General features: G+C 46.3%; 1 protein-coding gene and 1 long non-coding RNA gene across 2 annotated transcripts; one reads left to right on the forward strand and one right to left on the reverse strand.

Annotated features, from left to right (window-relative positions):
- The first annotated feature begins 7,065 nt into the window (after positions 1–7,065).
- On the forward strand, positions 7,066–19,392 carry LOC121133542. The gene is made up of 2 exons (XR_005870420.1): positions 7,066–7,180; positions 17,201–19,392. It is a non-coding gene; the product is annotated as an uncharacterized LOC121133542 (long non-coding RNA).
- Positions 17,638–57,962, reverse strand: Fam174b (family with sequence similarity 174 member B). Its single transcript, XM_013124001.3, has 3 exons — positions 57,094–57,962; positions 29,386–29,517; positions 17,638–19,674 (listed from the first exon to the last, which is right to left on the reverse strand). Exons 1-3 carry the CDS (start codon positions 57,411–57,413, stop codon positions 19,671–19,673), a joined length of 456 nt encoding a protein of 151 aa, XP_012979455.1. The 5' UTR covers positions 57,414–57,962; the 3' UTR covers positions 17,638–19,670.
- Between the last annotated feature and the right edge of the window lie 14,127 nt (positions 57,963–72,089).

A 72,089-nucleotide genomic window follows, 5' to 3' on the forward strand; every position in this document is an offset into this window, starting at 1 on the left:
TCCATGCAACCTGCTTTATGCTGCAGGTATCATCTAAGTAGAAGGAGCTAGCCCCAGCTCCAAAGACTAGTGATAAGAGCCGGAGAAACTCCAGACATTCTGGTCTATTAGCAGATACTGAAGAGAATCATCCTTGCCTAAGAACAAGGAAAGTGTTGGGGAGAAAGGTGGTCTGTAGCACAAAGAGAGCAACATTCTACCCAGATGACGTGGGAGAATGAAAGATTCCCAGAGTCATCCTCACACCATTAAAACAAGCCCAAGAATGTGAAATCCACATGAGCAGGGCTTTTGCTCTTTAGATTTGTCTGTTTGGGGGAGGGGAGGGGCTGGTGCATCCATGGTGTCCAACATTGGAGCTGACACATATAATAGATGCTCAAGTAAATATTTGTGAAATGAATGGATGAATAGATGAGCTTCTTAAAAACAAAGGTGACCTATGGAAATGAGGAGGCAACATGCTAGCAAAACTACCCAGGCCAGTTCCCCAAAAGACCCGGTGGCTCATTTCCAATGGGTATGCTCTTCCCAGGATGCTGTGGGAGGACCAGAGAAGGCAAGAGGTATCCATCCAACATTCCCAATGGCAGAAGCCTGGTGTTGTTTTGTTTGTTTGTTTGTTTTTCTCTGTGTCAAAAACTGATAAAAGTCCAAGGCCAAGGAAATTTTTAGACAAAAAGAACATAAGTGCCAGGGACCATAAGTCAGCAAGATCTACCTTCTTGGATCTTCTTGGGTCTGCTAGGATTTCCAGGCCCCTTCAGTACTCCTCTCCCCTGGGCTGGCCCTGTCTGGCAGGTGATGAGGGGCAGAAAAGAGACTCTCAGGGTGACAACTCATGTGCCATCCTCTGCTCTCAGCCCAGGACACCTGCCATCTGCCATTTCCTTGAGCTCTGCTGCACTTTCCCAGCCGGTGCATCTGGGAAACTGGTGAGAAACTGCCAAGCTAGCCTGGGCCAGGAGAAGGTGCTAAAATTGCTACTTCTAGAAACGGCCTACCAGGCAGGTGAAACTGTCCATTGGAGTCAATAATGAAAAGAGGGCAAGACATTAAAAAAAAGGCAAATAAAAACTATCATTTTAAAGTCATCAAAGAGAGAAGAAGGTATTGCTGGGCAAAGGCAGTCACAGAGAAGAAAAACCAGAAGAATTAACCCAGGTCTCCATGCTGTTTTTTGTCACTGATGGATCCAGGAGGATCAGCTTAGACCCTTAGACCTTCTGATCGGTTCATAGACAAGAGTCACAGTCCAGGAGCACAGCCTCCCTGAAGGGTCACTCACTCAGAATAAATAAGGGCAACCCAGAGTCAATTAAACGAACCCTTGTCCAACTTGCAGTTCACATTCGTGCTGCCTCAGAAAATATCAGGTGCTAAGTTGTACTGCGGGGGATCCAGGTGTGCTAGTGCCACCCTGACACTATTTGTCAGAACAGAGAAACACTTTATCTGAGAGAAGATGGCCTTGAGTGATCCCTACAAAGTCAACCACTCTGTAAGCCCTTCCTTACCAGGAACTCCTAGATTTCCCTCACTTACAAAATTCTTTTTTAAAAAATCACAAAAGTTGCCCCACAGGGATATTGATGCTGTCTGGACCACAGGGTAAAACTCTCCAAACTCTGACCGGTCCTCACTCTCCACTTCTCTGGAGATGAAACTGGATCCAGATGAAGATAAGGAGTCAGTTATGTCTGCGCTAGATGCTGCTTCTTGCTAAGTGAAGTAAATAAGGAATATTCCAGTGGACCCATTCAAAGCCCCCACACTTTTACTGTAGGGAACTATAATGCTCTCTTAACCTCTGAGGAACTATAATGCTCTCTTAACATTGGGGAGCCCATTCCCCAGGAGGGACTCGGAAACTGGGAAACTAGCTCCATGCTCTTTGTTAGGACAGTTTCCCCTGTGACGTACTCAGAACACCCCATTTCTTAGTTACTTTTTATTTTTTTTGAGCCATGATTTGGTTCTCCATTAGCCCAGCAGTTTTCCTTCTCTGTCTCCTCCAGCTAGCTTCAATGCTGACCACCTCTTGAGCTCTATACAAGGCAGGAGGTGATCACTCCATCATCTTTCCTGGAACTCTCAGCACAACCACAAATTTTTGAGGGGTTTGTTTGTTTCTTAGCGACTTGATGCCTGTGTTTTGCGTAGCAAAATCCCTGCAAAAGCAGAAACCAAGACTTGCTTTATGGTCCCAGGTGTTCAGTTTCTAGACCAGTGCCTGGCATGGAATAGGACTCGGAGCCCACTTCTGGGGAGTGGATGCAGTCACATCCCCTCCCCTACTGCTCCTGAAGTGCCTGGCTCCGGTTCCTTCTAGAATGTCGGGGGGGGGGGCTCTCCTTGCTTCACTTTCCTCTTCTTTTGTCTCCTCCTTTTGTACAAGAGCTCCACCTCTAACAACAAAGCAATAAGTAACTAGACTTGACCTCTCTGCAAGTGTTCCCGAAGTCCCACCAAAGCAAACCTCTCACAACTGTGTTACAGATGTGAGCCTTGGCTTTTTGCTGCTCAAGTGCAAGAAGATCCAGGCAGAAAAAGGAAGGAAGCTTCTTTGCCCACCCCAAACCTGCATTGAGTGGTCACTGCAGGCATGTGACCAAGCATGTATGAACTGCAGGCATGTGACCATGCGAACTACAGGCGTGTGACCAAGCGTATGCGAACTATCTGAATACCTGGCCCCTTTCCAGACAAACAATGCTATTTGTTTAAATATGATTACCTGGCCCCTTTCCAGACAAACAATACTATTTGTTTAAATATACGTACCTGGCTCCTTTCCAGACAAACAATACTATTTGTTTAAATATGCATACACGGGATTTGGCCAGGGTTTAGGGAGGGTCACCAGAGCCTGACCCGGCCCATGTGGAGCCTGAAAGGAGAGGAGTTAACTGCACTCAAGGAGGGAAAGAGGGTGGCATTATTTTAATCTTTTTATGGGGGAGGGGGAGCTCAAGGAGTCATTGAGGAAAGTAAAATAAAGGCAAGCAAAAAGAGCTGAGTGTACAAACAGGAAGACGGACGCTGACCTAGAACAGAGGGGCCCATCCGTTGGCAACTCGCCAGGAAAAATATTTAGAAAATCAGAAGTCCTAAGACATGCTTGTGAACATGTGTGTGTCTGCCATACACAGGGTGGTTGTCCCCAGAACACCCTGCCAAACTTCCACAAAATCAAATCATTAATGCGCAAGCACGGCATCTTAATCCCAGAACAACTCGGTAAACAGAGCTGGGATCACGGAGGCTGATGCCGGCAGGTTCAAAGGATCCCATGATTCCAAACCCTTCGGCCTCCAAAGACATCTTGCCAAGTGGAATTGAATCTGAGTTCCCCAAACCCTAAACTCCCAAGGAAACTTGACCCCCCAGTGGGGAACATCACCACTTCAAAGGGGCACTGGCCTTAAACATTGACCTTGGAGAAACCCAAGCAGAGGGCATGTGGCATGTTCAGGAACAAACAAGGTTAGTGGCCTGGAGACAAAAGGCTGTGGGTAAGGCAGGTGGAGCCTGAGGCAGGCTTTAGAGTCTTCCTAAGCTACAGCACATAGTTTAGACAATGGGGAGTCATTGGCTATTTATCACCCATTTGCTGAGAATATGTCTCAGGAAATGGTCCCCGAGGGCCTCCAAAGCTGAGAACCCAGGTAAAGGATTCTGGAGGAACACCTCGGGCACAGAGGACCTGGACAGGAATAGGGTGCTTGAGAAGGAAAAGCACCGAGTCAATGGCTGGAAAAAGTAATAGAAGTCAGGGAGCAAATAAGGGGCCCATGAAGGACAAGGCAGGGGGGGGAATCGAAGATGATGTAGACAATGTGTGAGAAGCAGGACCCCAAGAGTCCCCAAAAGAAGCAAAGGAATTAGGGTGCATCCATTGGGAGTAAAAATCTCAGATGAGCTCATGTAACAAGCAGTGGTTTTCTTTTAAAAAGAAAAAAGTAATGTAAATATTTTACTATAAAATTATTTTACAATTTAAACTTTTATTTCAGAAATGTATTCACATCCACAATTTTTAAAAAGTCCTTTCCAAGAATTCATTGCATAAGAAATACACTACCGCAATGTTGGGGAGCGGCTAGGTCTCCTTTCGGTCCAGAGTGTCTCCTCATTTCTCCATTTCCTAAGGCTTATATGCTCATATATGCCTGGCCAGTGATGGACACCTGACTCCCAAAGTGGCAGACCTCAGCATCACCTTAAAAGACAGGACAGATGGACAAAGGGCCACATGCTGACTAAGAAAACACGCTGATCAAGCTTAAGCACAATTGAAAAGTTACATAAAGTGGGAGACCATGTCAAAAATGTAAACAAAAAAGAATTCACTATTAATTCCTTCCTGAAAGACAAGAAGGAATCACTTCGAAGCTTATTAAAACAAGACCTGCTAGGTCAGACAGACAGGTTGCTGGGTTTTGTTAGGTGAAGGGAATCTTGGCCAGGTTTTCCTGAGCTAAAATGTACCAAGAATCTGCCAATAGTTGAGTTGACTGATTCATCACACTTAAGGCTGATGCCACCCTCAAATGTTTCTTAAGATTCAAAATAGTCACCAGACAAGCTTTGAACTGCATGCAGGTAACAACAAAAGTCAATATTGCAAGAAGACAAGGTAAAACTGAACTTGTCTTAAAATGATGGCTTGAAATGCACTCCCACAAAGTGGAAGACCACACGCATCTGTAGTCCGTTCTCACTTAGGCAGGAAACGTGCAGTCCTTTCTAATAACATTTACAGCCACCCAAGGGAAATTCCAAAGGATGTATGTGTCACTCGGGTTTGCTGGCCCATTTACTTCACCTTTTGGTTTGGGGAAGGGCTTTTGCAAGCTATCCATTGATGGGGGTCTGGAAGACTAAATTCCCTCTACTCTACAGAAAATGGCACTTGAATTTGTTTTATTGTGTACTTCTAAAGGGATGGGGGGGTGAGAAAAAGTCTTAAGTCATAACTGAAAATATTTTGCAGAATATGGCAAGCTGTTCATTTACACACACTAGTGAATCAAAGTGGAAACAATAGCAAAAGGATTTGCAAGCCTAATTTCAACTTTTAAAATGCTTCGGTGACAAATATATTTGGGAAAGGGTAGCTGTAACACGAAGATGACACAAATCTGTTTTTCAAGGGCAAGTGGTACAGCCCTGTTTTGAGTGAAATTAAATGATAATTTCTGTCAGAGGCCATGAGAGCTAAAACCAAAGCAGGACGCCATGCTATAGCAAACCCTATGTGCAGCAGGCACAGCACTTAACCGAGTTCTGAGAAACGTGTTCATGCTAAGGCTTAAGAGTGATGGAGACACACAAAAAGTTTTAAAAGGAAAAGGGTTCTCAAAAACTTAAAGAAATAAGACAAAGTTTCAACCTTTCTAAAGTATGGGTTTGAGAACGAAAAGTATCAGTTTATGACAGTTTTCACAGGAGAGTAAATAAAAACTTCTCCATAGCTGAATTTCTTGAGGAAAAAAATCTCTTTTCTTCTGAACCCAGGGAGAAAACTTGGAGCCCATACTCTCAAGGCTTTCATGGCCGCTGTGGGCCGTCTACCTCCTTCACCCTTCCCACGAAACACAGTACTCTGAGAAGGAACGGCAGGAAACCTGTTCATGGCGCACAGCTCTCTGAAACACCTCCTCATACACTGGTCTCAACTCTTCATACAGAACATGTGCAGCCTTGCTTTCCATGTAGAACTTCCCGTCTTAGAGAACGTGTATGTGCGAGCACTGAGGACATCAACCTGTGCTTTCCAGGTTGGAAGGCAGGCTGATAACGTCACAATTTAGATACTGCTCACTGGCAGTTTGGTGGACAAGAGATTTCATGGTAACTGACAAGGCAAAGCTAAATGAACTGTGAATAGCTGAGTGATGGCTTGTACCTTGCCAAAATACGGCAGCTCCTTTGCTCCCTGGCCGCACACCTTCCGTGCGAGCTAGACATTCCTCCTGCTTTATTTATAGTTGTCTGGACACCAGATCCCAATTCCTGAGTAAGAATATTAAAAAGTGACCTTCTATCAAATGTATAAAGACAAAACGCTGACTCACAATACAAATGCCCTACATAACATTATAGGTGCACGACTGATGCCTGCACCTCTCCACTATGATTGGCCAGACTGCAGCAAGATTAGTCTAGGAACTGCGGTTAAATGCTCCAGACCCTAAATATATCTACTGTGTTGCTAGGGAACCGCTGAGCCAAGTCTATCACCTGCACTTCTTTCTACTACTGCGATCTCCCGGCCACTGGCAGGAAGGCGGTACAACGCTTTCTCCAGCCGGAAACGCACATTTCCATTTAAATGCTCCTAGAACATGTTTTTCCACCCGTTTTCTTGCTCCAGAGTTTCAGCTTTCAATGAAGTCTGAATATGGCGCTTATCTGAGCTCAACTTTCTGTGCCCAGAATACACTTTGGTTATGTTTTTGCCTACTGACAGCCCAGCAGGCTTGCTGGGGAGCTGGACTCCAGTTCCTCCACTTGGGGCTGAGGTGGGCTTCCAGAAACCAACTCTGGTAAGCGTGGCTCAGAGTTAAGTTGCTTCTGATTTGCAAACCCCTGGAGAACCGTCTTGGTCTTCTGAATGCCAGAGGCAACTGCATCTGTTCTTAAGCAGAACCCGTTATGGAAAAACTTGGAAATGCTGTCCTTCTATGCTGCTTTTGTTAAATTTTCCTCCATAGTGCTGGTTTTGTGTCTCTCAGCCGTCAGAGCAGGCACGATCCGACCCGCCCTGGTGCGGACCACCAGGAGCCCGGTCCTCTCCATCAGTGGGTGCTTGCTAAGCTGCCGAGGAATTTTCTCTGATGGAGGAACAAAGGGGTCCTAGCTCTTCTGCCCTATCCATTATACGGGGTCTATTAACTTGAGAGTCACATTTTTCCGTTTTCTGTGTGCGTCGTTCCATGCGGTTAGGGGGAACCAGGTTCGGTAGTATTTGGGCGGGTGTTTCTGCAGCTCCAAAGGAACAACATCGACACGAGGACGACGAAGACGACGACGACGACAATGGTCAGTGGGGGAAAGTTACCGACCAGCCACCGTAACTGCTTCAGAGCGCTGTGTCACCTGGATGTCGGGAGTATCGCTGGGAGATAATGCAGCCAGCCCCCTGACCGAAAGGCAGCACACAGCCTCTGAGCAGGTGCTGAACCGCAGGCTTGGTGGCCATTGGAGCGGTACGGGGCCACACTCAGCATCAAGCTTCAGAAACGGCTTTCTTGACCTTCACAATGCTCTTCTGAAATGCTAGCTTCTTCTTTCCGGGCTTGGGCTAACTGAAGACTCTTGTCTGGTTTGCACACAGAAGTGTAGCACCCGAGTCCAGCAGACACTCGGGGGGGGGGGGGCTGGTGTAACCCCTGTGTGAGGGAGACTCTGCCTGGGCACCCCACCATGTGCCTGCCCTTTGCCGACTCTCCAGGTTCGCCCTGCTGCTGTCCTGGTTCTGTTCCAATTCTACCAGCTTCCTAACTCCCATTTTCCTTTGTACCAATGAGTCTTCCACCTACAAAAGGAGCCCTTTGGCAGTTGGGTTACTTCCGCATGATCAAAAGGCTGAAGTGCCCACGTGTATTTTCATTTCCCGGGGACGCACACAGTCTTTCCCCACCCTTTTGGACTAGCCTCATAAGGCTTCACGTTGGCTTTCGAAGTCTGAGCTTGTCGCTTTTCTAAGGTTGCAGTTGAATGCTTCTCTTTCTCTCCTCTGCATCTGTCTTCCGGGACCGAGTCTGTGTCCCTGCTTGGCTAGTTTCCAAATGCTTTGCTTGCATCCATTTTCTCTGGGCCCCACTTTCTCTAGCTCAGACTGAACTAGCTCCAGCATTTCCCAACATGCCTTTATGACCTAACTCTTCCCTGCCAAGCCCTGGTCTATTCAGACTGAGCCAGCTACTTAGGAAGCCATCAGTAAGCGGTTTTCCTTGTGACTTGTTCCAGGCCTAGGCCACACTTAGTGGAAAGGACTCTAAGGCAAGGCTCCTTTGTCACACAACCCCCCTGACAAGGCAAGTGGGCCCTGCAAGGGCACACATGGCCTTCTCCAAGGTCTGGGGAAACCCCCTCTTTTCTTAATCAGTTTTCCCTGCCTGTAGGTTGGGGTGAAGGAAAGTCTGTAGTACTTTTTGAAGTCTTTGACTACTCCTCAGAAACCCAAGCAAACATCTTCGTGGCAGGGGAAGGGTTAACTGTCATCCTACCAGGTTAGGTAACCCTTCCTCAGATTTCATCCTGAAAATCCAGTTCCTCGAGACAGATTGGGTCCCCTGAGACTGAGGAGGGATCTGTTCTCCACTCAGTTGCCTGCTGCTCTCTAGGGTGGATGACACACTCCCACAGGCCTTCTGGCCTCAGGTCTCTGGGATGGTATTTGGAGTCACATGTGTGACTCTCCATCATCTTTGCCTGGTCCCATGATTTTGATTTCAGGAAGTGTCATGGTATCTGAGAGTGCCAGGGACTCCCGGGGTTGGGTGGGGTGTGGGGGTGTAATTGATGATACCAGGGTTGTGGCCCATGCTTGCAAGGATAGAGCACAGAAAGGCAAAAGGCAGTGTTGAAACACGGTGTTGGAGAAAAGGCAACCTAGAAATGCCCCCCTCTCAAGATGAGGCCCTTGGATTAGGACCGCCAGGGCCTCGTGGGAGTGGGCCGGAATACTGTCTTTGGGACTGCACACACACTGAAACAGCATACCACGTGACAGGGAAGACTCCTGTGGTTAGTGCTCAGGATCTTGTGTGGCCTTGGCCTCTGGGGGGTGGGGGGACAGGTGACTCCTGGAAGCCCCACTCAGCTGAATATTGGTGTCCACTGACTTAGCTCCTCTTTCAGTGGCCTCTCAGACCCTCTCACCGGGCATATGACACTACGGCCTCCTCCTCCCTCAGCTCCAGAGTGCCATCCCAGGCTCCCCGGACTGAGAAACATGTAGCCAAAGCCTCCCACCCTCCGCCCCAGCAGAAGTTGAAACTGTCCTAGCCATCCAGTTGGGGTCAACCACCCCACCACAAACAGTGGCCCCTTGCCCCTTAAGGGTGAAGTTCAAGGCTTCCAGATTCCTGGGACTCTTGGTCACTTGACCAAAGAAACATTTATTCATTTAAAAGTGCACTGTGTTTTGAACCTGTAACATTTTTTACACATCTGAACCCAAACCCATTTTCCTTCCTGATGTATGAAGTTGCGTACTATTTCAGTCTGTTGACAGATGAATGGCTGTTGACTCCTGCCCCCATATCCTCCCCTGTATCAGAAGGGGAGCCCTAAGACCCAGGTACCCCGGGGAGAGTGAAGAGAAACACAGGTCCCCAGGCCAGGTGGCCTAGGCTTAGAGAGGGTTTTCTCTCCTGGGGTGGAAACAGTTGGAATTCATATAAACTCTCTGAGCTTCAGAGTCCACCAGGGTAGAAAAAAAAAAAACAGAACTAGCTCTTATATCTCAAACACCCACACTACAAATTCCCAGGAGGCCATTGTGCCCAGCAGGGCCCAGTCAGGTAGCCACTGCAACGTGGACCTTTCTGCATTCTAGGACCTCATCCTAAGGATAACCATGCACATGTTAGAGACAAGATGCAGCAGCCTTAAACACAAAACTCTAATAGAAAGTAGTCTGTGACATGGGCACTGGGCAGATACCTGGGCACAAACCAAATTGGATCTGAACCTGTTACGACAGCTGTTTAGAGATGGGTTAAGGAGCAGCTGGGCTCCTAGGGGCTGTGACAGGTGAGAGGAGGCTAGGTGGCGGTGGCGGGGTTGAAAGCTTCCCTCTCCTCTTGGAGTCCTCATCTGACAGGTTCCACGTGGACACTGGCTGCCTCTCACGGGCCTTGCCCATTGTCGTCGGCACAGTCACTGAGCTGCTCTCTCCCAGGAGAAGGAGAGAGCACAGGTTCAGAGCTGGTCCACTGTTCCATCCTGGCGGCCGCTGGCCGAGGTGGGCAGTCCATGTCCCCTGGGTGTGCAAACGTAGAGACGGGTCACCTCCCCACTTGTCTCATACCTCCTTCGTTTTTCAGACTGGAAGAGAGGAGGCCTCCTGGGAGCCACAGCCCAGGTCCTCACCCCTTGTGCAGGAGGCCTTTCTTGTCCTGAGCTCTTGGTGACACCGGTTAGAACCAGCCTCCAAAGTACAGTTGGAAGCCGCCCCCCCCCACTTTAAACATTTATGAACATGGAAGAATACACACTCTTATGAGGTGGGAGGAAAAAAAGAAACAGATCATGTGATCCAATTCTCAAGTGAAAAAGAGGCCAGGGCAAAAAATACAAAAGTCCCAAAGGTCGTTTGCCGCGGCAGAGCTGATCAGTCACCGGTCAGTCCCTGAAGCCCTCATGCCTCTATTCTAATACTTTATTCTCTGTTGTCTCTGGCAGGGGAATGTTTCAGGTGCATTTCCTCCACTTCCTCTACATACTGGGACACATTACCTGATAGTCAGTCTTTAAGTGCTCATTTAAGAACAATGTAATATAAACATGAAATGCGGCTACCTCATAAACGAGAGCGGGATTCCCACATCTTAACTCCCCAGGCCAGCCAGTTCCTTGACCACGCCCATTTGACTCATAGTAGCTGGCATGCACACTCAATGGGCATTTTAAAATTCTGGGTAGGAGGGAAATGAAGGCACAACATTCCCAGGGGGGAAACATCCGAATACCACTGATCATCGTTATCATCTGGATAGCTTATTTTGCCTTCTCTATATATTATTCATTGTCCAAAATTTGGTCAACAAAAAGACTACTTTTTGGTCAGAACCTTTTGACCAAAGTTCTCCTATGTAAACTAGCCTCAAATGGTTTCTCTTCACATCAAGCTGACTCCCATGTTACTAACCCTGGGAGCACCACGACTCGATGGTGTCTGCAATAGTGGTCAGTATACAACTTCCAGAACAATGTGGGGACACACTACCTGATAAGTCTTCAAATGTCCATTTAAAAAAAATGAGGCTGAGTGTTTGAAATGCTGGTTCCTCACAAATCTGAGGAGTCCCAGTTCTAATTCCCATTTGTAGGGAGACGACAGCAGAGCTGACAGCGAGGGCTGTTTCCACCCAGAGGCAGTTATTCTGACAGTGCTTACAATAAGGAAAGCAGGAGATGTGTACAACAGGAAGACACTTGACTTGTGCAATGTTCCTCTGGGCCCAGCTTGGCTCCTCCCGGGCAGGGCCCACTGTGCTCCTTCTAGAAACAGGATATGAACTGCAGCGCCCCCTACCTCAAGCTCCCTCCTTTCCCTTCATCCAGGACAACCCCTGCCCCGCTTTCCCGGGCAACAATCACTACGAACTTCAAGCTTCTTGCTGCACAGACGGACAGCTGCCTTGGGAGACCACCCCCTCACCCCCACCCCCACCTATCCAGCACTCTGTGGAAGTCTGGAATTGTTCCATGGACCTGGTCAGCCCACCCCTGTGCATGCCTGGCTCCTGACCTTGGGCAGAAGCTAGTCTTGGGTCGGGACACAACACTGTGCACAGCGCCCAGGCCTTCAAGGGCAAGCATCTAACTAGGCTAGCAGGAGTTCTGGGAAAAATCATTACCAAAGCTTAGGTTTTCTCACTTGAAAGTGGAAAAACACAGTTAAGTAACTGGCAGTGTCAAAATGTACCCTAGAAGTCACTAACCCATCCAGTTCACAATACCCAGGCTAGACAAACTGATTTCTCTGTTACAGACAAGGAGGGAGGCTCACAGAGGTCAAGAGATGCATGTAAGGTCACACAAGGTGGCAAGCCTTAGAGCCTGTTGAGTCTTGCCCAGAGAGTCTGCCTTCCCAGTCCCTGGCCTAGCTCACTGCAAATGAGCCTCCCTATCATCCATGTAAAGTTCTTCCTGTGTTGCCTGAAATACAGTAAAAGCTCAATAAGCAGAAGATGGCACACCCATAATGCCAGGGTACAGGTGCCTGACTCAAGCAGACGCCAGTCACAACATGGCTCTTGTATGGAGTTCTCCTCCTCCGACTCCAACAGCCTTAAACCCAGGTGTGAACACACTGTCCACCTGGATAGTCCAGTAGACCCACCCACTGCGTCTGTACAACAATGCTAGTCTCATTTGTTAGCCACCCATCCCCCCACCTCCCACCCACACCCCGCCAGTCACTCCTCCCTGCCAGTGTCTGAGCAAAGCCTCAGGTGGACAGTGCAGAGGGAGACTTAATTCCCGGCAGTATCCCGTGCCCCCGGCTCGGCTTCCAAATAAAGGAGACTACTCCACTTCATTAGCCGGTCTATGCAGAGTCTCTGCAAGCCAGCTGTTTTCCCTCTCACTTCCACAACATCTCCAGTAACTATTTCCCATGCATAGGGAATCCGGCTGAAGCAAGGCGGGAGGAGGACATGCAAGCTTAGCAAGGCCTTGAAGGGATGAGGCGGGAGAGGAAGAGCATCAGATGACCGCACGCTCGGATGCCATGGCAGGCAGAATCAGTAACAGTCTTAAGTTCTTACAGGGTGGGAAGATGATCACTATGAAGGAAAGAAAGCATGCCATTTTGAAGCAGCAGCAATCCCAATACTCATCTGCAGGCCCTCAACAGGGGAAGAGGGAGACAGACACAAGTCCCACAAACCAGACTCCCCTGACTGGGCAAAAGGCCTGTGGTCACCTCACAAGCACCAAGAGGGCTTACTAATGTTAGCCTGACACAGTGGATCCACATCTTGGTGAGTGCAAAGCCAAAATAAACACAGCCAAGGTACGAAAGAGCAGACAAAAACACACTGCCTGTTAGCAGGCAAGGAGAGCAGAGGAGTCATTCCGAAAGCCACACCCTCCCAAACCAAAGAAGCTCAGGATTTTGTTGTGAAGGGGCAATATATAGACATACAGGGGCCAGCCCTTTCTTGAGTGCTCAGTTTAAAATAAAAAATTCTTTTAAATAAAAAGAGTACACAAACATTTGGAGGCATGCTTAGCTCAAAGTCATGGCGTACATATGAATAAAGTTAAAATGACAGACAGAGATGCCTCTGGGCATGCGTAGCTTGCACCACAAAGTGCCCCAGGCCTTACCACAGTTGGCGTCATGGTGGAAGTACCATTCAGGTGGCGGAACCCATCATGTGGGCAGCAACGCCTTCCAGAAGGCAGAAGTCCATGGTTCTGGGAAAGTCTCTGAATGGACTAACCTTGCGTTTGTCTTCTGTAGTTCTGCTGCTGGCTTACCTGCTCTTGTTAACAGAAGTGTGTCAACCCAGGATATAGGTTTTGTGCTTTAAAGCTTACCCTGAGAAAGGTTGAGGGCTACATCGGGATCTGAACACACAGCATAGTTGCTGGTCGGCTAATAAAAACTTCCTATTGGTTTATAATGGTGTCCAAGTCATCTCTGGTGGACTCTCCACAACAGTCTCAAAGTACTTTGGGCAACTGATTTTACGTTTTGAAATTATATCACTTCCCCACTTCTCCAACCCCTTCCATGGATTCCTCTGCCTCAAACTTCATGGCCTCTCTTTAATTGCGAGTATATGTGTATATATATACCTAAATATATAAACATAACTTGCTCAGTTCATAGATGTTACTTTTTATTCCTATGATTTCAGGGCTGACCACTTGACTAAGCAATCTGGGAAGCTCTTCCTAATCGCAGCATTCCTCCGTTACCAGTAGTTCTTTGTCTAGGGCTGGGGCCCCATAAGACTTTCCCCTTCCGTGTTAGCATGTCTATTGGTGTTGTCCTTAACAGGTCTTGTTTTGGCAGCCAGGTGTTGATGAGACTTCATGAGTGTAGCTTCTCTGGCATGTCTAGGAGGCATGGTCTCACTAACACTCTGGCCCTCTGGCTCTCACAGTCTTCCCCTCTCTGATTCCATGAGGACCCCTGAGCCTCAGGCACAAGAGTTGTGTGCATCTATCTGTTGGAGCCAGGCACCACACAATCTCTTCTCTGCATTTTGGTCAGGTGGGGTTTTTTGTAATGGCCTATTGCAAAGAGAAGGTTCCTTGATGAGGAGTGATAACTGCACTTATCGGTGGGCATAAGAATAAGTATTTGCAAGATAGCTAGGGATTGTGGTGGTTATGGACTCTGCTCCAAACTCCATGCCTTTTCTAGCCCCAGATTGTTGGCTAGGTTTCCAGGACCAGGCATGGGCCTTAAGTTCAAGTACAGCACTTTTGGTTACCATCGAGGTATGTGTGCATCCTCCGGGTTACCATGCCACACTGGTCATTGTTGTGGTTTATAGGTGTAATAGCTAGGTAGGACTATTGACTGCTTCCCTTCCTTGGAAAATTGCCTGCTTGGTATTTTCAGGTCATAGCCCACGCCCTCTGGGTCTGAAGCATCTTCAGCAATGGGGGCTTACCTCCTACCTCTGAGGGACAAACGAGGACAACAGCAATAATATGTAACGTTTGGGGAGTCTCTTAGAGAGCCTTGATAAAAAACTCACATGTTGTAGTTTCTGTTTAAAACTGTGGGTTCAGCGGGAGCACTGTCAGCCCATATCATAAAATTCTGTTAGGAATAAATGATGGTCTGAATGTACATTAAGCGGGAGTCTGCCCCTGAAGATGCTCTTAGTCATTAATACCACAATGAGATCAAAACTAAAAGGGAACTGGTTCTCCAGAACACAGTCCAAGTCAAGTCATCCATCTAGTTACTCATAATACTTGCTGTGTGCACAGTCGGGCCCAATGTGTCACCTGAGATGGAGCACACCATTCAGTTAACTTTCTACCTCCTATGTACGATAGACCATGTGCAACTGGGGCAAAATTACATAGACATGATAACAGCTGCACGCAGCTCAGGAAGAGAAGGAGGCAAGAGTAAGTGACTGGAATTCAAGGTAAGGGTCTAATGACTTTGCCAACACTTCCTTCTACAAGAGACTATCAACAGGCCCCATCTTATGCAGATGTTGTGTGGATGGTAAGAGCTGCTCTGACTAGCGTGGTAACAGTCATGCTATACTCGCAGGACAGAATTCCCCCAACAACATACACGCAAGTGTTCCTAGCATAGGCCCTGAACCCTGAACCCAGCTAGGTGCATCTGGACAGAGTACTCCTGATGGGGAAAGCTACCAGACTAGGACACGAGGCAAATTCTGGGAGAGGTAGGCACAGAGCGCCCACCAGAAACAGTTGTCATGTAGGCTGTGAAAGGAGTAACATGTCCGGACCCTTCTCCTGTAAGACCACGTGGAAATACATAGATTAATAGAAATAGTTTAATAATTAAGACAGAACTAGCCAATAAGAAGCCCAAGCTACCGGCCAACACTTTTATAACTAATATAGCATCCGTGTGTTCATTTGGGGCTGAAGGGCAGCAGGACCAGGCAAGAAAAACTGCCAAAACATACTCCCAAGGTCCTAGGTATCCAGGAAGAATTTTTTAAAGGAAAGGGAAAGAGATCCTGGGCATACAAACTCTTTTACCCATAGGAAGATGCAGGGGCAACCTCCTGAGTTAGGTGCCTCTTGGAATACTTCACTTTAATCCCATTGGCCCCAGAACTCAGACATCCTCTGCCACTGAAATGTGAGCTTTTATGGTATCCCATCTCCTCCTTCCAAGTAAAGATGTTAGAGAGGGTAAGAGACCTATGATCCAAGATCTACTCCTTACAAACTCTTGGCCCTGTATGGTAACTGACTAGGTCAGTTACCAGGCAGACAAAGCTAAGGCAACTGCCAACTCCATCCCGTGGTGCTGGAACTCAGGGCATGTTAAAGTGCAGGACAAACAGGAAGCTGGTTTCCTAGTGGAGAGCTGTGGAGGGGAACATAGGTGAAACAGATCCTGGTCTGTGGAAATGATCACAGAGCCCCAGAGCCTATTCCAGGAATAAGACTATACCCACCTAAAAGGCCAGCTGAGAAATTCTATGCCAAGGCACCAAGCACATAGAAGGACCCCAAAAGTTATTGGTAATGGTGACCATTCCCAGATACCTATAGCCCTTACTCTAATTCTACCCTCCTTTTTTTGAGTCCAGACTTGTGGCCTTCTCCCATACCTCTTGCCTCTCCAGCCACTTCTAGGCCCTTACCCCCAGGCCCAGTGACCTGCTCTTGTCTCTGTCATTGACTCTATCAGTCCCAGAGAGCCTGTATTGTACTTTGTCAATATTACCCAAGTTTGGAGCCTTGATATTTTCAATGACTTCATGTCTGGTGAGGTATCCGGGACTGTGGAGCCATAAACACTATCTGCCTGACCTCCTAAAGCTTCTGCAAGCTGATGGGGGAGCCTGGGGAGCACTAGTTCCTGCTCTGCTCCAGCTTCAGCTCCAGGAGCTGAAATGACCTGTGGGATATCGTTTGCTAACAGATGCATGTAAATTCATTGAGGCCCCTCCACATCAGTTTGGCTCATCAAAAAGAGCCCATCTCCAGGAAGGTGGAGCTTGCCGATAGATAATCTAGCCCACTGAGCCTAACTATGCTCAGCATAGTCCACCACCTCTCACAGAGCTGACGATACCAAGGAGGCAATCAAATAACTTTGATAGTCAAAAGTCTTACCAGCAAGTGTGTCCCCCCACCCTGGAAATTTCTTTCTGGTTATTTCCCAGTTCCATTCAAAAAGTAAATGCAGCATCCTACTGAAAAGGGCAGGGAAGGCACGCATAAACAGACTCACAACCTCAGAAAGCATCATTTTGATTGGTGCCCAGATGATCCCTCTTCCTAAGTGTCAGCACACTTGGCGGGAAATGGCAGGCATCTGGAAACAGGCTTGGGGCTCATGGACCCTCTTTACTAGTAGACTCAGGCAGCTCCAACAGGTCATGTGGGGGAAGAAAGTCTTTCTTTGTGCAGAATGGGCCAGGATTTGGGTAGACCCCCCTACAAATGAACCCCTAAAACTAAAGAACAAACTGCCCGAACAGCCAGTCCTACACCAAAAGGGGCACTGCTGGACTGAGGGTACCTCCTTCCTCCCTGGGCTGGCTCATCCCTGGATGTCAAGAGGAACGAGACTGGCAGGGAAATGCTTGGCCACAAAGACTAAAGCACTGCTGAGAGTCAAGTAGGCCACACCCATCAAGCTCTTGGTCATGCCCAAGGCTGCATGTTCAAGTGGATGTGAGTCATCCTCTCTCCCTTTTGCCCACTAAGCGGTCACTCCAGCCTAGGCATTTGTAGTAATTTTGGGGTGATTTTCTGTTTGCAGAGATAAAGTCTTGCTCTGTATCACAAGCTGGCCTCTCCAGGCCTGAGATGACAGGTATGTGTCATCACACCTGGCTGTCACAGGTATGATGGGACCCGTGTCTTATGCTGAACTCAGGGATGGGGCAAGGACAGGGTCACAGATTACACCTGATGGGCTCTCCATACTCTGGACACCTCAAAGCTCTCCAATGAGGGCTCAAAACATGAACTAGCATCTAGAATAAGGGCAAATGGTGTGAGAGAGAGAGAATGGTATGTTTCCCCAGCTCCATTCCATTCATATGCCTTTTTCTATGCCACCAGGACACACATACCCCTAGAAACCCCAACTCATCCCTACCCACAACCTGTGTTCACATTTCTAACCATAGAGTCATCTCACTAGCTCCATCAGAAAACATCCACACCCAACATACTCAAGACTCAATCTAATGATTGTTGTTTGTTTTAAGGATCTTTATTTAAGTGCCTGTGGTGTTGAAGTTTCATCAGGATTTGGAAGGTCACTGTCGTGCCGCTCTTGCCAAAGTCAAGTGATGAGAGGGTGGCAGCCGGATCCGTGGTGTTCACGCATAAGGCAGGAGCATCCAGCTTTTCTAGAGGGTTCAACTGCAGTCCTGGGACCCCCGAACGGGAGGTGGCAGTCACAGCTCCAAGGCTGAGAGGGGGGGTGGCCAGCTTCCTAGAGTCACCACTGTGCTGTGAGTGCATGCTGAGGGGAGGCAGCCATCTGCCCTGCTTCTAGCCCCACCCCTCTGGCCAACCGAGCAGATGGTTGAGAGAAGTCAGCTCAGGCGCAGAGATAAAGGGGACCCAGGAGAACGGCACACCCCATGATGAGTTAGGCTTGCAAAGCACCAGTGCCCAGCCAGGCTCCGGAGCCAGGGTGGCCCTTTCCACCTGCCGCCACCACAACCCCAGTCAGGAACTGGAGAGCCTGATGGTGTGGTGGATCTGGCCAACATGGGGGTTTTCATCCAAAGCAATAGAGAAGGGCATCGAACAGACATGTGCACACACCCAAGGAAGGAAACAAGGCAAAATCAGCAGCCACCTTCCCAGACACACTACACCCCTGGGTCCCCAAGGCACTGCGATTAGATTTGCACAGCACACCAGCCACAGCAATAGGTGAGGAGGCCCAGTGGGAGGCCTTCAGTAACCTGAGCAGTTAGTCCAGGGCCTATTTCCTCTGGGCATCCCTGGGTACCCAGCTCCCAGGCTAGGTGTGAGGGGCCCAGGAGGGCTTCCAGTCCAGTCTAGTCCAGCCTAGCCTGGGCTGACTGCCAACAGAGTCCCTGACTGTCCTGTCTCCTTCTTTTTCAGCCAACCAAACTACCATTCATTTAAATTACCACAGTGATTTCTTAACATTATATTCCTAAGACAGACAACACAGCACTGGGGTGGGACAGAGAAACTTTTTACAGCACGCGCGCGCGCACACACACATACACACACACACACACACACACACACACATCACCAAAAGCTACCTGGCACTTTGCACTCCCATGAGAATAGAAACAGGTGTACACAACCATACACACACTCACCCATGTGCTCTGATCCCTGAAAAGTTGAAATTTGTTTGTGGAGTAGCCATTCCTGTTTATGCTAAGCCTCTTGGAGTGGAGTGCGGTGGGGTGGGGGAGGACGGGGAACTTGTATGTCCACTCTGAGATGTCACACAGTTATCCCCAGATAAAGCCAGACCTGATAAAGATAGAAAGACTTGAAAGAACAAAATGTCAGGATTCTGCTAGGTACATCTGAAGGTTCTTCAGGCTTTTGAGGGGTCTGTGTGTGTGTGTGTGTGTGTGTGTGTGTGTGTGTGTGTGTGTGTGTGTGGTGTTGGTAAATGTGGAACGTGTTTAGGGGCCAGAAATGAACTTTGGCCACTGTTCCTCTGGAGTCCTCCACTGGTTTTGTGACCAGGTGTCTTCACTGGAACTCACTGGGCTAGGCTGGCTGAGAAGTCAAACCCAGGGATGCACCTCTCTCCCCAGAGCTGGGTTAGAGGTGTGGGCCATCACACTAGTTTTGTTTAAATATGAGCTCTAGGGACAAAACCCATGTCCTCTGCTTACAAGGTAATCAGGTTATGAGCTAAGCTATCTCCCCAGCCTGGTTTTTTTTTTTAAATTATTGATCCTCCTTCTACAGTTGTTCTAGAAAGATGCTTTGAAATCAGTGTTCCCATCTTTGCCTCTTAGGAAGGTAGAAAACCCCTCAAGGAAGGAGGGCATCTCAAAGAGTAGCCGAGGTGACTCGCATCTGGAGACTGGGGACAAGTTTGATGATGACATTCCAAACAGATGCTGGCACACAGAGGGGAGCCAGAGTTTCATAAATAACGTTGGTTTTGGTTTCAACACCTCAGGTGAGAGACGGTGCCCAGACCTCTATATCCCAGGCTGTCGTCGACCAGCTTCCCCCAGGAAGGATGCTGACAATCCCGAATGGCTTTACCTGAAAGGAGGAGGAGGAGGAGAATCATCACATCAGCAGAGCAGTGAAGCCACATGACTCCTCCCCAAAGCCTCTACCCCTTGATCCACACTGTCACTCTCTGTCCTTTCCCTACTCCTGCCGTCTGGGCAGTTATCTTCATCACCTTTGTCAATGGTACCCTCTGTAGCCCTGAACATGTCCCTCAACCCTGGGGGCTGTCTGAAAGGCGTGTTCCACTCTCCCAACTAACTCTCTCTTTCCGCTCTCACGACTCCTAGGAACCCTCCCTCCACACACAGTGCCCACAACCCTTAGAACACAAGCTGTTTTCTCCTGAAATCCCTCCTCCTAGCCCTCCTACAGGTGTCCTCTTTAAAATTTACCCAAGAGCAACAGTTTTAAAGTATGTAGATCCTGTCAACTATGAACCCTGTTGTCATGACAAAAAAAAAAAAGCAGAGACACTACAGAATGCCTGGTGATGGCTGTGTTCCAATAAAACTTTATTTATGGGCTCTGAAATCTGAATTACATTCGACTGCTATGTATCCTGAAACAGAATTCTTCCTTCTGATTCCTTTTCAAACACAGAAATGTAGGAATCGGAGCTGGGCATGTTGGCACAGACCTAGAATCCCCCAATTTGGGAGGCAGAGGCAAGAAGACAGTGAGCCCTGGGTGCACACAGGACAAGTAGAACCCATACTCGGTCTGTGAAGGGTTAACGGTCTGGGATCCACAATGTCTCCCCCCTCAGGCTGAGTTAGAAGGATCAGCAGCTGTTGGGAGACAGCAGAACCTTCAGGGGTGAGGCCCAACAGGAGGCCTCCAGGCCACTGGGGACACAGGAATTATGGGATTCCAATCCCTCCCTCCCTACTGTTCCCTGGCTCACAAGTGTGGTAAGAGGTTTTGTGCTACCACACCTGCCAAGAGCATGCTGCCTCACCACAAGGCAAACTGTGGGCTGAAACCTCCCACTCTGAGCCAAAAGAAACCTTCAAGTTGTCGTCTTGGTCTTGGGTACTTTGTTACAGTAACATAACCCATGAGTCCAACACTGGCCTGTGTAAGCACATGAGCAGCGTCTGTCTCCTGCTCAGACTGGGCATTTGAACAGGCAGGACCCGTGTGTGAGCATGCTCATCTTCAAACTGCAGCTCTAACACGGTGAGGACAGCAACGGGGATACGAGAAAGATTTTTACCATGAGGAGAAGCTCACACACTGTGTCAAAGGAGCGTGGGAAGTGGGGGACAGACCCATCAAAGTCGCTCCTCCATCAGCATTGGATTATGGACCCTGCACAACTATCCGTGAAAAACAAAAGCTTATCAGAATTTAAAGTTTCAGAGACCAAACAAAGAATCAGGCTAACCTACAGAGCAATCTCCACAGCTATATCACAAATGACAGCCTGTGACGGTGGCCTGCTGACCCCAGTCAGAGCTGGCGGACAGGGACAGGGAACACCCAGCATGTGGCGCTGTGGCCTGCCTGGGTGCTCAAGTGCAGTTGCCAGGTGACCCCTCATCTCACAAGGGTCCCTGCATGGAACCTCTGCCAGGTCCTGTCATCCTATGAGCTGCTTACACACCCAAGCCCCGTAGCTGTAGAAATCAGCCACAGGCAGGCACGGGAGAGCTGCAGAGCCAATGGAAACCCCAGCTCTCCTGAGAGGCTTCTCCTTTCACAGAAGTAAACCCTGGGGTCATGCAGCAGGCAGAGGAGCCTCCAGAACCCAACTATCCCCAAGCTCCTTATGAAGGAAAAGCAGCCATAAGACATTGCCACTGGGAAGGTACTAACATCTTCGTCTAAGAAGCCCTGAGTTCAGACCTCAACTTTGAATAGGGGGTGGCAGGGGTGTGGGGATCAACTCTGCTTCCACTTCAGCCTGCTCACTCCCCAGGGGTCTGACAGCTCTGGAGAACAGAGCAGGCACAGTCTCCTATGCCATGGCCATGTCACTGGTACCTAACACTCCTATAGGAAGCTCCAGCCGCAAAGCGGGGAGGGGCGCGCAAGCCCGCTAAGAATACTGGTCCACACCCTGGAGGAGCCGCACTGTATCCACACACAGGAAAGCCCATCTGAGCAGGAGGCAGGGCTGGCAGGGACAGCAGCAGACTAGTACCTTGGGAGGCTTTTCCCAGCAGTTGGGTACCTTGGGCTGCACTCAACAAAGCTGCCAGGCTGCCTGACATACAACCAGAAGAGCTCATGTGTGCCTGTCCTCCAGGGATGCCTAGAAGGTGTAACAAAAGTCTCCCCTAATAAACTAGGGATTTGCAGAGACCCAAAACACTGACTGCAACTGTGCACCCTGCTAACCAAGCACAAAACACAAGTGAAATCCAAATGCCTCCTGAAATGTAGAGCCGTTCCAAAAATGCCAGGGCTCTTTCCTCCATTTAGTTATTTTTCCCTCCCCCTAATCAAAGCATCCCAGCTGTATGAAACATACAAAGGAGGCCGCTGAGTGTGGCTCAGTGGTGGGGTGCTTGGCTAGAATGCATGAGAACCTTAGGTTTGATACCCAGCACTGGGGTGGGGATGCTATACACATGCCTCCCTAGCCTGCAACCTCTTTTCCACTTGGAAGAAAACAAACCTGACTGGTCCACACGGGCTCCAGGTCATGAGACGTGATCAGAAAGTTCCACACACAAGCAAGAAGCATCCGACCCACCTCACTACCCTGGTGCCAAACACATGGTGCTCCTCTCCATGCCACCATAAAATAGCCCAAAGCCATGATTCATCCTCATCCGGTTTCAATGTGTGTGCTTCCAGGGGAGAATCAGAAACATTTGTGGACAGGAAAAACAAGTCTCTGCAAACAGGTCATCAGTGTGCAGACAAGTCCTCAAAAACACTATGTGAAACACAGAAGTGACCTTAAAAACCCTCATTCTTTCACACCTATTGACATGAAAAGCTGTTCACAATATGCCGGGGGGGGGGGGGGGGAGGTGCCCCAAATCAGCCTTTGTAACATGGGCCTGTTTCAAAAAGGAAAAGAAAACCCCACAGAGGTGTACTCACACACACTCATGGCTGCTTCAAAGTGGTGAGATGCCAGTGAACTTGTTTCCCCCACTTCTCATCTGCAGTTGCTATAAACCTGCACATTAGGAAAAGCTACTTTGACGCCCAGCGGTCAGTCTTCTCTGGACTGGTGTGACCACGTGCCTGACTGACTGACCTCAAGCCCATTCACATCCTCATTCCACTTCAACCACAAACAGCGCAGCAGCTCACATGGGAAGCTCCCTGAAGTTCATTCAGTTCTTTAGGATGGGGGGGGGGGGTGCGGGGGCAGGACCTGGCAACAGTCCTGAATGTCTACGGGAGGCTCTAATACAGGCTGCCACAGAACAAACGCCAATTCCAGCTGGGAAGTTTGACAATGACTGAATGGGTTGCACATTCAGTGGAAAAAGCAGCAGAAATAGAATTCACTCAAAGAAAGCTGAGGGACGGTGTACTGTCTGGTTTTGTGTGTCAACTTGACACAAGCTAGAGTCATCAGAGACAGGAGCCTCAGCTGAGGAAACGTCTCCATGAGATCCAGCTGTAAGGTATTTTCTCAATTAGTGATCATCGAGGGAGGGCCCAGCCCATGGTGGGTGCTGCCATGCCTGGGCTGGTGGTCCTGGGTTCTACAAGAAAGCAGACTGAGTAAGCCATGTGAAGCAAGCCAGTGAGCAGCCCCCTCCATGGCCTCTGCATCAGCTCCTGACTCCAGAATCCTGCCCTGTTTTCAGTTCCTGCCCTGGCTTCCTTCAGTGATGAACACCAATGCAGAAGTGCAAGCCAAATAAACCACTTTCCTCCTGAAGTTGCTTTTTGGTCATAGTGTTTTTTCACAGCACTAGAACCCTGACTAGGACAGATGGGATGCAGACACCGAATGAAATCTGATAATGACAGAGGGTATCCAAGAAGCCTCAGGATGAGTCCACATGTAGAGTGGTAAAAATAAAATGTACGTCCTGCAAGACTGAGCAAGGGGAAAATGAAAAAAATAGCATTAAATATTCAAAAGAGCCAGGCATGGCGGCATACACATTTAATCCCAGCATTTGGGAGGCAGATGCAGGCAGATCTCTAAGTTTGAGACCAGCCTGGTCTACATGTCGAGTTCCAGGCCAGCCAAGGCTACACAAAGACCCTGTCTTTGTTTGTTTGTTGTTTATTTTTTATTTTTAAATTTAAATTAGAAACAAGGTTGCTTCACATGTCAATCCCAGGTCCCTCTCCCTTTCCCTTCCCTCCTCCCGTGCCCTCCCACCAACCCCCCCACAGTAACCCCTCATTTCCCAGGGAGGGTGAGGCCCTTCTTGGGGGTGTCCATAGTCTGTCATTTCATCCAGGGCAAGGCCTAGACCCTCCACCAAGAGTCCAGGGTGAGAGTGCATCTCTCATTGTAGGATGGGCACCCAAAGTCCATTTGTATGCGAGGGATAAATACTGATCTACTACCCAAGATCCCATAGATTGCCTAGGCCTCCTCACTGATGCCCACATTCAGGGGGTCTTGATCAGTCCCATGCTGGATTCCCAGCCATCAGTCAGCTTGTCAGATCAGCTGTTTCTGGGGGTTAAACCAGCCCAGTCTGAACCCCTTTGTTGATCAGTCCTCCCTCTCTGTCACTGGGTTCCAAACTAAATGGACAGAAACTCAAGGCGATTCCACTAAAATCAGGAACAAGACAAGGTTGTCCACTCTCTCCATACCTTTTCAATATTGTACTTGAAGTTCTACCTAGAGCAATACGACAACAAAAGGAGATCAAGGGGATACAAATTGGAAAGGAAGAGGTCAAACTTTCACTATTTGTAGATGATATGATAGTTTACATAAGTGATCCAAAATACTCTACCAGGGAACTCTTACAGCTGATTAACACCTTCAGCAAAGTGGCAGGATACAATATCAACTCAAGAAAATCAGTATCCCTACTATATACAGATGATAAAAAGGCTGAGAAAGAAATCAGAGAAACATCACCCTTTACAATAGCCACAAACAACAAAAAATACCTTGAGGTAATGCTAACTAAACAAGTGAAAGACCTGTATTGCAAGAACTTTGAGTCTTTAAAGAAAGAAATTAAAGAAGCCCTCAGACAGCGGAAAGATCTCCCATGCTCTTGGATAGATAGGATCAATGTAGTAAAAATGGCAATCCTGACAAAAGCAATCTACAGATTCAATGCAATCCCCATCAAAATACCAGCAAAATTCTTCACCGACCTTGAAAGAACAATAATCAATTTTGTATGGAAAAACAAAAGACCCAGGATAGCCAAAACAACCCTGTTCAACAAGGCAATGTCCGGAGGCATCACCATCTCTGACCTCAAGCTCTAATATAGAGCTGTAGTCCTGAAAACAGCTTGGTATTGGCACAAAAATAGACAGTTAGACCAATAGAATCAAATTGAACACCCTGATATTAACCCATACATGTATGAACATCTGATCTTCGACAAAGAAGCTAAAAGTATACAATGGAAAAAAAGAAAGCATTTTCAACAAATGGTGCTGGCATAACTGGAGGCTGACATGTAGAAGAATACGGATCGATCCATGTTTATCACCATGCACAAAACTTAAGTCCAAATGGATCAAAGACCTCAACATAAATCCAGCCACACTGAACCTCTTAGAAGAGAAAGCGGGAGGTACCCTTGAACGAATTGGTACAGGAGACTGCTTCCTGAACATAACACCAGTAACACAGACACTGAGGTCAACAACTAATACATGGGACCTCCTGAAACTGAGAAGCTTCTGTAAGGCAAAGGACACAGTCAACAAGACAAAAAGGCAGCCCACAGAATGGGAAAAGATATTCACTAACCCCACATCTGACAGAGGGCTGATCTCCAAAATTTACAAAAAAAACTCAAGAAGCAAGTCTCTAAAACACCAAAGGATCCAATTAAAAAGTGGGCTGCAAAACTAAATAGAGAATTTTCAATAGAGGAGTCTAAAATGGCTGACAGGCACTTGAGAAAGTGCTCAACATCCCTAGCCATCAGGGAAATGCAAATCAAAACAACTCTGAGATACCATCTAACTCTCATCAAAATGGCTAAAATCATAAACACCAATGACAGTTTATGCTGGAGAGGATGTGGTGAAAGGGGAACACTCCTCCACTGCTGATGGGAGTGCCAACTTGTACAGCCACTATGGAAATCAGTATGGAGATTCCTCAGAAAAATAGGAATAAGCCTAGCACAAGACCCAGAAATTCCACTCTTAGGCATATCCAAAAGATGCCCATTCATACAACAAGGATGTCTGTTCCACTATGTTCATAGCAGCATTATTTGTAATAGCGAGGACCTGGAAGCAACCTACGTGCCCCTCAAATGAGGAGTAGATAGAAAAAAATTGGTACATTTACACAATGGAGTACTAGTCAGCATAAAAAAAATGGAATCCTGAAATTTGCAGGCAAATTGAAGGCACTAGAGGAAACCATCCTGAATGAGGTAACCCAGTCACAAAAAGACAAACATGGTATGTACTCTCTCATATATGGATTTTAGACATAGATCTGGGGAGTGCCAGCCTACAATCCTACTGCCAGAGAGTCTGGGAAACAAAACCTTCATTCAATGGCTGATGGAAGCAAAGGCAGACTCCCACAGCTAAACACTGAGCTGAAGACCCTGTCTTTTTAAAAAGCAAAGAAAGGCCACGGCTACTCACATTACAAACATTTACAAACTTAAAGAAGAAGAAGAATGTTGGAAACAGCACACAAAAACAGGTTTGTAAACTTTATCAGAAATGGACAAAATGCTCCAAAACTACTTCTGATCAAAACTGACCCAAGAAAAAAATAAAGACCGAATATTCTTGGAACTATTCAAGTAGTGAATGTCACTGATCCTAAAAGTTGCATGCAGACAGCCTGAGGTGCGGCCAGTTTTTAGTATGCTCTACTAAACACTTAGGAAACAAACGGTTCCAATCTGATTTCAGCCAGTCCAGAGAAGGAAAATGAGGAAACACACTACCCTCCTCATTTTATGAGGCCAGCATAGCGTTTACCAGAGCCTGACAGACAAACTAAAAACAGAAAACAATAGGCCAGTCGCCGTCCCCTAGAGGGGAGGAGAAGGAAGTCTTGCACATACAGTACAATGCACACAGAAAGGTAACACATGGCCAAGCTCTCTTAACTCCAGAACAATGATCTGACTGTATATTAGAAACCTAATGAATGTAGATTCACCACCACAATGGGTTAAAGGAAAAAGGTATGACCTGCTCAGCAGAGCTAGAGAAAGGAATAAAATTCAGAGGTAACACACAAAGATAGAGGAAAGCTCCATGTGGCAATCCAACAGCAAACCTCACTCTGTGGTCAAAAATTGAATGCATACCCTTTTAAAGACCAGTAGTAAGACAGCGAAGCTACTACCATCACTTCTGATCCACAAGCACAAGGCAGATAGAGAGCTGACTGGGTCTGGTATGGACTTTTGAAACTTAAAAGCTGACCCGCCCCCCAGTGAGGCACCTCCAGCAAGGCCACACCTCCTCATCCTTCCCAAACAGTTCCACCCACTGAAGACACACATGAGCCTATGAGGGCCATTCTCATTCAAACCAAAGAGACCCACATGGTAGAATGAGAGAACTAACTCCTGCAAAGTGTCATACCACCTCCACATACATGCCACAGCATGTGTGCATATATATGGGAGAGTCCAGCTCACTGTGGGTGGTGCTACCCCTAGGCTGGTGGTCCTGGGTTCTATAAGAAAGCAGGCTAAGCAAGCTATGAGGAGCAAGTCAGTGAGCAGCGCCCCTCCATGGCCTCTGCTTTCGTTCCTGCCCGGACTTCACTGGCTAATGAACTGTACGCTGTAAAATGACATAAACCCTTTCCTCCCCAGGTTGTTTTTGATCGGTGTGTTATCAGAGCACTGGAGACCCTAACTAGGACAGCAACTAAAGGAAGAGAGTTGGTTTGGTTCATGGTTTGAGGGTACAGTCCATCACAGCAGAGAGCAGCTGGCCACACGGCATTCACCGTCAGAAGCAGAGAGGTGCAACACTGGTGCTCGACTCAGCTCCTCCCTTTTACCCAGTCTAGGACCCCCCACCACCAGATGGTGCTGACCACACTCAAGGTAGGTCTCCTTCTCTTGATAGCACTGTCTAGAGACCCCCTCACTGACTCGGCAAGAGATCTGTCTCCATGGAGATTCTGGAGCCTGTCAAGCTAACAGTCAATATTAACCATCACACCTAATATGAAAGATTCTAACAGTGGCTCTGAATCAAGAAAATAAAAACAGGACAGGGGCTGGCAAGATGGCTCAGTGGGTAGAGGCATGTGCTGCTATGTCTGACAAACTGAGTTTGATCCCCAAAATCCACATAACAGGAGGAGGAAATCAACTCCAGAAAGTTACTCTCTGCCTCCAAATATACTCAGTGGCATGTGCCTGTCTGTGTGCAAGCACAATACATGCATGCCTGCACGCATGCACGCATGCATATATACAGCAGTAGTACGAATAATCCACTCCATTAAGGTTCCATATTGCACAATGTGCCACAGGCCTGCGGGAGCACTCAGACCCTTCCTACTGTAAATAGTAATGAAAGTTTGGGAGCACAGTATGGTTATGCACACCGGTAATTCCAACACTCAGGAGGCCGAGGCAAGAGAATCGCCGTGAGTTCTACACAGCAAGTTCCAGGACAGCCCAGGTTATGTGACACTGTCTCAAACATAAAATAAAAATAAAAAATAACAGTGAGGTCTGGCAACATGGCCTGGTAGAAGTAGAGGAGCTTGCTATGCAAGCCTGACGACCTGAGCTTGACCCAGGAAACTAACGTAAGGTATAAGGGGAGAACAAATGCCATAAAGTTGTCCTCTAACCTCCACATACATGTACTGTGGCACATGCACACACACACACACACACACACACACACACACACACACACCTCTCTACACCTTTTGAAGTGGGAATACCTTTTGAAATTACATGATTTTCTCTTTTGTTTCCATGTACTGACTGTGAGATGGGTAAATGGCTTAGCAATAAAACCAATACAATCATTAATAACACTACATATGTATGTATTATTTTGCAGTGTAACTGAATATTACTAGCTGACTTCACTCTTTCCCTGAAAAAATATAGGTCATGGGTTTCTTCCTACTCTGATGTCTAGAATCAGTTTCAATGTGTGATTGTTCTTTATAAAATATAAGTGTGCCAAGTGTGGTGCACACACCTTTAATCCCAGCACTTGGGAGGCAGAGGCAGGAGGATCTCTTGAGTTCAAGGCCATTCTGGTCTACAAAGAAAGTTCTAGGACAGCTGGGTCTACAGAGAGAAACCTCTGTCTGTCTGTCTTGGTTCTCTCTCCCTCATTCTCTCTCTCTTTCTCTCACATACACACACACACAAATAAAATTCAAAAGTGATTCACTAACAAACTCTGTTTCTGAAGCTATATGTCAGAAAGCAACCATGATAATGCAGACTTTTTTTTTAACTTACCAGCCCTGCTCTTCTGGACTCCGGGGTACTGTTACCAAGGCAGTGATGGCAACAGGTCCCACCACAGTAAGAACATCTCAAAGCCTAACACTTAATAAGAGCACAAGGACACTGTGGCTGAACCATCCTACCAGACACAGCCCGGTAGGAAGCCTCTATCTCCAGCACACACCTATACTTGATGTCAAATACTGTGGCGTCCTCATCCTCGTCGTCTTCCTCGTTCAGTGGGGCCATCTCCACGCGCTCAGCAGGAGTGGTGATGATGTCATACTTGCGGGTCTTCTTCAGCCTCTTTCCCAGCCTGGAGGAGGAGAAGCACATTCATGAGGAGACCATGCCTGTGAGAGACGCTGGTGGAGCAGCTTGTGCCGAGACAGGTTCACTCCCTGACATCTGCAGACAAAGCTTGCCACCACCTCCAGACAGGTGCTGCAGCCATACCAAGAAGACTTGGTTAAGGTCCCGGAAGCTGGGGGCTAGAGAGACGCCTAGGGGCACAGCACTTGCTGTGTAAGCATGGAGACCAGAGTTTGACTCTCCAGTGCTTACCCTCAGCTGCAAGAGAAAAGTCAAATGCCAGATGGTTATAATGGCCCTCCTGAAATTTCAGCACTCAGAAGCCAGACACAGAATCCTTGGAACAAGATGGCTAGCTGGACTAGCCCAAGTAAGCTCCCAGTTCAGCAAGAAAGCCTGCCTCACAAACTAGACATTGAGGAAGAACCCACAATGGACATTCATGCAAACACAGACACATACCCCACAGATACATCCATACATACATATACATATACCTACCCCACAGATACACACATACACACACAATACATGTATGTAGTATATAGATATACACACACACACATATACACACACCCCACAGGTACATTCATATACACCCACACACTCCACAGATACACACACACACATATATGTAAACATACCACACAGATACACACACACACACACACACACACACACACACACACACACACACACGGGGGTGGGGGGAGAGACCCAGGTGTCTACAGTGTCCATAGGGTTGAGTTACCAACATCCTAGCCCTTCCTACCTTCCCAAAGCAGAGCTATCTGAGCACCAACAACTCAATAACTGAGAGAAATACAGTTCAAATGTGACAGTTTAAAAAGATAAAATTCATGCAAAGCAATGCACAGTGAACAAAGATCAAATCATTCTCTGGGGAAAGAGAAGGACAGCCTGGCTGGAGGTGCAAGCACTACCCTGTGGGATCTGGGACAAAGCTCAGACACATGCTAGTTAAGTGAGGTTCCCTCACTTTCCTGGTAAGTAAACTGGGATGGGAGCCACCTTCCTCAAAGGTGAGTAGGGATGGTCGCTGAGGCCACGGATGTCCTTAACAAGCCCACATACAGGAGGCTCTCGACATAAGTTAGTTAGAGTTGATAATGACAAATACAGAAATCACACGTGCTCCAGCCTCTCTCCTAAGACTGGGATTTGTGAAAATGAGTCCATGGTGAGGGCTACACTACTACACTGTTCCTGATGGATGATATGGCCGAGGGGCAAGGTGGTCACAGGAAAAGAGGTTTGACAGGAGCCCCCAGCATATGACTCCCTGCATGAGACTGCAATATTCTTCAGGGAGTGTCTGGAAGACGCAGGATGCCACCCAAGGAAAGACCTCTTCCGATGATCACCGATGCCCCCTCAGCCTGCTCCTCTGTGGTCTTGGGTCTGTCCCCAATGCTTTGCATTTTCTGCCAGCCTCCTCTTAAGGATGCGCTCTGTGAAAGCGCAGCCAATCCAAACGTCCTAAGTGGGGCACTGAAGAGCCTTCCTGCAGATGGCGAGCTGTTCCCGAGACCACTTGTCAAAGACACCGGCAGATCTTTTTCCCTCTTGCCAAGAGAAACTCATTCAAGTTCCCAAAAAGCATCAAAACAGAAACTCACTTTTAGGTCCTCTAAAAATGTCTTAGGAACAGCAACATGCTCTTGGCTTACCTACTATGAGTTGCCAAAAATAGGACTTACTAAGCTGTCACGTCATTTACATAGCAAATTTTAGCACATACCTCTAGCATAAATCAACCTATGCGATCTATAGTGCCTGCCCCTCCGGGTCTTTAAGGTATGAGGCTGTTTTCTCTAAATTGAAACATTTCTTAAGGAGGGAAGGAGGAAGGCTGGGGAAAGCTACAAGACAGTGGCTCCTTCCCCAAATTACATACGCAGGGAACAATTGCTGGAGGTCGGGGGCACTTCTGTGGTGTTGATGCCTACAAGCTGCAGGGAACTCCAGACATGCAACGTGGAATGGGCTCTTCCATGGTGCAGCTGCCTCTAAATCACCCATGTTCCTCTAAGTAACTCTAATAAATTCATTGGTCACCAAGGTAGACTTACATAAAACAATTCCTTCTGTCTGTTGTTGGGGCCCTACCTGGGGCAAACAGGCATCTGTGTGTGTGTGTGTGTGTGTGTGTGTGTGTGTGTGTGTGTGTGTGTATCCCCTCCTCCCAAGGTGTCATGCAACAGCACAGAGGGAAGAGCCCAGCAAGTAAGAACCTAGCAACAAAATGTAGCAACCTGAAGCCTCGCTGCAGAGTAATTTTTCCTCCCAGATGTCCTCACAGGTATGTTCATGGGCACAGATGTGTCTACCTGGATTCCAAAATTAGGATGGTGCAAATGCCAAGCCTGATGGCAAGACATTAAACCAACGGGACACGGCTAGCCACCTTGACATAATGGCATCTTGAGCGCCCGAGGCTGCTGGGCTTGCAGAACCAGTAGCTTGCAGCTCTAGGCTCCCACAAGAACCAGAGGCTGTGGCCGCAAGCTTTCAAAGCCCTGAGCTTTGATTGGCAGCAGCCTGGTACTCAACTGATGCTGCCACTCCTGAGTATTAGGTGTTGGGACCATCAGCTTTTAATCCTGGACAGCTCTCAGGGGAAGTGGAATTTTGGCCTTCCTATCTTCTCATCTTCAGTAGCCTCAGTTTTCTATAGTGTCTGCTCCAGGCCACCCTCTGAAATCCCACAACTGCCTTCTTGCTGCCTCTGAGTGGACAGCTGCAACCAGCCCAGCCCACTAGCAATAAAAGACCATTTGAAAGAAGCCTTTAATTTCCTGGGCCTAATGTTGAAATGTGACGGGGACATACAGGAGAAAGAGTCCCAGACCAGCCCCCAAAGCAGCAGGAAACAACCTGCTTAAACGGGCAGAAGAAAAGCATGGCACACTTGCACACTGATTATAATTCTGCCAACTGGTCCTTCCATATTACTGATCACAGTCCTCAGAAACTAGCCACAGGCTTCACATGAGAGCGATTGTAGACTGCCAGCTGAATAGCTGTGGGGAGTGCTTTCCCCTCCTAACCTGAGTGAGAACAGCCGTGAGGTGGGCAAGCAGCATCCGGGATTGTCTTTCCTGGAGTCTTCCAGACACAATGCACATTGCCCAGAGTGGTCTTGGCTGGCGGAAGCCCTCCTGAACCAGAGCTCTGTGGATTCAGCACCAGCCTTTCTTGCAACTGTATTGTAATTTCTGCAAGGTATGAAAAGCAGCTGGGACATCCTGACAGCCTGTGTATGGAAAGGCTGCTCCAGCCAGTCACAGCACTGCACACCTCGTAATCCCAAAACTCGGACACAGAGGCGGGTGGATCAGGATCGCTATGCAAGCTGAAGATTAGCCTGTGCTCCCCTAAGAGCCTAACTCAGAATAAAGAAGGTGAGGTAGGAGGAGTCAGCTCCATTAGCAGTCCCTCGATCAAGGCGGCCAGGCACAAGAGAAGACTCCGGCAGATATCCCGCTTAGAACAGAATGTAAAGATCACCTTCCTTTTGGGTAGCGAAGGTGGAGAGATAATCACCGTTGCTTTTGAACAGTTTGCTCCCAGAGTCACTGGTAAGACTAAGACAGACAGGTGGACACAGTTCTCTGTAAGGGCATTTGGCTTGGAGTTAAGCAGCTTTAAGTACTATCAAGACTGTTAGCGTCATTGTATAATCACCAGTTAGTGCTTACTTCTTCTTCAAATAAACTAAGCTACTGAGGGTCAGCCCTGTTGTACCATGGACTAAAGGGTATACTGTGTGACTTACTGTGTCACACATAGCTTCCACAGAGATTTTTCTTTTTTTTCCCCCTTTCTCTTAAATTTTATTTTATTTGAGGGGTGGAGGTTGCAAGGGTAGATGACAGATACCAAGGGACGGGGTGATGAATGGGATCGAGTGTATGATGTGAAATTCACAACAAATAAAAAGTTTTTTTTTAAAAAAAAGACCAAAACACCCATACCATCAGATCCGAGCCTCCCTGCCCCCCTCCTCTCTCTCTTTCACACACACACACACACACACACACACACACACACACACACACACACACACACACACGCCTTGAGGAGACAGCACTCCATTGCTTCTGTGGAGAGCCCTCACTAGTACACAAGGCCATCAGGAAGGTGCTCATATGTACTTCAAACACCAGCTCTGGCAGTGAGCTAGAGAAACTGCATTTCAAACAATCAATGCTCTGAAACAAAATACCCTCTGCCAGGGAAGCACAAGACTTGCTGTTTCACGGTCAGGCGTGTTAACAAGACAAAGCTGAGACCCATGATACACTGGGGTCCATTCTGGGCAGAGGTCGTATCACTATGCGTCAAAAAGGTCATTCGGTGTTAGGAGGGACACTGTGCAGTGGAGGAACCGAGTGGGCAGAAACTGGGAGTCTCACACTTCCTCCAGACAGAACCTTTCCTTTATCAGCCAGAAGCAGAGTGGATCAGTGATTCTCACAGACCTTCAGATCCCACAACTGACCTGGGAGTAAGGGACCAGGGCATCCTGCATCAGCAAGAGAAGGTGAAAAACTTGAGAACAGTAGTCCAAGAAGCTGTGCTTGTGTCGATGATGATGCTAAGCAACTCACAAGTGTGTTCGCCCGTGCAACTTCCTTCTCTTGCATTTGTGGGGGGGGGGTGCACATGTGTGTGGGTATGTGGGTAAGTAGGCAGTGTGTGGACTGTTTGTGAGTATCTTCCTCTATCTCCCTCCACCTTATTTTTGAGACAGGGTCTCTCACACATTCTCAAGCTCACTGATTGGCTAGACTGGTTGGCCAGGGATCTAATTGTCTCTACCCTCTCAACGCTGGGCTACAGGCATACACTGCTCAACTAGCTTTTATCATCCATGGAGGCCAGAGGTCAACGCCGTGTGTCTCCCTCCATCACTCTCCATTCTTTTAGACAGGGCCTCGCAGTGAGCCCAGAGCTCACCCATTAGCTGGACTGACTAGTTAGTGAGCTCTAGGAATCTACTTGCCTCCACCACCCCCTCAAGGAACCACACCAGGCATTTCCTTCGGGTGCTGACGATCTGAACACTTTCCGGTCCTCATATTCCCACACCAAACACTTTACACACTGAGCCATTTCCAGGACCCTTTAACACTTACTTCCAACGAGACGTAGGAGTCATTCAAACCTCCTCCATTCTGCCCTGTACTGAGATTTTCATTTAATAGCCCATGTATAATACTGGGAGCAACACTGTCCATCCATGCACGGTAATTCCTTCCTAACGTTTTAAGTTGTCTTTTAAAGTTAGCTTACTGACTAGCAGATTTCCACAAGGCTTTTTTATACACCCTTAACTTTGATTAACTTACCACTACCTTCTCCTCTCCCCCATTGCCCCTCCCATCCATAGGCAATCCTTTAACCCCTGATATCCCCCTCCTTCTCCTTCTCCTTCCCCACGTATTCTACTATCCCTCCAATTATTTTTTCATTCAATTGCACTGGGGGATAGTAAGTGGCCATATGAGTTTTCATGTACTTTTCCTTTGGATTACCTACCCTCTGCCCCCTGGCTTCTCCCATACCCCGGTGCCCTCCCTACTTAAGCCTTTCTGTCCTTTCTGGCCCCAGGATTCCTCCTCTCTGCTTTCGTTTTACCTACAATCTATTATCTCCTTCCCTTAATGAGCCCAAGCTCAAAAAGCACCCTTCTTGTTTCCTGGCTTCCACTTTTGCTCCAAATTAAACACAAATCCCAAGTTAGAAGGTAAGCTATGCACATGAGAGAGAGGGTAAGGTCTTTTCTTGGCCTGAGTCACATCAGTCAGTACGATTTTTCCAGTTCCTATCCCATTTACCCAAAATTTTCATGATTTCTTTTTTCATTATAGCTGAGTAATATTATTCTATAATATTGCATAAACTCCAAATTTTTCTTATTTATTCATCTGATGATGGACATCAGGGTTGATTCCATAGCTATTGTGAACATTGCAGCAATGAACATGTATGCGTGTCTCTGTGGTAGGACATTAAGTCCAGTGGGCATATACCCCAAAAGCAGTATTGTGGGTCACATGGCAGTTGTGTTTCTAATTTTTTTGAGAATTTTCCAGATTGACTTCCACTGGTTTCCAACCTCACCAACAATATGTTTGCAAAAGCTCTTATTTTGCTGCAGCCACTTTAGCTTTTTGCTTTTGCTTTGCTGTTGCTTTTATCATTTACATCACTGATGATGTCCATTCTGACTGGGCTAAAGATGGTGTGCCAGACAGTTTTTATGTCAACTTGACACAAGTTAAAGTCAGAGAGGAGGGAACCTTAATTGAGAAAATAGATCCGTAAGATCAAGCTATGGGCAGGCAGGGCTGTAGCATTTTCTTAGTTAGTGATTAATAGGGGAGGGCCTAGACAATCATAGGTCATGCTACCCCTGGGCTAGTGGCCCAGGGCTATATAAGAAATCGGGCTGAGCAAGCCATGATTAGCAAACCAGTAAGCAGTGTCCCTTCATGGGTTTTGCTTCAGTTCCTGCCTCCAGGTTTCTGCCCTGACTGCCTTCAATGATGAACAGTGATGGAGAAGTATAAGCAAACTAAATCCTTTCCCCCACCCCCACCCCAAGCTGCTTTTGGTCATAGTGTTTTCTCACATCAGTAGCAACCCTAAGACAGTCAGAATCTTAAAGCAGTTCTAATTTGCCTTTCTGTGGTGGTTTAAATGGCCTCCATACCCTGGAGAGATGGCTCAGTGGCTAAGAGCACCTGGCTATTCTTTCAGAGGACCCAGGTTCAATCCCCAGCACCCACATGGCAGCTCACACCTGTCTGTAAGACCAGTTCCAGGGGATCTGACACCTTCGCACAACAGATATGCAGGATAAACACCAATGCACAAAAAAATAAAAAACAAAAATTTAAAAATGTACCCTATATATAGACTTGCTTAGTCCATTGGGAGTGGCACTATTAGGAGGTGTGGCCTTGTTGGAGGAAGTGTATCATTGTGGAGGTGGGCTTTGAGATCTCATATGTTCAAACTATACCCAGTGTGGTACACAGCCCCTTCTGCTGCTTGTGGATCAAGATGTAGAACTCTCAGCTCCTTCTCCAGGACCAGGTCTCCCGGCTTCTTGCCATGATGACAATGGATTAAATCTCTAAAACTGTAAGCCAGCTCCAATTAAATCTGTATTCTTTATAAGAGTTGCTGTTACATAGCAAACCTCAACAGGTACAAAAAATTGGAATAACTCTGTGTATCTTATCAGACCATCATGCCTTAAAGTTAGAATTCAACAATAACACAAACCGCATAAACCCTACAAACTCATGGAAATTGAATAATACACTAGGTCACCATTCCTGGGTCAAAGAAGAAATAAAAAAGAAATTAAAGACTTCCTAAAATTCAATGAGAATGAAGACACAACATACGCAAACTTATGGGACACTTTGAAAGCAGTGCTAAGAGGAAAGTTCATAGCGCTAAGTGCCCACATGAAGAAACTGGAAAATAGTCACACTAGAGAATTAACAGCATAACTGAAAGCTCTAGAACAAGAGGAAGCAAACTCACCCCAGAGGAGCAGACGCCAAGAAATAATTAAATTGAGGGCTGAAATCAATAAAGTAAAAACTAGGAAAACGATACAAAGAATCAATGTAACAAAGAGTTGGTTCTTCAAGAAAATCAACAAGGCAGACAAACCTTTCAAGCTTACCAAAAGGCAGAGTATGAACATGCAAATTAACAAAATCAGAAATGAAAATCCATCAATGTGATCCACCGTATAAACAAACTGAGAAACAAAAATCACATGATCATCTCACTAGATTCTGAAAAAGCCTTTGATAAAATCCAACACCCCTTCATAATAAAGGTCTTGGGGAGATCCGGGATAACAGGTACATACCTAAACATCATAAAAGTTATATACAGCAAACCAACAGCCAACATCAAACTGAATGGAAAGAAACTCAAGGCAATTCCTCTAAGATCAGGAACAAGGCAAGGCTGTCCCCTCTCCCCATACCTCTTCAATATTGTACTTGAAGTTCTAGCTAGAGCAATAAGACAACAAAAGGAGATTAAGGGCAAATTGGAAAGGAAGAGGTCAAACTTTCACTATTTGTAGATGATATGATAGTTTACATAAGTGACCCACAAAACTCTACCAGGGAACTCTTGCAGCTGATAAACACCTTCAGCAACGTAGCAGGATACAAGATCAACTCAAGAAAATCAGTAGCCCTACTGTATACAGACAATAAAAGGGCTGAGAAAGAAATCAGAGAAACATCACCCTTTACAATTGCCACAAACAACATAAAATACCTGGGGGTAAAGCTAACCAAACAAATGAAAGACATGTATCACAAGAATTTGAGTCTTTAAAGAAAGAAATTAAAGAAGACACCAGGAAATGGAAAGATCTCCCATGCTCTTGGATAGGTAGGATCAATGTAGTAAAAATGGCAATCCTGCCAAGAGCAATCTACAGACTCAATGCAATCCCCATCAAAATCCCAGCACAATTCTTCACAGACCTTGAAAGAACAATTCTCAGCTTTATACAGAAAAACAAAAAACCCAGGATAGCCAAGACAACACTGCTCAACAAAGCAATGTCTGGAGGCATCACCATCCCTAACTTCAAGCTCTATTATAGAGCTATAGTCCTGAAAACAGCTTGGTATTGGCACAAAAATAGACAAGTAGACCAATGAAATTGAATTGAAAACCCTAAGATTAATCCACAAGCCTATGAAGAGCTGATTTTTTACAAAGAAGCTAAAATTATACAATGGAAAAAAGCTAGCATCTTCAACAAATGGTGCTGGCATAACTGGATATTGGCATGTAGAAGACTGCAGATAGATCCATGTCTATCGCCATGCTCAAAACTTAAGTCCAAATGGATCAAAGACCTCAACATAAATCCAGCCACACTGAACCTCTTAGAAGAGAAAGTGGGAGGTACCCTTGAACAAATTGGTACAGGAGACTGCTTCCTGAACATAACACCAGTAGCACAGACACTGAGGTCAACAATTAATAAACCGGACCTCCTGAAACTGAGAAGCTTCTGTAAGGCAAAGGACTCAGTCAGCAAGACAAAAAGGCAACCCAAAGATTGAGAAAAGATATTCACTAAGCCCACATCTGACAGAAGGCTGATCTCCAAAATTTACAAAGAACTCAAGAAGCAAGTCTCCAAAACACCAAAGGATCCAATTAAGAAGTGGAGGACTGAACTAAATAGAGAATTCTGAATTGAGGATATAAAATGGCTGAGAGACACTTGAGAAAGTGCTCAACATCATTAGCCATTAGGGAAATGCAAACCAAAACAACTCTGAGATACTATCTTACTCCTGTCAGAATGGCTAAAATCAAAAACACCAACAACAATTTATGCTGGAGAGGATGTGGAGAAAGGGGAACACTCCTCCACTGCTGGTGGAAGTGCCAACTAGTACAGCCACTTTGGAAATCAGTATGGAGATTCCTCAGGAAAATGGGTCTGAGTCTACCACAAGACCCAGCAATTCCACTCTTAGGCATATACCCAAAAGATGCCCATTCACACAACAAGGATGTTTGTTCCACTATGTTCATAGCAGCATTATATGTAATAGCTAGATCCTGGAAGCAACCTAGCTGCCCCACAACTGAAGAGTGGATAGAGAAAATGTGGTACATTTACACAATGGAGTACTACTCAGCAGAGAAAAACAATGGATTCTTGAAATTTGCAGGCAAATGGATGGCACTAGAATAAACCTCCTGAATGAGGTAACCCAGACACAAAAAGACAAACATGGTATGTACTCACTCATATATGGATTTTAGATATGGATCAGGGGAGTGTCAGCCTGCAATCCCAGTGCCAGTGAGTCTGGGAAACAAGGAGGTTCCCAAGAGAGATGGATGATACCCCAGAGAAGTGGAATGAGGCAAGATCTCCTGAGCACATTGGGAACATCGGGGGAGGGGAGACAGAGCCAAGAAAAAGAGAGGGGGATAAGAGGAGGGGAGAAGAAGGCATGGGGGAGCAGGAAGGTTGAGTCGAGGTAAGAATAGAGGAGAGCAGGATGAGAGATACCATAATAGATTGAGTCATTATAGGCTTGAGGAGAGAGCTGACACTAGTGAGATCTCCAGAGATCTACAAGGATAACACCAACTGGCAAAACAAGCAATAGTAGAGAAACAACACTAATAGCCCCTCCTTGATGATAGTGTTGGTGACTACCCTATATGCCATCCTAGAACCTTCATCCAGGGATTGATGGAAGCAGAGACAGATACCCACAGCTAATCACTGAACTGAACTCCTGGAACCTAGTGACAGAGATGGAGGAGTGATGAGCAAAGGGGTCAAGACCATGATGATGAAACCCACAAAGACAGCTGACAGGATAAGGGGGAGCTCTTGCATCTCAGACTGATGGCTGAGAGGCCAACAGGGGACTGACCCAGACTCCATGAATGTAGTGCCAGAGAGGAGGCCACAGAAATTACTGGGGCCTTGGGTAGTAGATCAGTGTTTACCATGGTCTATGAATGAGCTTTGGGAGCCCATTCCAAATAGAGGGATGCTCTCTCAGCCTGGACACATGGGGAAGGGCTTAGGTCCTGCCCAGGATGAAATGACAGAATTTAGAGATCCCCCCCAAGGAGGACCTCACCCTCCCTGGGGAATGATGTGGGGATTGGGTGGGGGTTGGGGGGCTGGTGGAGGAACAAGGGAGGAGGGGTGGGAGAGGGAGCTGGGACTGACATGTGAAACATTCACGTTTCTAATTTAAATAAAAACATATACTGAGAAAAAAAAGGGTTGCCGTTGTCATGGTATCTCGGCACAGCAATAGAAACCCTAACCAAGACACTTTCCCAGATGGCTGAGGATGTAGAACACTTTTTAAAGTGTTTTATAGTCATTTGCATCTCTTCTTCTGAGATGAGTTATTGGTCAAGGAGGCCCAAGAGATATCCAAAACAATACAAAGTATCGTCATTCCCTTTGATTATCTACCATACTACATGGTAAGACTCTGTTGCTGAAGACACCATATACTTTGACTATAGAATATAGACAGAAATCAGTCTTGAACCAAGAGTAAACCTCCTCCAAGCTGGCTAGCTATCACAGTGCAGGAAGATGCTATACAAACTTCTGAGAGAGAAAAGACACTGTCTTACCCAGAGTTGGACCCTACTGTCTACAATAGCAGCCTGCCAGGCAAGATGTGCCCAATTGTGTAATAGTGGCATGGCTTTGTGGAGGTAACCAACCACTTTCTGATTGGCTATGAGGCCTGCTCCATAGGAGGGATTTCATGCCAAATACTAAAAATCTGGCCAAAAGCCCATGACTAGGGAAATCACAGAGCCTAAGGTAGAGCCTGCTACTATTATTTTGCTAAATGGTCATGTTTTCAAAATGTTTCCTACATGCATATGGTTATATCTATAGAACCAGCTGTTCTCAATCTCTTTGCAATGAGCAGCAGTCAACAGAGAGATACATAACTGACCAAAGTTCTGAGTACAAGACGGAGTTCTAAGTCCTAAATGGGGCATCTATATCAACCCCACCCTCCCCCCAACTAAGGCTCAGAGAATAGCATGGCAGAGGAAGCAAAAAGAATGTAAGAGCTAAAAGATGTGGAGGAGTGCTGTAAAATTCTGTGTCCTAGACACAGATGACCATCACATTCACGAACTCACAGCAGCTATGGTCACCTGCAAGCCGAAAGTCTAGAATAGGTGTAGTAGATGATTTCCAGGCCCCTCCTCTTACTGGGGAGCTATTGGCAATTGTTGGAAGAGAATCATTATTTTTGAAAATATAGGCACTGATAGGATTCCTATGCTCCAGTAGATGGCTCTACACCTATGTACATATGGGGCAGTACTAGCTGGACTGAATAGGTTACAGAGAGAGAGAGAGAGAGAGAGAGAGAGAGAGAGAGAGAGAGAGAGAGAGAGAGAGAGAGAGAGAGAGAGAGAGAGGGAAGGGGACATGTTGGAGATAGATATGGGAAGAGTTGGAGAGGAGAAATGGGGAGTATGATCATATTTTATGTATGTATAAAATCCTCAAGAATAGAGAAAAGATTAATGAAAAGACAAGAGGGAGGTATTACAAAATAAATACTTTTTTATAATTCTTCCACTCCAGAATGTCATCCCCAGGTTGAGGGTTTGTTTACTCAGAGGGCTCTTCAACAGCTGGCCAGAATCAAGTTTCCAGTGAGCCTGCAAGCTCCACTTAAGCAAATAAGGAGCTCGGGGAGCAAGTTCCAGGACTGACAGAGCAACTTGGAAAGAAACCTTCCAGACTTGAGCTCCCCAACTAGGCAGAGCAAAGCAACACTGGGCTGGGTTTGGAGTATGGCAGTCAGAAACATAAACCAGGGCATCCAGAGATGGAGGTTTGAATCGTAGCCCTTGTTCTTGTGCCTGTGATTATGTTGCTCGTCCTAAACACAAACTTCTTTATTCACGTCTGTTTCTTTCCAAGAGGTTCTGGGGTTCTGGTGATGGATCTCCCAGCCAACCTACTCCACAGGACTTTGAGTTGTCCCCATTTTTTACTGAGATCATTAAGGACATCTAAACCTTGTTCTGACTCTTGTCAACAGCCCTACTGTGTGACACCATTCACCTATGACTTGTAAACATGTCTGGTCCTCTACCATCCTCTCCCCTGGGGTGACAGTAGGAGCAGCCACCACAATGGGCTTAGCACAATAAAACACATGATCTCATCACAGCATGAAGCTAGAAATGCAGGCAGGTTCACACTATGAAGGTTAAGGAAACCAAATCCAGGAGGATGCTAAGGAGCCTGACCTAGTAAGTGGGACTCAAATTTTGAACTTGTCACACACCAGCAAAGGACAGGAAGTGCTGGTATATCCAGATATACTCAGAGAGTCTGGGTATATCCACCCCTGAAAAGTACAGGCAGTCTGTGCTACTTCCCAGGCAACTATAAAGACAGCCCCAAGTTCCTTTGGTTGCCAGGTAGCCCCTACTACTACTACTAAAAGTCACCAGAAGACATCTGTGCACAGATGTGACACTGGACCATCTAAATTAACCTAACCTACAAGTTTAATGAAATACAATATTAACGAAATTTTTGTTGGGAAATCTAGACATGCTGATTCTAATGTTGGTACACAGCTGTAATCCCAGCATTCAGAGACTAAGGTAGGAAGATCAAGGCTAGCCCGGGCTACACAAGGAGACCCCCCATCTCCAATGAACACAAGGCAAAGCACAGACGTAGGCACAGAGCCAAGAGACTTCTCCAAAGAAGGATAATGGAGAAAACTGGTTTCTCCACATAGCAAAGCCACAGCCACAACACTGAGTGACACACCAGCAAAGAGATGCGGTAGAGGACAAGAGGACACAGAGACAGACACAACTGCAACCCAAAATCCAACACAGCATGAAGACAGCACTGTGGCTCAGGGAAAGCCATTTGTCCAGTGTTTCACTTATAACCACCAATACCTCATACTCTATCATAATAAACGAGATAGATAGGCCTAAGGGTAGGAAATAAAACGATTATTGGAAAACATGGAAGAGAGCCAAAAGCCATAAAAGGAGAAGGGTGGTGAATTCAAACATAGAAAAATAATTTAAGTCAGCAGGGGGCATGGGGGAAATTATAATAATAACTTAAGTCAAGATAGATGATAAGCTTGGGAAAAGATATCCAATTTGCAGTACAGGTGTAAACTAACCTCCTTAACAGATATAAGGAGTATCTACAAATCAATAAAAGAGACCAATCATCTAACTGAAAAAATGTGTCAAAGGATATAAAAGCGGGCAGAGAAAAAGCAAACAAACAGTGTTGCATTCTGCAACCTCACAGTAAGATAAATGCAAATTCAGCCTTTAAAGAGATCCCATTGTCCACTTGCAAGCTTGACAAACATCAAAATGACTACAGACACACAATGGACAGGGACATGGGAAACAGGTCCTCTCATCATCCTACTGGATGCTTATGCTGTTACACACACAGTTCAGCAATGCCCATCACTTACAATGGTATAAACCTCATCAAGAATTCCCCTTCTGGGAACCTGTCTTAATCATATGCTTCAGCATACATAATACGATATACAAGTGTCCATTATTAAGAGACTAGCCATCCAAATCATGAAGCCTCCATATCATCAACACGGAGCGGCTGTTGCTACATGAAAAAGGAACATCTCTCATATGTGCAAGATTAATATTTATATAATCCAAGATGAGACACATAGTATATGTGTGACGAGAGAGAAGATACCTGCGTGCAAAAAAGTAAATTTGGAAGCAGTTGCCCCCACAAACGATATAAAAGTCTTTGTACACAAAAATTACCTCAGAGTATTTCCAGTAAATACATAGGAGATATCTCACAGCTAAAGCTATGAATTCACAGAAGAAAGCATAGGATAAGCTTTTGTGATCTTGGATTAGGACATCAGAAGCTAAAGCAGAAAAAAACTAGATAAATTAGACTTCATCAAAATAAAAAATGTGCTTCAAAGAACGCCATCCAAAAAGTGGAAAGACAGGCAGACGTTCGGGATAAATTTGTATTTACTATATAAAAATATTTTCCATCTCAATGATGAAATGGTGATACCATTTATAAATAGGCAAAAGGTCTTTATTTAATTGTTTGTTGTGTTTTCTAGTTAGGTTTCTAATAAAACATCAATTTAGGAAGGAAAGGATTTATTGGCTTACACATCCTGATCATAGTCCGTTGCTGAGGGAAGTCAAGATAGGTACTCAAGCAGGGCAGAGGCAAGAACCATGAGGAATAATGTTTACTGGCTTGCTCTCTATGGTCAACTCAGTGTGATTATTTATAGAACCCAGGACCACCTTCCCAGAGATAGCGCCACCCAGATTGGGCTGGATCTGCCTACATCAATCATTAATCAAGAAAATGCCGTATAGGCTTGCCCACAGGCTAATTTAATAGAGGCAATTCCTCAGTCGAGCCCCTCCCCCTTCTAGTTTATGTCAACTTGACAAACTACCAGCAGAGTGTGTTAGTGAGTGGATGTGTGATATATGCACATGTGTGCGTGCCAATGAATGCCCGCATGCACATGTGCAGAATCCAGAAGAGGGCTCCGGCCACTCTCCACCTTACTTCCTCAAGACAGGCTCTCTCGATGAACCTGGAACCAGACCTGTAGCCAGCAAGCCCAGAGATCTTCTGCCTTCTGCTCTCAGCCCTCACACACAGTGCTCAGCACTGGGTTTACATGGTCAAGTGACCATGCCTGGCTTTTTACACAGGCACTAGGGAGGTCAAATTCAGGTCCTAGTGCTTCAGCAGGCCACCTCCCCCAGTCTCTAGGCAGAAAATCTTAATAGTTCTCCAAAGCAAACACATAAATGGCCAATAAATACATACAGGGAAGGTCACACCAATATCAAACAGCACAGTGCAAACTGAACCACAATAAGGTACCACTTCACACACTCTAGGCTCAGAAAGACAGGCAGCAGTCAGTGCCAGCAAGGAGATGAAGAAGCCGTGTCCTTCACATGCTTCGAGAGGGACACAGAATAGTGTGGGACTACACAGCCTGCACTCTCTCTCGTTATACTAATGATTCTCTTGGCGGTTTTAGTGTCACTTTGTCAGTCATGCATGGGACAGATGTGATAATTCCTGGAAACCCCTTTTTTTTCCTCCAATATTTTCCCCTAAAATTCTTTGGGAGCCAATGTTTCTCGGGTTTCTTGTCTGGGGATGCCAGCTGTCACTCCACACCCCTACTTCTGTAAGTATGGTTTGAAAGGAATTGTTGTTCTTGAAAATGTGTGCCTATGTCAATCGCCTTTTAGTTTTGTAAAGACAGAATATACCTGGCTCAATATTTGGTCAAACTAGCAAAATGATGTGTTGTTTTCGGTTTAAAGATATTCTGACGTAAAAGTTGGAAAAATATATATTTGATGTATTTTTTTGTTGGAGGCTAATGAACATGATGACAAATGCTGGCTAAGCACTGCCTTCAAATCAAAGACCCAAAGAGCAGTGTCTGGAGGCACTGAAACAGCTCAGTGTATAAAAGGTGCTTGCTGAAATGCCTGTCACCTGAGTTTGATCTCTGGGACCCATGTGACAGAAGGTAAGGTAACATCAGCTCCCACAAGTTTCCTACACAGACACACACACACAGACACATACTACAGCATATGCTCGCCCACATATGCAAACAAACACATGATAAATGTAAAATGTAATAGCACCCACATTTGTGCACATACACAATAAATACATAAATGTAAAAAATAATATAAAAAGAGCAGTGCCATGGCCAGCCTAAAGGGGGCAGCAGCCGCCAGCTCCTGTCCCTTCCTGGGCTGAGGACCACTGGCATGGTACCATCGTGTATCCTCATTTGGCAAGAGAAGAGGGGGACCCCAAATCTTTATATCAAGTATTCTCTGTTCTCTCCATTTTCAAAGTCAGTACTAGAGCAAAACCAAACAGAATAGCATGCCTGTCTGGGACCAGAATTTCCAACTCGCAGGTGTTCTGGTGGCAAAATTTGCCTCAGTTTCTTAGCTGTGGTTTATATGGTCATGAGTGCCAAGCATGAGTGATATTTAATAACTCTACTAAAAGCCTACGAGCCCTGGCAGATGTAATGTTACTCACATCAACCAGGATCCCCTCCTTCTCCCTTTTCCCTGGCAATTCTGCTTCCCGTCTCCACTCCCTTGGGATTGGCAAAATGGTACCAACTATATCGATATATCCCAACACTGGCATCCAGGACCGTGGCCCTAGGTGTCAGACAACACGAGCCAGATCTCAACTATAGATCTGGGAGCCTCAAATCCAACTGCCTGCCCACAGCTTGTCACCCCTCATACTCCGAAGGATGATCTCTCTTGTTCTCTAAGACAAATATAGCACACTGTTGAGTCTGACCTGTTGCAGGGAACCATGTAAAAGGCTGCCATGGCCAATGCCCCTGGTCCTGTTCTTCCAGCTTCTGGGTGTGTTTGCAAAGGGCTGGGTCTGTTTTGTTTGTATAGGAGGCTGGGGACAGGGGAGACAAACATAAAGAAGAGAAAGTAGCCTCTGGAGTTCGCTGTTTGGAAAGCAGTGACAAGTGACCAAGAGGGGGGATCATCTGGTGGTCCCAGGCAGCCTGAAACCCTGGGGTCACCATGCTTTAGGAGACACCGTAATCGGCCCCGTCGGTGTCTCCACATCCTTGCCCACGGTAAGGGGAGCTGTGGCACTGTCCGTCTTTACCACCCAATACTTCAAGAACCCAAGTCTTCCCAGCAGGAGAAATGCCAAGTTCCAGGCCAGGCACCCCACTGCTTACAGGCATAATCATTCACAAATTTCAGTCATAATCGTTCACAAATTTCAGGCATACTCATTCACAAATTTTGTGTGTGTTTCATCCCAAGTCTGAGGTTGCCAACCACAGGCCCAGGACTTGGAAATTCTGACCACAGACATGCTTTTCTATTTAGTTTTGGCTTGTACACTGATTTTAAAAATGAAAGGAGCTAAGAACACTTAAAAGTTAGCCTTCATATGAAGGTGGGATGGGAGGGAGCTCTTACTCCCAACAGATGAGGGTGCCTGACAGACAGTCAGCTGGTAGTAGCATCTGTGGTCGGTGGCACGGAAAGGGGCAGGGGCCTCCTGGCCACTCTCCCTTACACTTCATCTCTCTGGTCATCAAGCCTGACCACCCTGCTGCCCGCTTCACCCTCTGCAGATGCCATCACTCAGACCTCCAACTCTGCCAACACCCTTTCTGGGTCCCCTTAAACACCATGCACCCCCACTGCAACCAACCACTATCCGGCCACTCATTCCGTACCTAAGACCTCATCCGTAACCAGTCTTTTGAAAATAGTCCTTTAATTTTTAACCCTGTATTCAATTATCCCTCAGTTTCCTCCAGCATGCCAAACCCTCTGGAAAGCACTGGGTGTTTTCAAACATATTTCAACAGAAGAAGCATGAGTTGGACTCTTCCCCTTCCCCATTCAGCTATTAGGCCTTTAAGTGAGACACATCCACCTTCAGTGACTTGATTTGCTCATCTGTAAAATGGGAACCCCAACAAGGCACCTCTCCCCAGAATAGGGAAACATAAACTGTCCAGCACAGAACTGTGTGACAATGAGGTACTGCGGGGAGAGGGGTTTATTTCAGCTCACAATTCCAGGTTACAGCCCATCACTGACTTAGGAAAGTCAAAGCAGGAACCCAAAGCAGCTATTCACATCCATAGTTAAGAGCAAAGAGAGAATGAATGTATGTATGCCTACTGTTCAGCTTGCCTTTTCAATTCTTATACAGTTCTTAATCCACAGCAGGCTAGTCATTCCCACATCAGCTAATATAATCAAGACAACCCCTTACAGACAAGCCTATAGGCCAATCTGTAATCAAGACAACCCCTTAGAGACATGCTTATTGGCCAATGTGACCTCGACAATGACTCATTGAAACTCTCTTCCCAGGTGATCTAAAATTATGTTGACAACTAGAACTAACCGTCACACTTGCTTTGTCTATCCAACCTTGGAAGAAGCCCTCCTTCCCACTGCTAGTCCGAATCTCCCTCCTCTGCCTTCCCAGGCCACTCTATCTCCATCCAAAGCCATTCTTGATTTGTGACTCTCCCATTGAACTGCATGACTTCCTTCCCACCAGATAAGTAACAAAGGTGTTATCTTCCCTTCCACGCTGATGTTCCTGGGTCTCTTGGGTGCTCCCTGCTCAGCACAGCACCCTGTGTTCAGAGGCACTTGTGAAACATACTAGGAAGAATGTGCTGTTTCTTCAGGCAAGCTTCCCTCTAGCTGCTGGGCTAAGTGTTAGGGAGACCCATTTGGCAGGCCAAAGGGCAGCCTGCCACATCCTGGAGGCCCAGAGAGAGCCCAGCTGAGCACACAGCACCTGGGGTTACAGCCTCAGCTCCAGCTGTACAATGAGGAAGGGTCAACAAAGACCTGAATGGGAAGAAAGCTCATATCTGAGAGGTCACAGGGCCCAAGGTCTCCCAGATCTGGGGGAACCCCGCCAGAGTTCTCTGTGCCACTGCTCTCCTCTGAGCCACACCTAGCTAGAATGGACTTCCTCCTCCCTGTAGCCCCAGAAAATAAACAAGAAGTCTGGATTCCTTGCAGGCTGCCCTCCGATTAGCAGATACTATTGTCGCTTTTTAAGTGAAACCATAAGAAGATGATTTTAAATGCCTGCTCCCAGAATGTCCGCTTGAAAATGTTTAGAGCTAAGCATGCACCAGAAAACTAAATACACAACTCAAGGAACTTCTGCTTAAATCCATGAGGGTTTTCTTTCTGGTGGAACACACCCACCCCACCCTATCCCACCCAATCCCCTACCATCTGCATCCCCACTTAGCCTTACATATGTCCACTATCACGAGAACCCACACCGGCAAGAGTATGTGTGCCAGGGTGTCTACGGTAACGCCATGTAAGCCAGGGACTCGGGGTTAAATTAAAGAGGGATTTGTTCTTCCCTTTTCAATTTGCTAGAAGGAACCGGTGGCAGGTGCCCATGCCTAAAAGGCCTATTCATAAGCGTAGTCACAAGATACCTTCTTTGCTGGGGAGCCAAGCAGTCAAAAGGGCTCAGCTGAGGCGATCACCATTTCATTTGAAACTTGCTTGGAGGTGTGTGCAGCTGCCTGAGGATTTTGACCATATGGCTGCCCGGCTCACAAGCAGAAACAAGACCTAAGGTCAAGTAGAAACTGCCTATCTTCAGAGTCAGATTTTCCGTACCACAGGACACTCGACTGCTTAAAGGAGAAACCAGGATGTGGTTGACAGTGTTATCCTAAATAGCCCGCCAGGCCTTAGACGCATGTACAGTAATTAAGAATGGGGAATGGATACCTAGCCTAGTTCAGAAAACTGTGCACATTACCAACAAGCAAACCAGAAAGCCACGTCTGACAGTTGCTCAGTCCTAGTACCCCGGATGTTTGCGGTTACATGAGAGTGAGAATTACATATGCTGCATGTACACGTCCAAGAGGGTGTGTGCATGCATACATGTGTTGACACTGGTTGTTTTCCTCGAATACTCTCCACCTTCGTTTCTGAGACAGGTTCTCTCACTGGGGCTGGAGTTCATCAATTCAACTAGGCTGGTTGGCCAATGAGTTTCAGAGTCCTCCTGACACACTCCACCCAGCCCTGGAGTTGGCGTTTATATTTAACTTTTCTCCTTATTATAAATACTAATAAAGGAAATTTTGGGAAACCCAAGCAAGTAGGAAATTTTAGCCCCTTCTCTAAGACCTAGATCAGCAAATTGGGTATGCGAGACATCACTGTCTCCAGAACAGGGTGGTTACTCCCTTGCCACCACACGAGGCAATGTTAAATCACCTCGACTTTGTCTTCCCAATCCCTGGGGACACACCAGAACAAACCCCTTCAGATAAGAGGATTTCACCAGAGAGTCGGGAGAGAAACTGCCTGTGCAGGAAAACCAGGAGAGCAGCCAAGCCACGGAGCAGGGGAGCTGCGGTTTTAAGGTGTGAAGCCCCCTTGGCTTGCAGCCATGGAGAGGAAAGTGCAATTCCCAAAGCTCAGAGAGGGAGCTGTTGTAAGGGAACTCCTGGGGCAAAGAGTCTCTGCAGTCCCTGGTCTATGAGTGTCATCTCCAAAGCCACACAAGGCTTCCAGCACCCAACGTCAAAAAAGTAGAAGAAATCAGCAGTTTTCTACTACTACTCATAAGCTCCTTTAAAAAATTAAAAAAAAAAAACTCCCTCCTGCTCTTCATGAAAGGCATCAAGCAGCCAACCCAGAGGTGCCTGCTCCCCCCACCCCGGGCATCCGGGACCCTCAGCCATACCATGTGATCATACCTACCAGAGGGGGAGCTCTGGAATCAAGACACCATTCTCTCCAGATTTGATCTCCTAACTAAAGAGTTTTCCTTAATGGTAAAATAACAATACACGGGGCACATAAAGTAGCTCAGTGAATACTGGTTCCTGCCACCAATCCTGAGGACCTGAGTTCAATTCCTGGGTCCCATATGGTAGACGGAGAGAACTGACTCCAATGAGTTATCTCTAACCTACACAGAGAGAGAGAGACAGAGACAGAGAGAGAAATACATATATTAAAATGTAATAGAAAGTAAATCTAAATAAAATCAAAATACTTATTAATACACAGAAGCATCATGAATGCTAATCCTCTAAAACCAAAGCCCATTAAACTTTTGTTAAGTTGCCTTGGTCAGAGCATTTTTCACCAAGGATAAAAGTAACTAAAACAGATGGGGGATCAGATTAAGTATGGGTTCTGGGGTTCAGTGGGTAAAAGCATTTGTTGTTCAAGCATGAAAGCCAGAGTTCAGATTCCCAGAACCCACTTAAAGAAAACTGGCTGTAGCTGGGGATGCCGCACCGGGTGGATGGAGACAGGAGGGTGGAGGGGGTTGCTGATAGCCATCCTTAACTGAAAAAAATGGTGAACTCGAGTTCAGTGAGAGATCTGATCTCAAGGGAACAGAGTGGAGAGCAATATAGGACACCCAAAATCTTCCTCTGGCCTCCACATGCATGTTATCCATACAAAAGAAGCATCAGACAGACAGAAAGACAGAAAGACAAAGAGACAGAGAGAGAGTGAGAGACAGAGTGAGAGACAGAGAGAGAGAGAGAGAGAGAGAGAGAGAGAGAGAGAGAGAGAGAGAGAGAGAGAGAGAGAGAGAGAGAGGTTCAGGCTCTGCAGACACCAAAGAAATGGAGACCAAAGCACGGAGCTTCTAGAATGCCCAACACATGGGAAAGCATCAGAGACCCTAAGTGTCAAGGACAAATAAAGGATCCCTAGGCTGCATGGATCATATCCTGGTACCCAACCAGGGAAACCAAGTATGAGGGACACAGGAAATCCACGGCCACAGGTACACCCCACATGTTTTCCTTCTGATCTTCAGACAGGATACAATGTGCAAGCATGAATACATGACTCAGAACTGTAAAAAGAGTCCGGGTGACACAGAATCGTGCCTCAAACAGAAATGCATAAAGGAAGAATCACCCACATTTACAGGTTTGAGCACATGCTAGCATATTTCTTTGCACATTCATATATGCATATACTTACAACTAAGTGAAATGAACCCATACTGCCATGCCACTTTATAATCGGCTGCATTCAACAGCCCAGGCCCAATATTACCACTGTCATTATTTTTTCTCCCACAATCTGAGTCTTACTTAATTCACACCTCCACCTTCCGTGCCATTACTTCTAGCAGCTCTTAAGGGTTACGTATTCTGTACTTGTCTTGCTGCTGTTACAAAATACCTGCAGTAGCAACACAAGGAAGGAAGGAAGGAAGGAAGAGTTGATTTTGGCTCACCTTTTGGAGGTACAACGCAGCGTGGTTGGGATGACGTGGTGGCAGGAGCATGAGGCACCCGTAACATGACACACGCAGTCAGGAACAGAAAGATGTGAACCCATCACATGGACACGCAGTCAGGAACAGAAAGATGTGAACTCTGATGCCAAGCTCAGTCTCCCCTTCTCACTCCATCTGGGTCCCCGGCCCATGGCACAGGGCAGACCACATTTAACGTGTATCTGCTCACCTCAACAAACCCAGTCTAGGAACTCCATCACAGACATGTCTAGAAGCTCATCTTCTAGATGATTCTAGACCCTGTCAAGTTGCCACTCAGTATTGACCCATCACAGACTACCATATTCCTTTAAACAGTGTCAACTGCTGAATGTGTCTTGGTTTTTGTGTTTTGTTTCAACGAGGTCATACTGCGTCTGCGTACCAGCTAGCTTCCAACTCATGATCCTCCTGCCTCGGCCTCCTCAGTGTTGAGATTACAGGTGGGCACCACACTCAGCTCTTAATTAAGTTATTTAAAATTTCTCACTAGGAAACAGAAACTGCTGTGGATATCCCAGCTGTATGCATTTCATCATCTCCTTCTAATCATTAGCATCAAAATAAGAATATCCAAGTGAAAAACAAGTGGCCCTCAGCAGTTTGGCTGCGTAAGTAAAAGCCCCTGGTTTTCACTACATGGGTCTTCCCTTTTATGAAACTCTTTCCTTGGATCCATGTTTTTACTGCTGTCTAGCAAGGTGACACCTTGAGGGGAAACAGACAGGAGGGAGTGTTAATTTAACAGCAATGATACCACACTCTCTTCCCCAGTATGTCTGCATTGCTAAGACAATGAACAGGTACCACCCAAATTCCCACCCCATAGGCATCCCGCATGGACCATGCATCTAGTCACAGGGGACACTTGGAGAGTCGTCAACAATGTAAAATACTTGGGAGTTCAACATTCTTTTGCTAAAAATATCTTTATTAAATGCCAGCCCATTCTTGGAATGACACTAGGTGCTAGAGAGCCATGGAAGCCCTGCCCTTGGCAGCCATCAGCCTGGTAATGCAGAGGGACAGGAAATTCAAAACTCAAGTGTGTTCTGGGAGCTTGAGGGAAGGGGGCCTGACCAGGGAGTTTTCCCGGGTAAAAACACAAGAGGGTCAGCAATGAGCTAGTCGTATAGACTTGGTGTCCCAGGGGAATCCAGACAAGGGGCAGAGTGGGACATGTTCGGGCACTCTCTCTTTTTTCCAGTGACCAGAAAGTGAGCAATTTGGTTCCACCCCGACCTCCTGGCAATAATGTTCTACCTCACCACAGGTCCACAGCACTGGGGCCCAGATACCACTGAAACCATGAGCTCAGATCGACGCTCATGCTCAGCCTGTTTTATCAGGGTTTTTGTCCCCTCTAACTTTCTGAGTTTGTGGTATGTTTTACACGGCACCAGAGCCTCCATAAATACATGAAAACCTAGAGCCAAACATGATGGCTCATGCCTCTAACCTTAGCACTTGGAAGGCTGAGATGGGAGGTATATTGGCTACTTTTCCTGTGTCAACTTGACACAAGCTACAGTCATCAGAGAGAGAGAAGCCTCAGTAGAGAAAATGTCTCCACCAGATTCAGCTGTAGGGCATTTTCTTAATTAGTGATCAGTGGGGGAGGGTTCAGCCCATGGTGGGGGTGGGTGGTACCATCCCTGGGCTACTGGTCCAGGCTTCTATAAGAAGGTGGGCTGAGCAAGCCATGCGGAGGAAGCCAGTAAGCAGTACCCTTCATGGCCTCTGCATCAGCTCCTGCCTCCAGGATTCTGTCCCATTTCAGTTCCTGTCCAGACTGTCCTTCAAGGATGAACAGCAATGCTGAAGTGTAAGCCAAATTAACCCTTTCCTCCCCAGCTTTCTTTCACTGTTTCATCAAAGCAATAGAAACCCTATGTAAGACAGGAGGATTGCTTGATCTTGAGGCCAGCCTGCCAGGCTTAAACCCTTCAGACACTTGTGCATATGTGCATGCTCACTGGTACTCGTGTGTGTGAGCACGTGTGTTCAAATTTGTGTGTGCTCGTGTGTGTCTGTGTGTATGAGAGAGAGAGAGAGAGAGAGAGAGCACACAAGCAGGCATGGGCCACTGAAGGGCATCCTCAGGCCTAATTTTAATATATTTAACCCAATACATCAAAATTGCAAATTTGAAAAAAATAACATTACTTCAAAGACTTAGCAAAAAATAAAAAAAGACAAGCATCTCTTAATAGATTCCATGTGTATCTCGTGGTTACAGCACCTCCCAGATCAAAGAATTACGTTTCCAGTTCTCCATAACCACAGGTGGCTAATGGCTACCAGACTGGATAGCACAGGAGAAACTGGAAAAATCCAATCCAAAAATAAATAAGTCCATAAAGGACCACATAATGCCACTAGAGAGCCCTGGAGCACAGCACAGCCCAGGGCAGCAGAGCACTGGGCAGAGCTTAAATGGAGACGGGAGAAGAAGGCACGATGGCAATCATGAAGAGATGGCCTTGTCCACAGATCCAAGAACTACATGTCGGAGGCTGAGGATCAAAGAATGAGAGCCTCACTCCAGAGGAAGGGACCGATGGGGTGCAGAGGGACAGGGCTCATCCAGGAACCCCAGCCTAAAGAGCATCATTGTGACCCGGAGAGATGACGGTGAAACCCATGGAAAAGTGGCGATGAGTGGGACCACCTCCTCAGCGCAAGGTTGGACGGAAGTGAGATGGTCTTGGGCATTGTAGGTGACGAGAGGACCAGGACTCGGGGCCTACAAGCTACAGAGACAGAAAGTGGGCAGGTACAAAAGGCGCCCAGCCAACAGCCCAGATGTTCTGGAAGCCCAGTCGATCAGGCCCACAGGCGAACGTGACTTCAGGCAGCAGCCACAGAACAGAGCACCAAGCGGCAGAGTCCAGGTGCAGCCCCCCCTTTAGCCGCACAGAGCTGGGGGATGTTCTATAAGTCAATACTCGCCCCACACTCTGAGGAGCAACATCTCCAAAAGAACACTAGGGCACCGGGTACCATCAGGGCCCTTCCCTGCGGTAAAACGCTACAGACCCCGTCTACATCAGAATCCAGACTGGCGGCACTAGGCCTGGAGACTCAACTAACAAGCATGCCTTCCCAGGAAGAGGATACGGATCGGAACCAGAGGCAGTTTATTTTATGAGGTGGTCCCCTCCTTCCTTCCACACCCAAGCCAAGGACTCTCCCTTCCAGGCCTGAGTGCCACATCTCCTACTTAAACTCACAAGCCTGTCCCCTCCACCCCCGTCCCCCACATCTGGCCACACGATGCCTTGTCTTCTACCCCACTCTTGGGTAATAAAGAGCAGACTGGCAAAATAGTTCAGATGCCTTCTTTTAAAAGTACACAGCTGTGTGGGCTGGGACTATTTTGAGCTAAATGCTTCAAACCCCCAGGCTCCGAACTGCTCTAGGCGTTCGCCGACTCCAAGTGAACAATGAAGAAGTCAGTGGAAGACACTGCTGCCTCAGCTGAAGGCCGGACCCAGGAACACGGAGACGAACTGGGCATCTCACCCTCTGGGGCTCTTCCCTGAGTCTGGGAACTATAACCCAGCACGGTGGGATAGCCCGTATAGTGAAGGAGACCAAAGGTTAGGGCTGGAGAGACCAGGGAAGAAAGCAAGGACCCCGTTCGGTTGTCCGAGGCAACCACCCAGGGTCCAGCATGCGGTCTCGGAAGACGTAGAGTACAAATCCGACTCGAGACAGAAAAGCACAATCCAGGGCCATGGGTGTGAGAGGACAAAGCAAGAGGTAAGGGCTGGTTAAGGGATACAAGGTGACCTGAGCCAACACCTCACATAGGTGATCCCATGCCTAAGCTGCGGCTACACAGAGCCAGTGAAGTCCATCAGCAGAGGAAGGAGGGGAGCGGGAAGGTTGGGGAGTGCCAACACGGGAAGTGGGAGGGAACACGGGACCTGGAGAACCTCTTCTCTGTTCTCAATTTCATCACATGGGCCCCAAGGGAAATGCCCAGACCTAGCATCATACAACCCTGAGTGCACCCCTCTACACATAGCCCCCAACCCTGCCCTTCCCAGGTCTAATTTCTGCTCTTGCCGGATGTTCGCCAGAGGAGCAAGCCCTTTGCCCTATCTTCAGTAGCCATCACCATCAAAACAGTGTGGATGGGACAGAGGGTCAGTACACACACACACACACACACACACACACACACACACACACACACATTTCCTGACTGGCTGGCGGGAATAACAGGATGTATTTGGCTTTTTTTCCTACAAGCCAGGATTTCCCTAGCATTCCAGAGAAACGTCCAACTGACCTCCCCTGTGAACCTGTCCACCTCACTATTCCAGGGATCGTCCAAATTTCCTGGACACTTTCTCCTTGGCCTTGAACAACCTACAAACCTTCCCTGCAGTCCCTCTTGGGCCCCTGTAAATGAGCACAGGGACAACTCAGAAGTCTGGAAGCAATGGAAAGTCACCGCAGCTGTCGAGAGTCACTAAACCTCCTGAAACCTATTACCAAATCAGGTATAAAACAGGTGCGTCCCTGAATCTCTCCCCTTCTGCTTTCTGTAGGTGAAAAGAGGCGAATAGCAGGAGTGAGGAGAGAGAGTTGCAGGTCATATGGAGCGAACAGGAGCGAGGTTTATGTTAGGAGAACCCTACTCCAAATTGCCCCTCCTCCTCTGAGTACCTGTGTAAGCCACCCCTCTTTGAATGTTACCTCGTCTGTAAAGTGGGCATAAATATAAATTCCGCGGAAGGTGGTCGGAACTCAGAGTGATAATGCTGGTGTAAACCGTGAGTAGGGAGAGTAAAGCAGTGGAATCGAGGACCTGGGACATACCGAACAGCCTTAAAGGGGGAAACGGTTCCTGAAATTTGCACCTGGAAGAACCAAAAGCGCGCGCCCGCCCTCCGGATCCCACCCTCGCAGGGAGAGCAGAAAGGTGCACGTCTGGCAGGAGCGCGCCAAGACGGAGCACCTGTGCGCGCAGGTGGGGCCGGCGGGCGCGTGGGGGCAGCGGCATGGCGACACTGCCAGCCGAGCCAGCTGATCAAGGAGCGGGGCGACGCGACCCACCTGAAGACGCGCAGCAGCAGGCAGGCGATGAGCAGCGCGCTGAAGGCGCACGCCACGATCACCGCAGCCTTCAGGGTGGGCAGGTCGCGAAGCAAGCTGGAGATACGGGTCACCACTGCGTTGCCGCTGCTGTTGGAGCCGCCCCCGCCCGCCACGCCAGATCCCAGCCGGGTGACATTTCCCAGGCTAGGCGGAGGCTGCTGCTCCGCTTCGAGCTGTAAGGCCGAGGCGGACTCGGCTGTGCGAGCGAGGACGGCGGGCGCGGCCAGGAGAGCGAGCAGCAGCAGCAGCGGCGGCGGCGGCGGCGACAGGGCGCTCATGGCGAGCTGTGCGCACGATCGGAGGTCTGCCTCCCGGAAGCCTGAGCCCGGGAGACTTGAAGCCAGGAGGTCTGCGCCCCGGAGGCTTGCACCCCGGAGGCCTGCGCCGGGGGCTCCCGCGGCCGAGGCGGCTGCGCGGTGCTCGGCAGGAAGCAGCAGAGCCCGGAAGAACCCGCGCCGCCGCCGCAGCAGCCACCAACACGTTGCACCGAGTCATTCGACGGGCTTCGACCCCGCGTGGGCGGGGCAGACCTCCGCCGGGTCCCCGCTGCGCTCCGCCCCTGGGTGGCCCCAGGCTGATCCTGACCTGAGACCCCACGGAGAAATCCTAAGGGCCTGGCTCCCTCTGCTCCGAGCGAAAAGCTGAGCGGCTCGCGCGATTTCTCATTCAATCCAGCAACCCCCTCTAGAAGCAGGTATTCTCTTGTCCTCATTACCGGATTTAGCACGCAAAGAGCCAGCTCACAGCAGCCCAGGTTTCCCACCTGGAGCTTACAAACATTTTGCACTTCTGCTGGTGAACTAGTTTTCTGTGTCCCCACCTTTGGAAGTACTAACACCTTCTCCAGACCAGCCTCAAGTTTCAAACTCCGAGGTGTAATTGATTGTCGTGCTGTCTCTGGCATATAAACTTAATGACGCTGGAGTGGAAAACAGCTATGGACTCTCTTCTGGGAGCCCAGGAATTGAGGCTGAGTGCGGTCCTGGAGCGGACCCCAGGACGATCTGGAAGGCACTCCCCAACGACACATAGACCAGGAACCAAGAGACTTTGAACGGCTCATTTCTGGTCGTGCTAGAGAGACAGACAAATATAAGGATGTATTCATTGTCTGTATCTGCTCGCCCAAAACGTAGTACCTCACAGCAGCCCGCATATATTATCCCAGACCCAAGTCTATCTGGGCTCTGAGGTTTCAAGGTGTCTTGTTAAGTTTAAGACCTCCCAAGGTTCACCTGGGCGAGTATCTGTCTCTGGGCTCAGGAAGTTTTTCCCGGCAGACTGAACCCTGTACGGGCTGCGAGACCAGAGCCTCCATCACCCACCATCTGTCTGTCAGAAGTTGTCCTGAGTTCTCTCATCTCGAATTTGGCATCTTCAAAGCATTCAAGCCCAGTTAGCAATTAAGTCAGCGAGCAAGATAGAAGACAAAATCGCAGATGTGACATCCCCACACTTTTTCCTGAACCAATTCATTAGATTCCACACTTGAGACTGTGCAGTGATGGAAATAGCAGGAAGCTGGGAGCATTGGGGCCACCTAACAGCTGTCTGCCATCCACAGAGTGATGAATTTTTATTTGCGGGGGGGAATGAACCACATTCAAATTCCCAGAAGTCTTTGCCCATCAGGCACTATGTGCAATGTGTGCTTGCAAGCACGCTATTGGGATGAGAGATAAAGCTAGATCATATGCTCAGCATAATAGTGCGCACCTTTAATCCCAGCACTGAGGAGGCAGAGGCAGGCAGATCTCTGTGTCCAGTGCCATCCTAGACTATATAGTGAGTTCCGGGACAGCCAGAGCTACATGGTGAGACCCAGACTCCCACACACACACCCCAAAAAAAATAAGAAAGGAAGGAAGAAAAGAAAAATCGTATGGTTAAGATCTTTCAACTCTGAACTCCAAATGGAGAGTCTTTGTCTTCATATCAGAATACACACAGAAGACTCCCTGAAGATCTGGGCATGAGGTCCATAATTTTCCAGCCTTCTCTTAAACAAGCTTCAGGGGCCACAGCCTTGTAATTTGTTGAAGAAATTCCAACGTAATAGAACACAGGTGTACTCAAGTTAAAGCCTCTCAACAGGGATGGACATTCACGGTTGAGTCGTCTTAGCTGGAAAGATTTAACCCATGAATAGCAGATTTTTAATATTTAATAAGAATAACAGAGCCGAGCATAATAAGGTCCCTGAGAAAATCCACAAGGGGGAAATGGAGCCGCAAAGGACCTTGGTCCAGTTCCTAGCACCTACACGAGGCAGCACACAACTCCAGTTCCAGGGGACCCAGCACCCTCTACTGGCCTCCCCAGGCTCTGCATACAGGTAGTACACAAAGAAATAGGCATACATACATAAAAATGAATATCAGCCTTCTCTCCTCTTGCCACAATTTATGACCTGTAGATGTGATTATTTGGCATTGACTTAACACCAAGAATATAGAAAGCATAAACACTAAACTAGTTCAGTGAAGTGACATTTCATTCGTCCTAATTAAGGCTCACTTATAAATTGTCCCATATTAGAATCCCTAAAGTATTTTGATCCAAATAACTGTGAACAATGGCCTTTTAACATGGGAAATTGGTAAAAGGCAACAGCGGCCAACTTTAGCTGATGTCAAATCAAGCCTGTTACTAGACACAGGTTAGGCTGCCTTCAAGACTACTGTCCACTAGAGCAGACATTCTAGTGGTCTATGGACCACTGGGGCTCCTGACACCCTTTTGGGGAATCTTCAAAGTGAGAAATCTAGAATGATGCCCAGAAGAGATTCTCCTTTTTCACTGAGTTGACATTTGTGCCATTGTCAACAAGGGTGGCAGCAAACCTCTACTTAGCCGGGTGTCGTCTTCAAAGCCATGCTCTGCACAGACAGAGCCAATGTCACTGCAGAATTCCCTTGATATAGCCTTGAAATTGTTGAACCCTGACTCTGGAGAGCAGGACATGTTACCATTATGTGTGATAAGACAGAAAGAATCAATGTCACTTTTGTTCCATGCTGGGAACTGACAGTGGACTTGACAAAAAGCAAGCCTGCGATTCTTGGGGCCCCAAACCAAATGGTTTGTTTGTTGGGTTTTTTTGTTTTGTTTTGTTTTGGAACAGCATTTGCCATCAAAGAGTGACTGACAGACATCAGAGTGGGTTTTTGGCAGGCAGTGTCTCAAAAAAAATGAACAAAACAGGCCTGTTGTTTCAAGAAAGCCAGCTGACAGTGTTGTGGCCAATGATAAAATCCAAGACTCCAAGTGAAACACTAGAAAATTAGGATGCTTTATGTCATGAGTTTGATAGCTGCCCAGTGCCTCAAAACTTTTCTGAGTATGGAAGCATTTAAGAGTGTAAGCCTCCCCGACTCCTCACTCCTCCCCACCACCTCTTACTCCTCCCCCTACCTTCTGCTCCTTCCATCCCTCCCTCCTTTCTCTCTCCCTCTCTTTCTGAGACAAATATCTGTGTAGCACAGACTGGCTTCCAACTTTCATATTTCCCACCTACTAAACTTTGGGATTACAATTGTATAGCATAGAACATAGGACCTGAATTATTTTTATATATTTTTCAATTGTATTATTTATTATTTATGTGTCTGGGTGTTTTAGTTGCATATATGCACATGTACTGTGCCCATGCCTGGTGCCCACGGAGGGCAGAAGAGGGCATCCTATAGCCCGGATCACTTTGTGGATGCTGGGAAATGAACTCAGATCTGCTCTAGCTCCTTTGTATATTTTACAACTTATACCTCTTATCCTGCAGGAACTCCTCGTAAGTACCAAATTACAAGACTGTAGCATCCAAAGTTTATGCCTTAGAGGCTGTGAAATCATGAATGTTTTATAATGAAATAAATCAAAATTTGGAAGGTCTGCTTAATTCGGCAAACTAGTGTTTCCTGAGTGGCAGATGCACATAGTTAGGGATTATTGGTGAGTAAAGGTCCATTAAAAGTGCAGGGCAGACAGCGGGTCCATATGTGCTTGGAAGGGAATTGGGATGTTATAGGTATCCTAGAAAATCTCTACCACTGGCCAGCCCCAGCCCAGACCAGTTAGTCTTAGTTACTGTCCTATTGCTGTGAAGAGACAGCAGGACCAAGGCGGCTTGTAGAAGAAAGCAGGTAACTGGAGACCCGGTTCCAGTTTCAGAAGGCTCGTCCCTGATCACCGTGGCAGGGTGCATGGTGGCGGGTAGGCACCCACTGGAGCAGTAGCTGAGAGCTTGCATCTGGCCCACAAGATGGAGGCAGAAAGAGAGAGACTGGGCCTGTCTCGGGCTTTTGAAACCTCAAAGCCCCAGCGACACACCTCCAACAAGGCCATGCCTACTCCAACAAGACCATACCTCCTAATCCTTCCTAAACAGTCTTTCAATCAAATATGTGAGACTATGGGGGCCATTCTCACCCAAATCAGCACAGATTCAATCCTCAAACCCTACAGTGGAAGGAGAGAATCCACTCCCAAAGGTTGTTCTCTGACCTCCGCTTATGCATGCATGCGTACATGTGCAGCGCGCACACACACACACACACACACACACACACACACGGGGAGGGGGGCACTAATAAATTCTTTAACATCTTTTTACCCACATAGGTACCATATTTTCTTTATCCATTCATCGGCCGATGGTTCCAATTGCTACTTTTGTGAATGGTATAACAATGAATATGGATGTTGGAATGCAATAGAACCAGAATCCTCTGGGTCTGTGCTATAGCTGGGATTTCGGGTAGTTCTATTTTTAGGTTGGTTTGCTTGTTTGTTGTTGTTGTTGATATTTGAGAAACCTCCATGCTGATTTCCAGTCTTAATACACTCCCACCTGCTGTGGACAGGAGTTCCTCTTTCCCCGGATCCTCAACACTCTTTGTTGTCATTTGCTTTCTTATGTTGCCATTCTCAATGGGGTGGGATGGAGTCTCAGAGTAGTTTAAATTGGCACTTCCCTGCTAGCTAATGATGATAAACACCACTTTAACTGTTTATTGGCCATTTTTTGTTTCTTCTTTTTTGAGAAATATCTGTTCAGTTTATTATCCCACTTGTTGGTAAGAAGATTTGAGGGTGCTGGGTTTGGTTTTGTCTATATATTCTAGTCACCAGCCCCTTGTCTGAAGTACAGCCAGCAAATATCTACCCCATTCTGTAGGCTCACTCTCCACTCCACTGGTGTTTCCTTTGCGGTGCAGAAGCCTCTAATTTCATGTAATCCCACTTGTCAATGCTTTCATTTATGCACTGAGCTGTTAGGGTTATTAGCAGAAAGTTTTTGCCTCTGTCTATATCTTGAGGTGTTTTCTACAAGATTTCCCTAGCGCTTTCAGTGTTTCGGCCTTTGTATTAAAGTCCTTGATCCATTTCACACTAATTCTTCACATTTTTATTAGATATATCCATTTTATTTATTTATATGTGAGCATTTTGCCTGTATGTATGTGTGTGTGTGTGTGTGTGTGTGTGTGTGTGTGTGTGTGTGTCTCTACCTCGTGAATGTGTGGTATCAGCAAAGGTCAGAGGAGGGCATCTAATGCCCTAGAAGATGGATGGGTGTGAATCATACCATGTGGATGCTGGGAGTTGAAGACCCCAGGTCCTCTGCAAGGTTAAGTGCTTTTAACTGATGAGTCATCTTCCTCCAAAACCCCTTTTATAAATTTATTTTTAGATTTACCTATTTTACTTTCTTATGTTTATGAACATGTTTCCTGCTTGCATGTATGTACACCATGTGTGTGCTGGCTGGGTTCCCATGGAACTGGCACTGTGGGTAGCTGTGAGCCACTGTGTGGGTGCTTGGGATGGAACTGGGTCCTCTGCAAGAGCAGTAGGTACTCTTAACTGTTGAGCCATATCGCTAGCCCTTGAGGTGGCTTTTTATGCAGGCTGAAAGATACAGATTTCATTTCACTCTTTTGCAAATGAATAATTACCAGCACCATGCATTTAAGAGGTTGTCTTATTTTCCAGGGTAAAATATTGACCTATTTGCCAAAACCTGGTGTAGCCATGAGGATTTATTTCTAAAGTCTTCTTTCTGTTCTATTCCATAAGACAGAATTTTGTTTTTGGTTTTTGTTTGGTGGTGGTGTTTGATTTGGGGTTTTGGTTTTTGATTTTCGGTTTGTTTGTTCATGTTGTTGTTGTTGTTTGATAGTCTCACTGTGTAGCTCTCCTGGCCTGGAACTCACTATATAGATCATGCTGGCCTCAAACACACAGAGGTCCATCTGCTTCTGCCTCCCAAGTACTGCAATAAAGGTGTGCACCACCACTGCCCAGCCTAAGACAGATGGATTGTGATGAATCAAAATATAAAACGTTTATGATGTGCTTTGGCTTTTTACATTGTCACTACCCTCCTTGTGCATTTTCATACCATATCAAACAAGAATTCCACAACCATCTGAAAAGACTATAAAAAAAAGTTTGTCCCTTTTCTGACTATGTATCTCAACAACTTTGTTTTATACTTGCTGTTTCAAAACAACAAATCACAACAGATTAATTGCAAAAGCAAATATGAGAATCCAACTACTTTCTATGAGACTGAACAATAAAGGAGATATTTGAAGAAAGACATGTCAAGCAAAGCCACACTTGTCTTTTTGTTTTTGTTGTTTGCAGAAAATAGTTGTTTTGTTTTGTTTTTTAAATGTGTTGTTGATGTTAATGCTTGTCTTGGTTACTTTTCTACTGCTGTGAAGAGACAACATGACCATGACAAGTTATTTTTTAAAAAAGCGTGTTACTGGCGACTTGCTTACAGTTGCAGAGTGTGAGTCTATGACCATCATGGGAGCAGAGTGGTGGGTAAGCAGAGATGGCGCTGGAGCAGTAGCTGAGAGTTTACTTACATCTGATCCGCAACCTTGAGGCAGAGACAGGGCTGGAATGGCCTGGGCTCTTGAAACTTCAAAACACTCCCAGTGACACAACTCCTGCAACAAGGCCACACATCCTAATCCTTCCCAAACAGTTCCACCAGCTAGGGACCAAGCATTCAAACATATGAGGCTATGGGGAGGGAGTAGCATTCTCATTCAAACTACCACAATGCTATATTAGTGCAGTAGCATATTTTAATGAGTTAAGAAACATTTTAAGGACATCTGTTTTCATTTATTTTTCTCCTTTGCTGTTGAGACAGGGTCTCTGTAGCTTGAGCTGTCCTCAAATTCATGGCAATTTTCCTACCTCAATCTCCAAAGTAGTGATATGGTAAATATAAAGCTAGAATGCAGTTAATATTAGTATGTAAACCCACAATTGCTCTTGGAGTACCTCAATATTCCTATTGGCTTTGGGTCTGTTTTTTAATAGAGCCTTGCTGTGTAACTCAGGCCAATGGAAGGCCAGGTACAGTGTCACATGCTTACAATCCCACACTTTGGAGACAAAGGCAAGAGAATCAAAATTTGAGGGCAACCTGGTCTACATACTTAGTTCAAGGCCAGCCTGAGAAACTGTGTTCGTTACTTTTCTCATTCAAAGCCACTTAAAGGAAGATTTATCTTGGTGTCTCATTTAGAGGCTACAGGCCATTATGGAAGGAAAATCGTGCTTGCTGCCTCTGAGATCATGGAAGTGGGAATTTGAAGTGGTGGTATGTCTTTAATGATGCTAATCCCTTTAATACCTTCACTGTCCCCTCAGGAAGTTTCAGTTGATTCTATTTATGTCTGAAAAAAATGCCTGTTTTTTTTTAATTCTCCAGCACTACTTATTCATGATTCTCACTGTAAGCCTTATTCAAAGCAACCAACAGCCTGTACTACACCCAAAAAAAATGTTCTCATCTTGAAATTCCCCCCACCATTTTAATTAATCAACTACTGATGTACTACTATAATTTAATTGGTCTGCTACTTCCAAATTCGGTCTCACTCAGATTCTTAAAACATGAGCAAAATGGGACAGAATCTTTGTCAGACTGTGGTATAACTATCATGTAGTCCAGTTCTCGATAGACTCCACATTTCCAGTTGAAATCTCGCAGGTAGAGCTTTTACAGTCCACTTTTCTATTCTGGTCCTCCAAACTTCCACCAGAGTCACAACTCCAGGCTCTTCCAAAATCCTGCCCTAAGCCAGTTCCAAAGGTCGAAGAACCACTTAGTCAGCTTTAGTCATACCAGTGACCTCACTTCTTGGTCACCAGTGAGACAGAGGATCTGCTGTCTCCAGCATCATTCTTGTCTTGCTCCCTCTTATCTAGAGACTTCCTCTGGCCCTTCTATTTGTTCCACACAATTTTCCATACACTCCTATGAGACTTGAGGAAGATATGGATATCTGGTCATTGTTTCTCTGTTTATGCTGAGTGGTGGGCCATGTTTTATAAGACACTGAACAAATCCACTTGGAAGGAAAAGGATTTATTTACTCTTGTATTTCCAAGTTGTCCCATGGCAGTCTTGTTTTGTGAAGCTCCTGAGTCTTATGAGCCTATTTTCTCCCTCCTGAAAGGAATGTTTCTCTCCCCCGCCCCATATCCTCTCTCTCTCTCAACCCCCCTCTCTCCCCCTCCCTCTCCCCCTCCTCCTCCCCTCTTCTTCCCCTCCTCTTCCCCCCTCTCCTTTGTATTAGTCAGGGTTCTCTAGGGTAGCACAACTTATAGAATGAATCCCTCTTGATATATACATATATATACATATATATATGAGATTTATTAGAATGATTTACAGGTTATGGTCCAGCTAATCCAACAAAGGAAGGTCCAAGAATTCAAAAGTTGCTCAGTCCACGAAGCTGGATGTCTCAGCTGATTTTCAGTAGATGCTGGAGTCCCAAAGAAGTAGGCTGTAATGCCAGTGAAGGAATGGATTTGCTATTAAGGTGGGAGCAAATAGACAAAGAAGAAAAGCTTCCCCCTTCCATGTCCTTAGACAGCAGTGGTTCTCAGTCTTCCTAATGCTGAGACCCTTTAATACAGTTCCTCATGTTGTGGTGACCCCCAACCACAAAATTATTTTTGTTGCTACTTCATGACTGTAATCTTGCTCCTGTTATGAATAATGATGTAAATTATCTGTGTTTCCAATGGTCTTAGGCAAGCCCTTGTGAAAAGATCACTCAACCTCCAAAAGGGTCACAACCCACAGGTTGAGAATGGCTGTTTGATCCCCACAGGCTTCCAGCAGAAAGTGTGGCCCAGATTAAAGGTGTGTATTCCCACCTCAAGATCCCAACTAAAGATGTGTGTTTTCCTGCCTCAAGATCTGGATCAAAGGTCTTCCCACCTCAAACACCCAGACCAGAAGAGGATCCACAGACTTCAAGCAAAAAAAAAATCTCTCATAGTTGTACCATCCATTTCTGGACTATAGTTCTTTCCAGATGTAGTCAAGTTGACAACCAAAAATATCCATTACACCACTGTAGGGGTTTTTTCTTCTTGTATTAAAAATAGATTTTTTTCTCATACACTATATTCTGATTGTGGTTTCTCCTCACTCTGCTCCCCACCTCCCCTCCTCCAGATCCACCTCCTTCCAAGAGCCCTCTAATGGATAATAAGATAAAATTAAAACTAACAAATCAGAATAGGACAAAACAAACAGAAGGGAAAGAGCCCAAGAAAAGGGATGAGATATATGCAGAGATACACTTACATACTCAGGAACTCCATTAAAAACACAAAACTGGAGACATAGTGTATACTTGAAGGACCTATATTGTAAAAATAGAAATAAAAATAAAATAAAAGTAAGAAAAGGCCCTGACAAGACGTAAGAGAAGGAACCTCCAAAGATGCTGTTGAGTTCATTTTCTCTTGGCCATCTACTGCTGGGAAGGCAGCCTACACTTAAAAGAAGTTTGTTACCTCAGTGAGTCTCCCTTGAAGAAAACTAAATTTTCATTTGCAAGTAGTTATCAATTGGAGATAGGTTCTGGGTTAAGGATGGGGGCATGTGTCTACTTTTCCTTTCAGCTCTAGGGTTCCATCTGGTGCAGACCCGTCCAGGCCCTGTGCACAGTGCCATAGTCTTTCTGAATTCTTATGAGCATTGGTCCACTCATGCTATGTTTAGAAGTCTTTGCTTCCTTGGTGTCCTCCATCTCCTCTGGCTCTTAGTCTTTCCTCCTCCTCTTCCACATAGTTCCTTGAGCCCTGAGGAGAGGGATTTGATGGAGACATCCCATTTAGGACTGAGTGTTCTAAGACCTCTCACTCTCTGCATACTGTCTGGCTGTGGGTCTCTGTATTTGTTCCCATCTACTACAGGAAGAAGCGCACTGATCTATGAGTCCAGCAGAATGTCACTAGGAGTCGTTTTATTGCTACATTCCTTTACTAGAATAGTAGTATTCGGGTTTTCCCTAGGTCCCTTGGCTTTCTAGTTTTGGGTTTCTGATCACATGAGCAGCATCAAAAACATGTTTGATCTCATAAACTGGATCATAAATCAAATTAAGTATTAGTTGGTTACTCCCACAAGCATTGTGCCACTATTGTGCTAGTCTATCTGGAGATCAAAGAGCTTATAGCTGGCTTGGTGTTTAGCTTTCTCCTTTGGTAGTGCACAGAGTACCTTCTGATACCAAGAACACTAGTCCATAGGGAAGAAGACACTAGACTGGTACCAGTTCAACTTCTCCAGGTTCAGTGATTTGTATTGGTGTTGACTTCAGCAACAGGACCTTACCAACAGCTTGGAGAGCAACAGTTTGGAGAGCAACCTATATCCTTGCCAACAGCCTGGTTGCTTGGAGGTTCCCATGGGGACACATTTGACCAAAAATTCAATTAGATAGAACCCATTCCTGGCACTGGAAGCTTCATTTGGTGACAAGAGATGTCCAGTAAGGTCTCTATCTCCATTATTCAGCTATTTCACTTAGATCACTGTAGTAGTTTGAATGTGATTGGTCTCAATAACCTCATGTGGAGTGGTGCTATTAGGAGGTATGTTTTAGTTGGAGTGGGTATGGTGGCCTTTTTGGAGGAAGAATGTCACTGTGGGCAGGGGGGTGAGCTTTGAGGTTTCCTATGCTCAGGATACTGCCCAGTGTCTCAGTTGACTCCCTCTTGCCTGTAAGATGTAGGACTCTCAGCTACCCTTCCAGCACCACATCTGCATCCACGCCACTGTGCTCCCAAACATGATGATAATGGACTGAGCATTTGAAACTGTAAATGAGCCACCTCAATTAAATGTTTTCCTTTATAAGATTGCCTTGGTCATGGTATCTCTTTACTGCAATACAAACCCTAACTAAAACACCTCTGGTGTGGGATTATCTATTGTCTGTGTTTTCATGTGTGTAGCTAATTTCCTCTGGTTAGTTTTCCTTCTAGTGCCTTCTGTAGATCTGGGTTTGTAGATATTGATTAAATTGACTCTGTCATGAAATATTTTGTTTTCTCCACCTATGGTGATTGAAAGTTTTACTGGGTGTATTAGTCTGGACTGCCATCTGTAGTCTCTTAGTGTCTTCAAGACATCTGTCCAGGATCTTCTGGCTTTTAAAGTCTTCATTGAGAAGTCGGGTGTAATTCTGATAGGTCTGCTTTTATATGTTTCTTGGCCTTTTTCCTTTGCGGCTTTTAATATTCTTTCTTTATTCTGTATGTTTAGTGTTTTGATTACTATGTAGTGAGGTGACTTCTTTTTTCTGGACCAGTCTATGTGGTGTTCTGTAAGCTTCGTGTACCTTTATAAGTATATCCTTCTTTAGGTTGGGGAATTTTTCTTCTATGATTTTGTTGAATATATTTTCTGGGCCTTTGAACAGGGATTCTTCTCCTTCTTCTATTCTTACTATTCAGTATTTGGTCTTTTCATAGTGTCCCAGGTTTCCTAGACTTCTGTGTTAGGAATTTCTTATATTTAACAATTTCTTTGACTGGTGAATCTATTTCCTCTATCCTATCTCCAGTGCTTGAAATTCTCTCTTCCATCTCTTGTATTCTGTTGATGGTGCTTGCATCTGTAGTTCCTGTTCACTTGCCCAGGTTTTCTATTTCCAGAATCCCCTCAGTTTGGAATTTTTTTTAATTACTTCTATTTCTATTTCTAGGTCTTTAACAGTTTTGTTTCCACCAACTGTTTGGTTGGTTTTTGTTTGGGGTTTGGGAGGTTTTGTTGTTGGTGGTGGTGGTGGTGAAGGTGGTAGTGGTGGTTTTTTGCATCCATTAGTGTTTTGCCATGGCTTTCTGGTCCCCTGGAACTGAAGTTACAGACAGTTGTGAGCTGCCATGTGGGTACTGAGAATTTAACCTGGGTCCATTTCCTCTTTAAGGACCTCTATCAACATAAAGCTATTTTTAAGGTTGTTTTCATGTGCTTTAGCTGCCTTAGAATGTTCAGATCTTGCTGTCATAAAATAGCTGGGTTCTCCCAGAGACAGCTGACCTGAACAAGGGGGAGCTCTTGGACCCCAGACTGATGGCTAAGAGGCTAGCATGGAACTAACCCAGACTCCCTGAATGTGGGTGTCAGTGAGGAGGCCTAGGTAATCTATGGGGCTTTGGGTAGTAGATCAGTATTTATCCCTGGCATACAAATGGACTTTGGGTGCCCATCCCACAATGAGGGTTGTTCTCTTAGCCTGAACTCTTGGGGGAGGGCCTAGGCCCTGTCCTGAATGAAATGACAGACTCGAGGGAGCTGGGATTGACATGTGAAGCAATCTTGTTTCTAATTTAAATTTAAAAAATGAAAAAGAAAAAAAAGATAGCTGAGTTCTAGTGGTGACATTATTGCCCTTTCTTTTTTTTATTTTTGTTTTTGTTTTGGTGGTGGTGGGGGGGTTTTGTTGTTGTTTTGTTTTGTTTTGTTTTTTGAGACAGGGTTTCTCTGTATTGTTTTGGAGGCTGTCCTGGAACTCGCTCTGTAGACCAGGCTGGCCTCGAATTCACAGAGATCCACCTGCCTCTGCCTCCCGAGTACTGGGATTAAAGGTGTGTGCCACCAATATCCAGCCATTATTGCCCTTTCTGTTATTGTGTTCTTACACTGGCATTTAGGCATCTGGATTTGGGATTGATTATAGGTCTAGGTGTTGATTCCTGTATTTGTCTTGGTTGAATGGGTGTTTTGTTCCTTGGTTACTATTTCCTCTCTGGTCTTCTGGCATAAATGGTCAAGGGGTCTAGTGATTGCTGAGTGTCTCTGCTGGGATTTGGGGGACCTTAAGTCCTTTGATTCAGTCTGACCTCTAGTAAAAGTGAAGTCTTCTTCAATCTCTAGATCCAGTCTGACCTCCAGGAAAGCCTGAGTCTTATTCTGGGGTGCCTAGGACCAGCCTGGTCTCTGAGCTACTGGGGCTGCTCTTTCTAATGAAGTAGACTGTGTCTGTGCCTATGGAATCTGCTAGGGTTCTGGGGAAGGGCTGATTGCCAGCTGGTGAGGGTAGTTGTGACTGGTATGGTCTGCATCTAAGTGGCAGAAGTCTGCTGGGATTGGGGGAGTAAGGATCCAGTGGCAGTAAGAACAGGATAAGCTGGGATAGTGTTGGTCTGGGGAAGGATCACAGTGAACAGAATTGGGGGATCTATAGTTCCACTACTAGGCAGATCATTCACCCATCCTGGCCTATGTCAATTTCAATATTTTAATGAACAAGTAATATTCTATTATGAAAATTGCCATATTTTCTTTATCCATTCTTCTGTTGACAGACTTCTAAGGTGGCTCCAATTTCTGCCTATTATAAATAGAGCAGCAATGAACGTGGTCAAGCAAGCGTCTCTGTGGTAGGATGAAGCATCCTTTAGGTATATGCCCACGAGTGGTATAGGTGGATCTTGAGGTAGATAAATTCCTATCTTGAAAGAACTGCCACACTGATTTCAATGATGGCTGTACAGCAATGGATGCACATTCCCCTGACTCCACATCATCACCAGCATGAGCTGTCACTTGTTCAGTTGGCCTTAGCCATTCTGATGGATATAAGATGATATCTCAGATTTCTTTTGATTTGTATTTCCCTGGTGGCTAAGAATGCTGAACATTTCTTTCTCAGCCATTTGAGATTCTTCTGTTGAGAATTCTCTATTTAGATCTGCACACCATTTTTAACTGGATTATTTGTTTTTTTAATATCCAGTTTCTTGAGTTCTTAATATATTTTGGATAGTATCCCTCTGTTGGATGTGTAGTCAGTAAAATATCTTCCCATTCTGTAGGCTGCTACATTGTTCAAGTGATGGTGTCTCATTTGCCATACAGAAACCTTTTCAGTTGCATGAGGTTCCCTGTATTAATTACTGATCTTAGTGCCTGTGCTAACTATGTTCCGTTTAGAAGTGTTTTCCTGTGTCAATGAGTTCAAGGCTATTCCCCACTCTCTCTTCTATCAAGTTCAGTGTGTCTGGTTTCATGTTGAGGGCTTTGATTCATTTGGAGTTAAGCTTTGGGCGGGGTGATAAGTATAGATCTATTTGGATTCTTCTACATGCAGCTGTCCAGTTTGCGCAGCACCATTTGTTGAAGATACTGTCTTTTTTCCAGTATGTATTTCTTTTTCAAAAATACAGGTGTCTGTAGGTGTGTAGGTTTGTGTCTGGGCCCTGAGTTTGATTACCTCTTGTCATATAACCCTTTTAGGTGTGATTGATAGAGCTTTCAGGTGTGCCGTTAAATTACAAGTATGAGATTTTGCCAATTTTTTACATAGACAATTAGTTCCATGAACTTGCCTCTTAGAACTATATTCATTGTGTCAAATAAGTTTCAACATGTATTTTCCTTCAATTCTAGAAGATTTTTAATTTCTTTCCTAATTTCTGTCTTGATGTGTAAAAGGAGCTCTTAATTGGTCTAATAAAAACTCTGAGTCAAATATAGACAAAAATGCTGAGAGATCAAAGAAAAGAAGGGGCAAGCCACCTCCACACCTTACCTCCTTAGCATCTCAGTAGACCAGAGCATGAGTTCCTGTTTCTCCTTGCTTATACCCTGTTTCAGCCCAGCTACCTCACTT

The sequence above is a fragment of the Mesocricetus auratus genome, unplaced genomic scaffold (genome assembly GCF_017639785.1).
Source record: "Mesocricetus auratus isolate SY011 unplaced genomic scaffold, BCM_Maur_2.0 Super-Scaffold_4256, whole genome shotgun sequence".
NCBI lineage: Eukaryota > Metazoa > Chordata > Mammalia > Rodentia > Cricetidae > Mesocricetus > Mesocricetus auratus.

Coding starts and splice junctions, on each gene's coding strand:
- Fam174b (XM_013124001.3), bottom strand. CDS start 57,413: ATGAGCGCCCTGTCGCCGCCGCCGCCGCCGCTGCTGCTGCTGCTCGCT. Junction 29,518..57,093: donor CTGCTGCTGCGCGTCTTCAG/GTGGGTCGCGTC, acceptor CTCCTCCTCCAG/GCTGGGAAAGAGGCTGAAGA.